This window comes from Medicago truncatula, chromosome 1, assembly GCF_003473485.1.
Source record: "Medicago truncatula cultivar Jemalong A17 chromosome 1, MtrunA17r5.0-ANR, whole genome shotgun sequence".
Taxonomy (NCBI): Eukaryota; Viridiplantae; Streptophyta; class Magnoliopsida; order Fabales; family Fabaceae; genus Medicago; species Medicago truncatula.
The window spans coordinates 5,661,648-5,733,736 of NC_053042.1; the positions used below are offsets into that span (position 1 = coordinate 5,661,648).

Consider the following 72,089-nt stretch of genomic DNA (forward strand, 5'->3'; position numbering starts at 1 on the left):
TAAGTTTAAGTGGATATTAACTAGTAACATCAATAAAGTTCAATACTGTTTATGCTAGGTATGAGATTGAAACAGGCGACACACCCCTCAAGATCTTACCAAACTAGAAAACGAAATAGCATTATGGCTATGTACCTGTGAGAAGTGGTTGTCTTGCATGCATAAAACTTTTTATTACGATAGATATTTCGGAATCACAATAGTCTACAATAATTTTGCAGAAGCTACGAAGTGTAGTTTGTGCAAGAAGTTTCAATATTGTTTAAGCTACAAAACTAATAAAGATAGAAATTTGATAGAAAATGAGTGATGTACATAATATCTATAACTAATTTATTTTTTAAAAAATTATATGAACTTTCTCTCTTTTAGTTTAATGTATTTATTTTTAGATTAATCAATTCTTCATTAGTTTTAGTTTTGTTTGGTGTAGTAATTAACTATATGTTGCAATCTAGTACTATAATTTTTTTGCAACGTCCCATAATCCTATGTTTGGATCATGCATTAATTTCTAGAGTCATTTAAATTTTAGTAGCATTAATTTTACACACACACATCACTTAGTTGGCCATGTTATCAGGCACAATCAAACAGTTGGGGAATTAAAATTGAGTAGGATCCATTCTTTCTCAACATGTTTAGCTTTTTCCTTTATGCTTCCAGTGAGACTCTAACAATGCACCAACGTTTTCTTTTATTCTCGACCAACCTATCATCTTACCCAACTTTTTTCTCAAATGCTTTTTTCTACCCATGTGGTCCTTTAAATTATCACATGCTCCCATCCCATCTCCTTTTCCATCACTAATAAACACCATTCGTTAAACATCATTTCTAATCCTCGATTTCCTTTTCCTCATCAATAAACCTCACATCTTTCTACCTCCTTTTAGGATTTGGATTTATGCGAGTCATAAATCATATATTCATGCATTTGAAATATCAATGGTTGTTCGATTCAGATTAAACGATTTAAAAGATGCATATTTTAATTTTGTTTTATAATTCAAAATTTTGAGTTTAAATCTCAACTATCCAATTTGGATCGAATAGTTACCAATATTTCAACTACTTGAATGTGGAAAAATCCCCATTGCACCCTCCTTTTTACTATATCACTCTCTCCCTAGCCACTCTCACTTTTAATCATAATAATTATTGTAATTATTAATAATGGTGTAATTAGAACCACTTGGACTATAACTCAATTCTCCAATAGCGTTGTCTTATTAACTTTCATTCATTCATTTCAACTACATATTTTTTCATAGAAAAGGAATGATTTTGTAGCATAATAATCAAAATGGGTCCAACCCATCACAAATCAATAAAAGGTAATTTAATTATGTGATTTTCCTCAATATGGCTCTATTCTATATATCCATTTTTGGATAAAATTGCAATATACATATACCTACAAATTATGTATCTTCTTCCTCTTGCTTTGGACCCTGTATCTTAAAGCATGTAGTTGAAGACATGACATGTGCAGCAGTGGAGGCTTTTATCATTATTCATTAGCATGTGTCAATGTGCTGTTGAAGGCATATTGCTAGGTAGATAAACACATAGAGGTAGGAATAGTAGCTTTTGGGACAATAAGTAGGGGCATATGATTAGGCATTGGCGAAAGGCTAGCTCCTTAGGTTTTAGTTATAAAGGCATGTTTCAAGTTTGTGTATAATTAGATTCATCACCCACTGGGAAACACAATTAAAACGTTTGTGACTAAAAATGTGACATAATCATGCTGTAAAGCGTATCTAATCACCTAATCATATAAAACAGTATGTTTAAAGATAAGATTACAGTAATATTTTTGTAGATCATAACTCTAATCGAAACTTTACAGGATGGCTCAAATATGTCTGGTCAATTTGGTTTGGTATTACTCCCTCCGTCCCTTAATAAGTGACACAGTTGACCCAATTACGCATACCAATGCTTAATTTTGAGTTTAAATATCTTGAATAATATATTGGAAAAAATTATGAAAATTTGATATTTTGAAAATACTCATCGAGACGAATCTAACGACATCTTATATGATATTATTTATCTTTGTATATTAGTAGAAAAATATGGTTAAAGTAAGTTAGATCAAAATTGCACTTTTTCAAATAGGTCATTTATTGCGGGACGGAGGGAGTAGTAATTTTGACCGACAATTTGAAGCTTTGCTATTAAAATGAAAGTGTAGACAAGTCAGATATATATTTTTAAGTAATTCGTTGGTAACGGAGTTTTATTTATAGAGAAATGTTAATGTGTCTCCTTATGATATTATAGTGAAGATAGAAAGTTTTTTTATTTTTTTATTCGAGATTGTGTTTTTCATTTCTCAAATAGTTAAAAATTGTTATTTTCAAAATATATTTGTGGGTTTGTACCCTTAGCACGCAAGTTAACATAACATCTATTTATAATTGTATTCTACGAATGTGGCACAAAGTTATTTTAAGCAATTATTTTCTGCGAATGCGGGAGTCCACGAACCGGTGTTGGATTTGATGAGTCAGTGTGTTTCGATGGATGACAATACAATGCTTACATCACCTGTTACAAAGGAAGAATTACGTCGAGCCCTTTTTCAGATGCATCCAGACAAGTCCCCAAGTCCAGATGGTTTTAACCCGGCTTTTTATCAGAGATTCTGGCATGTATGTGGTGATGATATTTTTCAGGCAGTGGTTTCTTGGTTGGATCGTGGTTACTTTCCTACAAACCTTACAAAAACAAATATTTGTTTGATCCTGAAGTGTGAAGACCCAGATAATATGAAGGATCTTAGACCTATATCTCTTTGTAATGTTTTGTATAAGATGGTGTCGAAGTTGCTCGCTAATCGACTGAAACGTTGTTTGGATAAATGTGTGTCAGAGGAGCAGTCAGCGTTTGTCGAGGGCCGTTCCATACTAGACAACGCGTTAATAACTACCGAGATAATCCACTCGATGAAGAGGAAGACGAAGGGATGGCGAGGGGAATTGGCTCTCAAGATTGATATTAACAAGGCTTATGATAAAGTGGGTTGGGGGTTTCTTCGTGGTGTGCTTATGCGAATGGGGTTCAATGAGAAATGGATCCAGTGGATGATGATGTGTGTTAGTTCTGTTACTTATTCGGTGCATATGAACTTTGACAGGGTGGGGCCTATTGTACCTGGCCGAGGGTTGCGCTAGGGTGACCCATTATCACCATATTTATTCATATTGGTGGATGAGGGCCTCTCAACTCTAATACATAAGGCAGTTAATAGAGGTGATATTCATGGAATACAAGTATGTCGCGGTGCACCAGTGGTGTCCCATCTGTTGTTTGCAGACGATTATTTCTTGTTTTGCAGGGCTAATGTGGTGGAAGCGCAATGTTTACTCACTATTCTTAAAACTTATGAGACATCATTTGGACAAGAAATTAACTTATCAAAGTCTGAGGTGTTCTTTAGTTGCAATATGAGTGGGACGGCACAAGAGGATTTGTCACACATTATTGGTGTCTGACATGTGATGGGTACTGGAAAGTACTTAGGATTACCTTCGATGATTGATAAGGATAAGCTGTATGTTTTTTCTTTTATCAAGGATCGTATCTGGAAACGAATAAATGCGTGGAGGGGACGAGCATTATCGAAGGCAGGAAAGGAGGTTATGATTAAGTCTGTGTTACAATCTATTCCTTCATACATAATGAGCATTTATCTTATGCCGAGTTCAGTTATAGATGATATTGAAAAGATGATCAATGCGTTTTGGTGGGGAGGAAGGAGTAACAACCGAGGGATTAAATGGATGGCATGGGAACGTATGGCATGCCCTAAAGAGTTTGGTGGCATGGGATTTATGAATTTCAAAGCTTTTAATATCGCTATGGTAGCTAAGCAAGGATGGAGCTTTCTGTCTAAACTTGAATCTCTGGTTGCTAGAGTTTTTGAAGCGAGGTATTTTCCCCGTTCTTCATTTTTGGGTGCTAAACTTGGTAATAACCTGAGCTTTGCTTGGAGAAGTATTTGGAATTCGCGTCAGATACTTTTACATGGATGTAGGTGGACAGTTGGAAATGGGCAGCAGGTCAGCGTGATGAATGACCCATGGGTTCGTGGAGTTCAAGGTAGCTAGATTCAATCCCCACAAAGTCAGGGTGTGCATAGCCTAAGTGTGTTTGATTTGATAACTGACGAGGATCGAGTTTGGAATGTTGATAAGATTGAATCTTTGTTTCCAGATGATATGGTGCAAGTTATTCTCGACACACCACTGTTTGCGGAAGTTCAGAATGATAGAATAACATGGATGATGGAACGGAACAGGAGGTATATTGTCAAGACTGATTATAAACTAGCTATGATGGAGTTGTTATGGAGGATATATTGTCAAGACTGTTATAAACTAGCTATTAAAGGAGCGTGGCAAAGAATCTGGAAGGTGAATTCCCCTCATAAAGCTTATAATTTGTTGTGGAGGATTTGTAGGGGATGTGTTCTGACGCGTCTCCGATTACAATCATGACATGTACAATGTGAGGTGATTTGTCCTTGGTGTGATACAATTGTTGAGGATGATTGGAATGCTTTTGTGGGTTGTACTGTGGCGCGTGAGAGTTGGTATTGGGCAGGACTTTCGACTGTGCGGCAACCGCGAGTTGGAACTGTGAGTAGTTTGGCAGATTTTATTTTTGATATATGTCGTTCAGAAAGTCGAGACATTGTTGGTCGGGTGGCTTTACTTCTTTGGCAAATTTGGGCTGCATGCAATGATACTATTTGGAATTATGCTCATCATACATCATTGAGCATTGGGAGGACGACACTAGATGCATGGTAGCAATGGCAAGAGGTTCATAAACGGCCTCCACTATCGGTAATACAACACAGGCATAATAGAGTGCAAGGCAACAACTCAGTTTGGGAGAAACCGAGCGAGACGTGGTTGAAGTGCAATGTGGATGTCGCGTTCCATGACTGTAACCATATTACAACTTTCGCGTGCTGTGCTAGAGACTCACACGAGCAATTTATTCGGGCTCAAACTCTATGACAGCGGACAAATATGATAGTTTTGAAGGGGGAGGCAGTAGCCTTACTCGAGGTCCTTCACTTTGATGTTGCGAACAGATGAGATCGGGTTGTCTTCGAGTTCGACTCATCTACTCTAGTGCAAACTCTATCGTCTCAGGGTCATGGTGATTCAGAATTCTATGCTATTGTTTCTAGTATTATTTATCAGTTATCTTTACATTCCAACTTCGAGGTGAAGTTTGTTAGGAGACAAGCGAACATGGTTGCTCATACATTAGCTAGGGCGGCATGTTCTTGGGCTAGTCACTGTATTTTTTATTCTTATCCTTCTTGTATTGAACATTGGTTGATTAATGATAATAGTTAAATTTGTTTCTGTAAAAAAAATAAAAATTGTATTATCGAATTTCATTTCTTACTTTGTTCCTTGTTTTTAAACATTTGCAACAAAAAGAAATTCTATTATTTTTTTCATGACATCTTTATAAACATTCTTTTCTCATCTTACTCTTTTGAGGCGCCTTACTTAATTATGAAAAGGGTCTTGTTAACTAGTGCCTCCGGGGCACTAGTTAAGGAAACAAAAAAGAAAATATTTGTATTGAGAATGTCATTCTTTACACTTTTTAAACTTTAACTACACAAGTTTTAATGCACTTATACTATATTTGGTTTTCTTAACAAGTGCTCCTGGGGCACTAGTTAACATTTTCCTTATGAAAATACTCATATTCAAATTATATAACATGAACTGCTTTTGGTTTTCGGATTATATAATCCAAAATATGTCTATATATAAGTAACAACCATAATCCCTCCAATTTCAACAGTTGCGAATTTTGCTTTTAAAAATAATAAAAAAACAAAGTAAAAAAATGATAACAAAAACCTATTTAATAAAATAAAATATATATAAAAATATGACCAAAAAATTCTAAAAAACAAATAAAGCTAATGCAATTTTTGTTTTTTTGAGAATATGAAGAAAAAAATTGTCTAAACAATGGAATTTTAGATTTTGAGGGCAAGTTGTGAATATAAAATTTTGGAATTTTAAATTTTGAGGGAAAGTTTCAAATTTTAGACAATATGATCCAAAAATCTGAAAATGCTCATGAGAAGAGAAAATGGTGGAAAAAGAAAGCTTGTTTGGATTAGCTTATTTTAGAGTTTATGCAAAATAGCTTATAAAAATAAATATTTTTTTTTATGTATTATTTATAAGCTTTTTAATGTAGTTTATAAAAAAATAGTTTATGAAGGTAAAATTTAGTGAGAACTTATGAATTAAGATAAATAATTATTTATTTTCATAAGCTCAAACCAAACGGGGTCAGGAAATGAATTGTGGAAGGATAAAACCAAAAATATCAGCCCATAGGCTTTGGGCTTGCCATCATAATTGAGAGATTGTTTGTTTATTTTATACTCATACATTTAATCTTCACACCCCCACCAAATCTTTATTTTTTGTTTTTATAATTTTAACTTCTTTCTTTTATAAGATAAATTTATTACTGGGAGTATTAGGGATACAAGTACACAAAGATAAGTACTTTAGAAACCTATCAAACTATGGTGGATGTATGATTTATTAAACAAAGAAAATATATACAAAAAAAAACACAATTAATATTTTATATTTTAAATTAAAAATAATAATTTTGAATATTAGATAAATCACCCTCAATTTATTCATTATCCTTAAGAATGTGTTTGGTTTCAGAGACAAGTTGTGAAGAGAGAAATAGGTGAGAGAGAAATTGTGAAGAGAGAAATAGGTGAGAAAGAAAAGAGAGAAGTATGTTTAATTTTTGAAATGACAAAACTATCTTCTTACATAAAAAAACAATGCACAATTTTATGTTATTATTTATAAATTACAATTCTTTAAAAAAAATTAAATTTCAATAAAAATATATATTTAATCTTGTTTACAAAAACTAGTTGCTATAAAAAATAATTGACTAAGTTCGTCAAACTCATTGTACATGTATCCATAAAAATAAAAAATAGCTCACTGTGTACACATAGAAGAAACGTTATCTACCTAGCAGTAGCAGTTTGACAATATGTATTAAATTAAAAGGGTAATAATGGAAAAATGGGATAAAATGCTTGTCTCCCTACATTTCTTCTCATGTCTGCGGAGAAAAGAAAAAGTGGCAAGGGCCCACAAAATTAATCTCTCTCCTCAAACTCTCTGCTCCACCAAATAGGAGAAGTTGGACACTTCTCTTCTATCTCTCTCTCCCCATCTTCTCTCTCTTGTAACTCTCTTCAAATAAACACACCATAAATAAACGTGACTCTTGGAATCATGCATTTCAATCACAAACGACATCATTAACTACACACATGACCACACATAGAGTTTGGAAAGAATACATATATTTTTGGCTTAATTGGACTTTTGGTCCTTTAACTAATTTGTTGTTTTCATTTTGGTCCCATAATTTGTAAAATCAACATTTTGGTGCCTCAACTTTTACTCTGTTAGTAAATTTGGTCCCCCAACTTTTACTCCGTTAATTTTTCAATGTCTAAATTCTTGATTTGATTTTAACCATTTGATTGTATGTCCAATGTATTTTACAGTGAACCGTCAACATCTAATTTTTTTTCCACTTTTCATCATTTCTTCTTCCTTGAATCTTCATTAACCTTTTCCAGAATTTAAAAAAAAAAAAAAAATCCAGAAACTAATTAAATCCATGAAAATACATAAACATCAACCATCATCAACAATAACAACATCATCGTCACCATCGATTTCTGTCAATAACAACTGAGGAAAAAAACCGTTTATACATCAATTGTTTAGATTTGATTTCAACAGATAGAATCCATCGAAACTCAAAGAAGAAAGCAATGGCATGCAATTCTTTTCAACTTCACCTGCCAAATTAATTGAAGTGAAAGACAAAAATGTACTGCAAAACAGGTTGAAGTGAAATAATAATAACAGTGGAGTGGGGAAGAGATTTGCGTATCCACTAAAATGGATTATTCAAATCCATTTCAAATAAAAAAAACAATCCAAATTCAAATCCATTTCATAAAACCAATCCAGAAATAAAAAACACCACACAACAAAGAAAAAAGGACCGGCGCGGTGGTCGCCGGAGAAAATTCATCCGATCATTGTTTTTCTTTGTGGGTTTTGTAGAAAATATGAAGGAGAGTATGTTTATGGTGGTGGTTTGTCACGAAACAATTTGTGGTGGTCTAGATCTAACAATGAAAGTGAGGGTTTGTACACTAAAAAAATGTCTCCGATCCAAAATTAAATTTTAGGATGAGATAGAGAACAAAGAGATGACGAATATTACGTATTTTGTTTGAGAAAAGATGGCCGGAAACACAATGGTAGGTGGCCGGAAAGTTTGGCCGGAAAAGAGGAGAGGGAGTGTATGGTTTTGTAAAGAGGAAGAAAGAAAAGTAAATGAAAGAAAAGTCATGAGGGGAGTAAATTTTGTAAAGAGAAGAAGAAATTATGAGGTTTTTTTCCTTCTGGATTTTTTATTATCAATATTGGTGAAAATAATATGAACATGATGAAAAAGATTGAAGAAGATGAAGAAAGGGAGACATAATTAAGTGTTGTTGATTCACCATAAGATAAAATACACTTACGTAATCTAATGGTCATCCTTTTAAAAATATAATCAAACGGTTTAAATTAAAATAATTAATAGGATCTATGGTGGATCACTTTAAAGGTGATCCACCATAAACATTTGGGGTTAAAGTTAACAGCCAGGGACCTTTTTGACTAACGGAGCAAACGTTGAGGGACCAATATGTTGATTTTACGAATTATGGGACCAAAATGAAAACGACAAATTAGTTAGGGGATCAAAAGTCCAATTAAGCCTATATTTTTTCATTCTTTATGTATTAAATATGATTTTTTGAGTCATGAATATCATGTGAGAATGAATATTATATATGTTAAAAATACAAAGCGGTTGTAAATTTTAATTTGTATTACATTATGTGTTATGTGTTATGCATCTATTATCAATCAAATGAGTATTTAAATAATCAAATAAAATTTTGTGATGTTATATTACTTTAAGGATAAATTATAAATTAAATAGTTTATCACTTTGAAACTATGATAAAATTTATAATCACTTCACTCTAAGCCGTCAAACATGTTTGTGTATATAATTACAAAATAAAATCACATTTACCTTAGTTGAAATTGTAGAACATAGGAAAGGAGAGAGTGGACACTTGTTGTTATTAAGAGAGATAGGTTCGCATGGTTCTTTGGTTTTAAAGAGATATTACAATTCTCACATTAGTATTTACACAAACAACTTATAAACTTACACTTAATAAATATTATGTTGTTAAGAGTATTAAAAATGATAATAATATTTGGGTTAATAGTGTTTTTCACCCCTGTAATATAGGTCATTTCTGATTTTCGCCTCTATAAAATTTTCGGTTTGATTTGCATCCTTGTAAAACTTTTTTTTTCTTCCGGAAAACACCCCTCCTCCATCCAACTCATCAAATGCGCATATGCCACGTCAGCAAATATGTACTGTTATATGGAGGAGGGGTGTTTTCCAGAAAAAAAAGTTTTACAAGGATGCAAATCAAACCGAAAATTTTATAGGTGTGAAAACCGAAAATGACCTATATTAGAGGGGTGAAAAACACTATTAATCCATAATATTTTTTTGTCAAGTATTCTAGTGGTTAGAAATTTACTTTTTCTTTGACCCAAAAAAAATAAAATTACTTTTTCTATGCTGAATAAATGAAGTGTTCAGAGATCGAACTCCGACCTCCGAATATTATATGCAATGATCCTACCAATCGAGTTAAGTTCACGAGAATAAAATGATAATAATACTTATTATTACACAATATGGTTACAAGCTCAAAAATAATTTATTTATGTAATATTTACGATATTTTATATTAAGATTAAATACCACTTATTAATCTTCGTAATATAAAATATCATAAATATTACATAAATAATGTTTTAATGTAGTAGTAATTTTTTCATATAAAAAAAAAAAACTTATTATAAGCTCGAATACTATCGAATGATGATGCGCTATAAGTATAATTATATTTTCATTTTCAAATTTTTTAATTACAAATAAAATGACTTAATTATAATATATTGTCTTAGTTTTTTTTTTACAAGGTATGTTGTCTTGGTTGATGAAAGTATTTTTACCTAAATATTCACAAATTTTTATGCTTTAGTTGATTTTCTTTGTTGAAGGAACGCTTTAGTTGATTTTGGTGGCATTTTACATTGTTTTCTATTTTTTCAAAATTGAGTTTAATTTTATTTATATCAACAATAGGTTAGTACAAGTGCTAAATAATTTTCAATTATTTATACCAATATATAAAGGGAAAACACTCTTTTGTGCAATACTTTTTCTTTCCAATTTTAACCCTTCGTTAAAACTATTTTAACATAATTATTTAAATTATCAAATAAAAAACTAGTACCTCTAAAAAAAAAGAAGTTAAATCCCATTAAAATATGAACAATTCACAAATATAGAATAAACAAGCGACAATTATGGGAATAATACGACCTTATATAAAAAACGGTATTTTGATGTAATATTATTTCTTTCAATTTTATTCTTTATTAATTATTTTCTACAATTTTATCGTATTTTGGCGCTAGTAACCATAAACAAACTAAAAAAAAATATTATAACTATACATTATATAAAATAGTGTTGGTAATTTTCAACCCAATTTTTATTTATATGTTTGTGTACGATTGTTAACTTAGCTTTTAGGTATCATATTATATACTTCATTCAGCAAAATAAAAATATCATACACTTGCATCATGATTGGTTGATGTTTACTAGATACAATGGAATACAAAAATTGAGACCAAGCCTGTAATTTCTTATGAGTTTTTTTGCTGACAATATATGTGCAATGAAAATTTGTCACATCTTTTGTTATCTTGAATTCGTCACATGTTTGGTGAGTATCGAACATATTTACCATGTAAATCTTCAATTTCGTTTGAAGTTATAACACATCATTTGCCGCCTCATGAAGGAGTTTACAAACATTTGGAAACACTGATTGCATTGTATCGATAGAATCATGTAATTTTAGAGTGTCTACGTGGATTAAAATCTGTATCAAACTTGTTAAATATAAAACTTACATTTCACTTTTAACTATTGTGTTCTAAATTAGATGCAAAGAATGACTCTTTTACCAATTTAGTTAGTTGACTCACAAAAGTAAAAAATTGGTCATAATTGGACATATAGGTTTTCCGCTTGAAAAATAAAGTTGAGCCAGAGACTACTTTGCTTTCCTTTCAATTATTAATAATCAGACGAATAAGCTAATAAAATGTTCACAATAAATTCGTAATCCAACTATCTTTTAAAATGGCATATTAGGGAATGCGGGGTAGACAATTATTCTCGATAAATATCTTGTTGTGACGTAAATTCAAGACTAAAATCAATTGTACATACTAAATGTTATAAATTATATATTCAAGTAGAATCTTATAAATGTAAACTCAATTCTACTAGATAACACTAAAACATGTTAAAATCAATTTAACATATCTTAATTAAATTCTTACTCTTCCAACCATAAAAAAAAACTAATAATTCTTTTACTAGTAGCAAACGACTTTGTCTAATGTACACAAATAACTTAAACTTATACAAATTTGTTTTTCATCATTGCGCTCTTGGATCAATATTATTATCACGACATTTTTCCTGCCTCGGAAGCTTCGACTATTTGCAGATTGCCCCTTCACGTGCGTGGTCTGTATGATACTCGGGTTTGGCATCACTCTATATTGATGGTAACTATATCGTTAAATTTGCCTACAATTTGTGCATGTCTTTAGCAGCCAAAAATTTTCATTCATCCGCTTATGCCACATGTAATTGGAATATTATACGGAAGCAACAAGTCCCTCCTAGAATACGGTCTCTACTTTGGCGTTTAGCTCACAGTTGCCTCCCCACCCATGCTCATTTAATTCAAAAGGGTCTCACAATCGATGATACATGTGTACATTGTGGATTGTCAATCAAATCTCATATTCACTATTCCTTTGTATGCGCAAAAGCTATGAGTTGTTGGGAGCTAGTACAACTGGATAGTATTGTGTGTGACCTACTGCTAGGGGTGGGAATAGGCCAGGCCAGGCTTTGATAGGCCTGAGTCTGACCTACGAAATAAATCACAAGCCTGAGTCTAGCCTATGGCCTATCATATCCCGTTTTTCTAGGCCTGGTCTGACCTATTTAAAAGTCTGGACTGGCTTAAAAGCCTACTTACAAGCCTACTTCACATTAAGGCCATCAAATAGTTCATTTGGCCTACAAAATACGTTAAACATGTCTTAAAGCCTACTTAAAAGCCTATTTCACTACAAATAAATTTCAACTAGATTAAAGCCTACATAAAAGCCTATAACAACAAAGCCTATTAAGGGAATAATAGATAGAGAAAAATATGTTTATATTTTTAATATATGCAATTATTTTAATATAAAAAAAATATTTTTTAATAAATAAGTATTAATAGGCCGGCCTATTAGGTTTAACAGTCTTTTTTTAAGCCTAAGCTTGGCCTATTTAACTAAACAGGCTTTCTAAAAAGCCTAAGCCTAGGCCTATCTACTAAACAGTCCAGGCTAAAACAGGCCAGAGCGTAGGCCCCTGTAGGCCGGCCTGGCCTATTCCCAACCCTACCTACTGCGCACCGCTAACGACTTTACTACTCTTTTATTTGACTTTTTTGATAGGATTCAAACCCATCAACAAGGGATGGCATCGATGATCCTTTGGAGTTTATGGAAAAGTCAAAACACTAAGTTACGGGAATGCGTCAATACTACCCCCCCCCCCCCTTCCTTTGTTCAGCGCACACATAACTCTCTCCATGAATGATGTTGTATGCAAAGAGCACGACAACCACATTAGGGTACACATCAAGAAATACTCGTGGGTACACATCAAGAAATACTACCCCCCTCTTCCTTTGTTCAGCGCACACATCCAGAAACGGGGGGCCTTGTTCTGATTGAGGCTATTAATTTTATTGTTAATCAAGGCATGACATATGTTATTTTTGAGTGAGACTCTAAGTTAGTTGTTGAAACTGTTAACTCCAACTCTTCTAATCAAATTGACTTTGCAGATATCATACCTACATGTAAGGATCTTTTCTTATCACACACCAACCATATGTTGTGTTATGTTATGTTATGAGGCAAACAAACAAGATTACTTATAAAATTGTCAGAGCTTCCTTATCTCATCCTAGCCTTATATTTTTTAGAGAAATATTATTTGAACAACTATTTAATGGACAATTTATGTGACAACCAAAATATACAAAGAAATGTATGTATTAACACAAAAACAAAATAAATGGAGAGAAAATATAAGAACACCAATATGAGTACGAAAGATAGAAAGTTGTTACAATATGATTTCTCTATTTTTTATGATGTTTCCTACCTATTTGTACTTGTTTATTACTAATATTAATTAAATGAATTAGTTTTGCTATATTTTTTTATTTTTTTTTTGTAGAAAAACAATTATTACTTTTTATTGTAGTTAAATGAAAAATCTACAATCAAGCATAACAGACAACAATTTTTTGGTTAAAAAAATGTTAACTAGTATTTTTAAGGCATTATTCAAGATTTTTAAATGATAATTTTTTTTATAAAAAAATATAGGCAAAATTACACTTTTAGTCCCTTAACTTAATTTCAGGTAACAGTTTGGTCCTTTATCTTTTTTTCATTTTAATTTAGTCCTTTTTGTCCATTTTCATATACATTTTCAAGCTTCAAATCTAATATTCTTATCCAAACATAAACGAGGATCATAGATTTGAAGACTGAAAGACCATAAGAAAATAAAATCATGAATTTTAAGCTTAAAAATTCATATGAAAATGGACAAAAAGGACCAAATTGAAATGAAAAAAAGATAAAGGACCAAACTGTTACCTGAAATTAAGTTAAGGGACTAAAAGTGTAACTTTGCCAAAAATATATAATCAACTTATCAAAAAAATCAAAATATCAGAAAAACTTAACTATACATTTTTTGGTTTAAAAGAAAGTAAAAAAGAAAGTCAGAAGAAATGAACGCAGATCAACCGCCATTTTTCGACCGCCGAAATCTAACACCGACATGAGGTATAAGAATTTGTCGTTTCTACGTGTTATTCAGAATATTCACGTTCAACTTTCGTATACTGTACAGGATTTACATGATCCACAATTTCACGAAATTTCGTTAACTTTGATTACGGGAATGCGCATGCATGAGTGATTTTGAAAGCTTCATTGCTTATTTCATTGATACATTTAGATAACAATGGCTTCATCATTTATCAATTTCGTGAACACTACTATAGATTTAGTTACATATGCTTTACATGCTCCTTCTGCACGAGCTGTAGTTTTTGGATTCAATATTGGTGGTAATCTTCTATGTGAATTTCCTATTATTTTTTTACTTTATGAATGAGCTTAATGAAGTTAATCAATTAATTAATGATTTTTCTGTTTTTATCTTATGTTTTGAAGGACATTTGTTTATAGAAGTTTTGCTTTTGGTGGTTATACTTTTCTTGCTTTCTCAGAAAAGTTACAAGCCTCCTAAAAGACCCTTGTCAAACAAGGTTTGTTGCTCCTTTTCTCTTTGTGTGTATGTATAATATTTGATTTCTTTTATGTATTTGATTTTTGAGTTATTTTATGAATGTGTGTAGTGTAGTCGTGTTGAGCTGTATAAGGCTAGTGTAAGATTTTTATGTGAAATTAAGTTGGCATTTGTTATGTTATCAATGCAATGGGACATAGTTTTTATGATAAATTTTCCTATTTCATCAAAATTCTAGCTGGCTTTGCCTCTAATCTGTGTGTGAATTAGTATGTTGTGCAACTGAAAAGTGGTTTTCCATTAGTGTTTAGACTTTAGAATTTATGCAAGACATCAAATCTAAACAGAACAATCTGCATTTGTATACATTGGTTTTTGGTAGTTCTATGGAACTTACATGGGGCATCTCATATCATTCTTTTATGATGTTTTAGAGCTTACAACATCGATTGGTTGATCTTTAGATTTCCTATGCTGTTTTTTATTTCAAAAATAGAAAAAAAATTACTGTATGGAATCTCTATCATTTTACGCTGGTTCTTGTACAATCCAATATGAGTTATGTTTTGACATTTTTGAAATTTGTGCTTAATGTCTGTAGGAAATTGATGAACTATGTGATGAATGGGTTCCACAACCCCTTATTCCTTCTCTTAATGACGAGATGCCCTATGAACCACCAGTGCTGGAAAGGTAATCACATTTTCTCCGGCGGCATCACCCTCATATTTTTCTCATTTTAAATGTTTTGAGCACATTAACACTTATGTCGCATTGTCAAAAAGAATGAAAAAAATATTTACTTTTGCGTTTTGTTGACAGAGTGCCTTCCTTAATATTATCTTATGTGGTTTTGTACTTGTGAACTCCGTTCTTGGACTTCTATGGTTATATTTCCTTCTCTTAGAAAGGGCCAGTTAACTAATCATGCCACACTTATCATAGGGTCCGTGTTGTATGGCTATCAAGACATATGACTGACATGATTTTTGTGAAACTCTAAGGTTGGCTCGTTAAGCCGACCCTTCAAAAAAAATTATGAAAGTTTTTAGGGTGAGCCCCGGCACATTGTAAGTTTGCTACCTTGTGACATGGTACTGGTAGTCAGGACCATAACAGGGTTAAGGTTGACAGATCAGACCCTACCCGGACCCACTACGATGGGAGTCTTGTTCACTAGAGCACCCTTTAAATTCTTAAATTTATTGCTTCTTTAAATAAGTATAAATTAAAAGTTCTCCGGTGTGATTTCATAGGTTTTTAGATTTCCCATTCTTGTTTTCAATGTCACACATTTTCCTAACTGTTAACTTTTATCATATATTGGGGACCTGTACATTTTGTTATAGTTAAAAATAAGGAAGGTTCGTGTTAGATTAAAATAGAGGGAGACTTGTATAATTCTAAAGAAGTATTATTGGTTGATGAAGTATATTCTCTTGACAAATTTCTGTAATGAGCTCAATTCATCATTTAAGTGAAACATTAGAATTACAGTCTGGACTCTGGACAGATAAATGACATGATCAGCTCATAGTTTTTGTAAGTTAAACAGTAGGTTATTCTGAAAAAACAGCAAATTATCTTTTTTGCTTACTCCTGATAAGGAGGTATTTCTTATGCAGTGCTGCTGGGCCACATACCATAGTTAATGGTAAAGAAGTTGTAAATTTTGCTTCAGCAAACTATCTTGGGCTTATAGGTCATCAAAAGTTACTTGTAAGTTGTAAGGAAATGATCCCATATCAATAAAGTCTTTTTGTTGGGAGTGGTCTGATGCAGTGACTCTATATTTACTTTGTCTTGTAGGACTCATGTTCATCTGCTTTAGAGAAATATGGTGTTGGTTCTTGTGGTCCCCGTGGGTTTTATGGAACAATTGGTAAGGCTTGATCTTAAGGTTTGTTTTTGAGGAAATACTTGTTCCCTTTACCTTATGATGCTTTTCTTCTTCCCAGATGTCCATCTTGACTGTGAAGGGAGAATATCAAAGTTTTTAGGAACACCTGATTCAATTCTCTACTCTTATGGACTTTCCACCATGTTCAGTGCTATTCCTGCTTTCTCTAAAAAAGGCGATATAATTGTAGCGTAAGTATGCATAACTTGTCTTTAAGTATCTACTATGGAATCTTTTTCAATTTTTCGTCAGTTTTTTTTGTCCGATGACATTATACTGGCCATTGATAACCAGATACCACATGTAGAACTATATTATTGGTTTTACTTACCTCTTTATTAAAATGGTGTAAAGAATGATCCAAATTCATCTCCATCAACTTTATATTTCAAAATTTAGCGAACTTAAGTCACTTGTACCAGCTGATCAATGGAGGTGTTGTTTATATAAATCTGGTGTTTTAAGCTGGTTCAGTTCATACATAAATTTATATCTTTTAACAGGGATGAGGGAGTCCACTGGGGAATACAGAATGGCCTTTATCTTTCTAGAAGCACAGTGGTATATTTTAAGCACAATAACATGGATTCTTTAAGAGAAACTTTAGAGAACATTACTTCCATATATAAGAGGACCAAGAATTTGAGGCGTTATATTGTCATTGAAGCTCTCTACCAGGTAGATCTCATCGTTCATGCATGCTGTTATATTTACTTTACACATCTGTACTGTGCTTCTGATGGAGCGTGTACAACATTTAGGTATAAAATCAAAGAGCTATACCAATTGCTTGCTTCTTGCAACTTGTGGTATCGGTAAATTGTACTATATGAACTACTATTTCTGCTGAGATATTACAGTAATTAGCAAATGAAATTTGAATATGTATTTATGAAGGATTGTAGTAAACACTTTGAGTCTGTTGGCGTTGCTGTTATATTGGTGTCTATTGCGATGTTGTTCCTTAAAAGAGTATTGCTAATCTGCTACTTGCCCTGGTTTTCTCAACCATTAAGTTGTAATAGTTATTTTTTCTGTAGTTGTCATACTAACAACATCTATTATGCTCATAATATGCCTTACCTGCTGCATGCAAACTAAAATTGCTTGATCAGTAACTATTGACAATTGTTTCCTCGACATTTTTTCAGAACTCTGGCCAAATAGCACCCTTAGATGAGATCATTAAATTGAAGGAAAAATATTGTTTTCGTATTTTACTGGATGAGAGCAACTCATTTGGTGTGCTTGGAAGTTCTGGAAGAGGTCTCACTGAACACTATGGAGTTCCAGTATGTCGCGTCATTTTTTGGAGATCAAGACTATTTGATTAGCTTTTGACTCACTAATTATTTCACGACTGAACATTTAATTTTATTATGAAAAGGGGAAAAAAAAAGTTCAAACTACCCCTATTTGAAAAGATTTAGGGTTCGGGGGTTAGTTACATAAAGGGAAGGTATTAGCACCCTCTATGTCCGTAGTACTCTACGGGAACCTCTTGATTTTATTTAATTAATGTGCTATAACTTGCTTGCTTATTTTCGAAAAGAAGGAATTAAAGTGGAAAAATAAAGACCTAATTATCTACATTTTTAGTGATTTGGAAGGACATGGTCCTCTGCCTACGTACCCGTGAGGGATCAAAACCTCGTAGTTCGGGGTAGAAATTGACGTTTGATTGGTTGTGTGTTTTTTTTTTATTAGTTTTGAAAAAGGTTTTAAAAATAAAAGCCAAGTGGCAAAATAAGCTTGTTTGTGTTTTTTAAAGAAAAAGGACTCAAAGATGATTAGATTGATTGAAGTTTGATTAAGAAAATAAAATAAAAAGGACGATCACTTGATTTAGGATCAAGGTTTATTATAAAAAATATTTTTTTGTGATTTTTTTTGGTTATTTGCATGTTTTTGTTGTTTTTGAATAATTGCTAAACTAACGGAGCATAAAGAATAAAAACGCGGCTACCCTAAGTTAGAAATATAAAATCTATGACTATTACATAAAAAGCCTATTTACATTCTAAGGTCTGCAATAAAATTAAAATGCTAAGAAAAATAAATAAATACGAAGAAAGAATAAAAAAAAAAAAAGGTCCAAACACATGGTGGGGTGCAGTGGTAAACAGGGGTGTGCAGAAAGCAGAAAAAAAGAATTGGGCTTAAGGAAACGAACCGGGTCGTGGGTCATGGGTCATGGGTTGACCCGTTTGGGGGATATATAAGGGTTGTAACCCTAAATCTCTCATTTTTCTCACCTCTCCTTCTCTCTCTTCCGTTCTCTTTCTCTCTCTAAATCCCTATCCTCTCTCTTCTCTCTTCTTCTCCGGTGGAGGTGAGGCGGCCGGGAGAAGTCCGGCGCGGTGGCCGGCGAGCCATCGCGGCTGCGCCGCCGCGCCGGAGCTAAAAACTCCCTTTTTTTTTATTTTTTTTCGCTCTTTCTCTTCCTCTTTTCCCCCCTTTCGTGATACTAAACCCAAAAATCCCAAAACCTTTACCCAAACGTCTAGATCTAAAAAAGAAAGAAATTTATACCTTTTTGTTTTTTTGTGGATCCGGTTTCGTGATGTGATTGTCGCTGTTGTGACGGTTTGTGCGCCTCTGTGTGTGCGTGTATGTGCTGTGTTGTGTTGCCCGCGGTCGTATTTCCGTTTCTGTGCGCGTGCGTGTGTTGTGGCGTGGACTGGTGCGTGTGCGTGTGTTGGTGTTGCGGTTTGGACTGGTGCGTGTGTGTTGCCGTGCCGGTTCTGCTTTTCTGTGGGATGTGTTTGTTGCTTGCCGTTGTGTGTGGCTTCTCTTGTTCCCGTATTCTGTTGTGTGTGGCTTCTCTGTTTTTCTTCCCTTTTTTATTGTTGTGCAGGTCTCTATTTATAGAGTGAGTTTGGGGCTAGAATTTGTTACTGATGAGCACAAAATCAGTGGCTTGTGGAGGAGAAAAAAGGAAATGCGTCTGTTTTTTACTGGATTTGTTTCAGAGGAAGCGTGAATCCGGATTTGGATTAGAACAGCGTATGCGTGATGTTGTTATCTTGAACCTGGACACTTTTGGATTTTTTGGACTTTTTGGGACTTAAAAAGAAAAATTAATAATAAAAGGATAATGTCTACATTTTTGGTTTTAAATAAAAAAATAAAAGAAATTTAATCTAATTTTGGACTAAAATTAAAATTTAGAATTCTAAACTAAAAATTTAAAAGATGGAAATAAATAATTAAAGACTGAGAGAAGAGGGCCCGATTCGGATTTTTATGAGGTATTTCAAAATACCTCCCTGCCGAATTTTTCACTGAAATGCGAGTCTGGTCCGAGTTCGGAGACGTGTGTCAGTGGGACCTTAGGTCAAAATTTGGGGTATGACAGATGCCCCTATTTAAGTTTCTTCGCTCAGAGATTCGAAGGTAAAATCTTCGACTCGACGAGCCGAAGAGACTTAAATACAAAAGTGCACCAATTTTGACCTAAGAGGTTTATGAATGCTCATGATTTAATTATGAATGCATGATGACAGTGACGGCTTGACTGGAATGAAAAGACACTAGGATACCCAAATTCTTCGAAGAAAGGGATCCGACTTTACTGGGGAATCTGGTTTCACTGGGGAAGATGGTTGTTCCTCATTGTCTCGACATCTCGAAACAAAGTGCAAAGGTTCAGACTTCAATGTCCATTTGTGGACTTGGTTTTGAAAAATGAAATAATAGAAGGGTGCAAGCTATTTGTTGGTTGAAATTGGCCACTTGTTACAGGCTGTTCGTTGGTTGGAACTGGTCGCTGAGCATAAAGATAAAAGATTGACATGAGTTGTTCGTTTGTTGGAACTAGTTGCTCGGAAGGTAAGAGATATTGGCATAGGCTATTCGTTTGTTGGAATCGGTCGCTGGGCATAAAGATAAAAGATTGACATGAGTTGTTCGTTTGGTGGAACTAGTTGCTCGGAAGGTAAGAGATATTGGCATAGGCTATTCGTTTGTTGGAATCGGTCGCTGGGCATAAAGATAAAAGATTGACATGAGTTGTTCGTTTGTTGGAACTGGTTGCTCGAAAGGGAAAAAAACTGACATAGGCTATTCGTTTGTTGGAATCGGTCGCTTGAAAGGTTTGGATTGGTGACATCTCTAGAACAGCTACGCTGGGGATGATACCTGGAGTTTGAAGTTGACATCGAGATTAACTAGCGTTGTGACTAGTACGGCTTTCCACCGGGGATGACACTTCGAAACTAAAGTTGAAATTGGCATTGATTAGTGACATGACTTAGCACGGCTTTTCGCCGGGCATGACACCTTTGAAATTTGAAATTGACATTGATTAGTGACATAACTAGCACGGCTTTACGCCGGGGATGACACTTTTGAATTTGAAATTGAAATTGACATTCATTCGTAGAAACTTGCGGCTTGACACAATGGTAAGCTTCGACTGATGCAATTATGTGTGAATTGATGTTATGCATATGTTGTGTACGCGTAAACGTATGATTATGTGAAAATATTGGTGAATGCATGATTGCATGGATGTATGGATATATGAATGCACATGACACGTGAATCGATGAACTGAGACAAGATAGGTAAGATGGGAGTTGGACCGACATTGCATTACAAACACTCGGCAACCTTCCTTGGAGATGATATTATTGTGAGCAAATCGAGCCGTTGATGGTGTAAGAACCTGGCACTAGGTAGCCACTGGTGCCTCCTGGGGGGTGAGCCCATTGTCGATGAAAGAAGTCTGGAAGAAGTCGCCATTTGTAAACCGGCACAGAGTGTCCTTCCATTGGTATGCTTCAGCAGTCATACCTTTTGTTTTATTGAAAGATCCCTAATTTTTGCCTGGACCGCCCTTTCGGGTTTTCAGTCCACCGGGAATATTTTTTTGTTTTGCCCCTAATTTTTGCCTGGACCGCCCTTTCGGGTTTTCAGTCCACCGGGACGCTCTCTGTTGCCTAAGTCGCCTTTTCAGGTTTTCAACTTAGCGAGCTTCTTTGTTTTATTTTTGTATTTGTTTACTCTGAGACTTTCCTTAGTGTCGAGCCACGCTTTTAGCAGGATCTAACCTCACTTGAGTTGATATATGCCTCTTTTACTCCCGAGTGCCAAACTGTATCTATTTGTTTATGCTTTTTATTATATAATGTTTTAGAAATCCATTTCAAAATATTATCATCAATAAAAGAGGAAAAATTCGTGAAACAAAACAAATGGGAATCAAAAGAGAGGTAAAGGCTCAAAGTTTATTAATCGAATGACGCTACGCCAATGGCATGACTTCATGGAGTTATTTACAAAGTTTGAAAAGAAATGGTAATTTAAAATGGAAAGGTACGTTGAACTTCATAACGCTATCGTTCTCTAGCAACTTTGAAATCCGTTATCTTGTGACTCGACTGTTTTTGATATCAGGTATGCCCCAAGTGTATCTGTGTTCGACTGGATGCAGTTACTTTGTCTCCTTTTCCCTTTTTTTTTTATTATTATTATTATTATTATTTTTTTTTTTAAATCCTTAATTTTTGCATAGACTGCCCTTTCGGGTTTTCACTCTATCAGGATAATGATCTCTGTTTATTGTCTCTAATTTTTGCCTGGACCGCCCTTTTCGGGTTTTCAGTCCACCGAGACGCTCATTTTTGCCTAAGTCGCCCTTTTCGGGTTTTCGACTTACCGAGCTGTTCTTTTAAAATTTTTAGACAAAGTATTTCTTGACTGCATCTGTGTTCACAGGTCGTGGAAGTTCTTCACCGTCCATGGTTTGTAGAGTCATGGCACCACCTGAGAAGGCTCTTTTAACAACATACGGACCTTCATAATTAGGAGCCCACTTGCCTCGGGAGTCTGGTTGGAAAGAGAAAATCTTTTTGAGCACGAGATCACCTTCTTTAAACTCACGGGGACGAACTTTCTTGTCAAAGGCCTGCTTCATCCTTTTTTGATATAATTGTCCGTGACATAGGGCTGTCATGCGCTTTTCTTCAATTAGATTCAACTGGTCGTATCTATTCTGAACCCATTCAGCTTCCGATAAGTCAGCCTCCATTAAGACTCTCAATGATGGAATTTCGACTTCTACAGGGAGTACTGCCTCCATGCCATATACCAGGGAAAAAGGAGTTGCCCCTGTTGATGTGCGTACAGAAGTACGATATCCATGTAATGCAAAGGGAAGCATTTCATGCCAATCTTTATAAGTCACCACCATCTTCTGGACAATCCTCTTTATATTCTTGTTCTCAGCTTCGACAGCACCATTCATTTGAGGTCTGTAAGGTGAAGAGTTATGGTGCTCGATCTTGAAATCATCACACAATTCTTTCATCATCTTGTTGTTTAGATTTGTCCCGTTGTCGGTGATGATCCGGTTGGGGATGCCATAGCGACAAATGATATGATTCTTGATAAATTTGACCACTACTTGTTTGGTCACATTGGCATACGATGCGGCCTCAACCCACTTAGTGAAGTAGTCAATAGCCACTAGGATAAAACGGTGTCCATTTGAAGCTTTGGGCTCAATCCTTCCGATCATGTCAATGCCCCACATAGAGAAAGGCCACGGAGAGGAAAGCAAATTGAGTGTAGTTGGCGGCATATGAATCTTGTCGGCGTATATCTGGCACTTGTGACACTTTCTGGTATGCTTGTAGCAATCTGATTCCATTGTCATCCAGTAGTAGCCTGCTCGCAATATCTTTTTAGCCATTGTGTGCCCATTAGGATGAATTCCGAAGGATCCTTCGTGTATTTCATGTATCAATAAATCAGCTTCATATTTGTCTACACATCTGAGCAAGACCGTGTCAAAGTTTCTTTTGTACAAGATATCCCCATTCAGGAAGAAATTACTAGATAATCTTCTGAGAGTCTTCTTATCTTTGTTGGATGCTCCAGGAGGATACTCTCGAGTTTGGAGAAACACCTTAATATCATGAAACCAAGGTTTATCGTCGAAAACTGCTTCAGCGGCAAACACATAAGCGGGTCTATCAAGGAATTTGACACTGATTAGTGGCACGTCATTGTGATGATTCACCTTGATCATTGAAGACAAAGTAGCCAAGGCATCCGCCATCTGATTCTCATCCCGAGGAATATGATGTAATTCCACTTTGTTGAAGAAGGTCAATAAACGTCTTGCATAGTCTCGATAAGGTATTAGTCCTGCGTGAAGAGTTTCCCATTTTCCTTTGATCTGGTTGATTACAAGAGCTGAATCTCCATATATTTCGATGTTCTTGATTCTTAGATCAATGGCTTCTTCAATACCCATGATGCAGGCCTCATATTCAGCGATGTTGTTTGTGCAGTCAAACCGGAGTCTTGCTGTGAAAGGGATGTGAGTACCCTTAGGAGTAAGGAGTACTGCTCCTATGCCGTTGCCGTATACATTGACAGCCCCATCAAATATCAAACCCCACACTGAATCTGGATCAGGACCTTCTCCGAATAGTGGCTCGTCGCAATCTTTCATTTTTAAATACATAATCTCTTCATCAGGAAAGTCAAACTTGATAGGCTGATAGTCCTCAAGCGGTTGGTGAGCCAAGTGATCAGCAAGAATACTGCCTTTAATTGCCTTCTGGGAACGGTACTTGATATCATATTCAGATAGTAGCATCTGCCACCGTGCAATCCTTCCTGTCAAAGCGGGTTTCTCAAATATGTACTTGATTGGATCCATTTTAGATACCAGCCAAGTAGTGTGGTTAATCATATAATGACGGAGGCGCTTGGCAGCCCAGGCTAGAGCACAACATGTCTTCTCGAGCATGGAGTAGCGAGATTCACATTCAGTAAACTTCTTGCTTAAATAATAAATGGCGTGCTCTTTTCTTCCGGTTTCATCTTGTTGTCCGAGCACACAACCCATGGAATCTTCTAACACCGTTAGGTACATGATCAAAGGTCTTCCTTCAACTGGAGGGATGAGAATCGGTGGTTCTAGCAAGTACTTCTTTATGCTGTCAAAAGCCTTCTGGCAATCTTCGGTCCACACAATACCTTGTTCTTTGCGGAGTAGTTTGAATATCGGCCCACAAGTTGCAGTCATATGAGAAATGAACCGGGAGATATAATTTAGTCGTCCAAGAAAACCCCTTACTTCTTTTTCTGTTCTCGGAGCAGGCATCTCTCTGATGGCTTTGACTTTGTCAGGATCTACTTCGATGCCTTTCTGGCTGACAATGAAACCTAGAAGCTTTCCGGATCTGACACCAAAAGTGCATTTGTTGGGATTTAGACGAAGTTTGTACTTCCTCAGGCGCTGGAACATCTTCTGTAGATACTTGACATGGTCTTCTTCAGTAATCGACTTGACTATCATATCATCCACATAGACCTCAATCTCTTTATGTATCATATCGTGGAAAAGAGTAGTCATACCCCTCTGATAAGTAGCTCCGGCATTGATTAAACCGAACGGCATTACTTTGTAACAGAAAGTGCCCCAAGGTGTAATAAATGATGTTTTCTCCCTATCTTCGGGTGCCATCTTGATTTGATTATAACCGGAGAATCCATCCATGAATGAGAAGACTTTAGACTTTGCAGTACTGTCAACCAATACGTCAATATGAGGTAAAGGAAAGTCGTCTTTCGGGCTAGCTTTGTTTAAATCACGGTAGTCAACACACATTCTGACCTTACCATCTTTCTTTGGAACAGGCACTATGTTAGCTAACCATTGGGGGTAATTTGATGTGATGAGGAAACCTGCGTCGATCTGCTTCTGTACCTCTTCTTTGATTTTGAGAGCCATGTCAGGACGTGTTCTTCTCAATTTTTGTTTGACTGGCGGACATTCAGGTTTCAAAGGTAGGTGATGTACCACAATATCAGTGTCTAGACCCGGCATATCTTGGTAGGACCAGGCAAACACATCAACATATTCTTTGAGAAGCTCTATCACTTGCTTTTTAACACTTGTTTCGAGCGATGCCCCAACCTTGATTTCTTTCTTGTCTTCTTTGGTGCCCAAGTTAATCACTTCTAGTTCGTCCCCATAAGGCTGAATGGTCTTCTCCTCTTGTTCGAGTAGTCGAGAGATTTCGTCAGGGATCTCTTCATTCTCTTCCTCCTCCGCTTCATACACAGGGAACTCAAAGTTGGGAGAGATCATAGGGTTATGTTGTTCAACGGGTTCGTCGATTTCTAATCTGCACATGTGATGGATGATTTTTTTTTTAGAAAAAAGATACATGCAGATTTTTTGAAGATTCATGTTGGGTTTTTTGTATTACCACTTTTCAGAAAAGCATAAAAGAAAATGAGACAAAACATCGGGAAAAAAAACGACATTTTTATTTTATTGATGATAATTTCTTGAAATAAAAAGCCCTAGATAAGTTCACTTTCGCTTGGGGCGGGGCGAAAGGATTTTTTTTGAAAAGAAAAGCATAAACTAGACAAATGCATTACTTGGACAAGTGAGCAACAAAAGGAACATCTACGGCAACCCAATTGTGGCTGGATACTCCTGGCGTTATAAAACCTCGTGGCACACTTTCAGGACCATCTTCAATGATTGCATGGATAAAGCCCGAACTGTGGAAAGCGCCCTTCTTCGCTGTGGACAAACCAGTAGATGGGAAGAAACCCAAACCTTCTCGGTGCTTGTTTTCTGGAAGCTCTATCAGCTTTCCCCAGCTTGTGGACCCTCCTGCTTGTATGACCTTCTGAGCATCTTTCAGAGACGAGATAGAGGCTTCATTCCTCTGGGTATTCTTATCTTCTATAGTAAACCCTTGAAAAGGTGTCCCTTCGACATCGTCTGCCCCAATGAAAGAGAAAGATGACAAATGACTCACCAATAAAGCCTCTTCACCGTTTACAGTTACTAGCTTTCCATTCTTCACAAACTTCAGCTTTTGATGCAGCGTGGATGTGACAGCCCCTGCCTCGTGAATCCAGGGTCGACCCAGTAGGCAACTATACGAAGCTTGAATGTCCATGACTTGAAAATTAACTTGGAAAACTTGTGGCCCAACTGTGATGGGTAGAACCACCTCTCCAAGGACATCCTTCCTCGAGCCATCAAAAGCTTTCACCATTACCCCACTTCGTCTCAAAGGTGCGCCTTGGTAAGCGAGCTGGGTATAAGTTGTTTTGGACAACACATTCAAAGATGATCCAGTATCCACCAGCACATTTGACAAAGCATCAGTTTTACAGTTCACAGATATATGCAGCGCCCGATTATGGTTCCTTCCTTCTGCTGGGAGCTCTTCATCGCTGAAACTCAAGTTATTGCATGCAGTGATGTTCCCTACTATTCCGCCAAACTGACCCACCGTTACGTCATAATCCACAAAAGCTTGTTCTAAGACCTTCATTAATGCATCTTTATGGGCCTCAGAATTTAGTAATAAAGACATTATGGATATTTTGGATGGAGTCTGCATCAGTTGGTCAACAACCCTGTACTCGCTCTTCTTTATTAACTTGAGAATCTCATCAAACTCTGCACTTGTGCCAGCCTCTTTGGGTTGATCCACTTCTTTGGCGACATCAGCATCTTTAGTCCGAACCTCCTTGTTTACTGTAGCATCAATCCTCTTTGGGAACACTATGGGGACAACGCGCCCATTTCTCAAAACTCTGCTGTCTTCAACAATATTATCCACACTGGACAGAGGCGGTATTGGAACCTCACGACCCTCTTCAATCATGGTGGCATTGTATTTGTATGGAATGGCTTTTTCAGAAGCATATGGCAGTGGGCCTGGTAAGCAGATCACCAGAGGGGTGATAGTTGACTTTCGACTGTCGTAAAATACCTCCAAAGGTCCTTCGGGAGTTATTACACACACATCATCGCACTTCCTTTCGATCACAAGCTCTCCTCGGTCTAGAAGCCCTTGAATATCATTTCTTACTTTCTGACATCCTCCGGAGTTCATAAGGCATATTTCACAGAGGTCATGATCATGCTCAAAAAGGTCGGCTTTGCATAACTTGGCATGTAGCGGGACCAAAGGTGTTCTGATATGTTGCACATTCAGAATGGGACGAGTCTTTTGACAATTTTCGATCATGTTGACTGTTGCGGCACCATGATTCGGCAATGGGTTTGTTTGAACATTTGGCGCCGAGTCTGTGAAAGTTATTTTTCCATCATTAATCAACCTCTGCACTGTGCTTTTAAAGGCATAACAAGTTTCAATGTTATGGCCACGGCCCCCTTCATGGAAGTCGCAAGTTTGGTCAAGTCTATACCAAGATGGTAGTTTTTCTGGGATAGGAGGAGCTGTTCTAGTTTGGACAAGGTTTTTCTGGAGTAAGCCGGGAAGTAATTCTGCATAGGTGACTGGTATTGGGTTAATCGGCATTCTTGGTGGTCGAGGTTGTTGTGGGCGTTGTTGATAAGGTTGTTGTTGGAAATTTTGTTGAGGGTATTGTTGGTATGGGTATTGTTGGTATGGTTGTTGTTGGAAATTTTGTTGAGGGAAATTTTGTTGTTGAGTATTTTGTGGTGAAGGATTTTGTGGGAGTTGAGGATATTGTGGTATTTGAGGATATTGTGGTACTTGAGGATATTGTGGTACTTGAGGATATTGTGGTATTTGAGGATGGTTATTTGTTTGTTGAAAAGGGTGAGAGGTAGGTGTGATGGCAGCAATGTGTTGATAGGCTGGATAAGTTTGTTGAGGCCCTCCATGAGTCACCATACCGACTTCTTGTTCTTTCTTCCTCGGGAAATGGTTCCCGGTCTTCTTGGTCCCACTGGCAGGAGTTGTATTCTTTACTAAGCGTCCTTCTCGGACTCCTTCTTCTAACTGTACTCCCATACCAACCATTTCCGCGAAGCTCTTTGGTGTACTCCCGACCATCTTTTTGTAATAAAAATGATTTAGAGTTTTTAGGAAGAGCTTGGTCATCTCTTTCTCCTCAATGCGTGGGCTGACTTGGGCAGCGGTGTCTCTCCACCGTTGGGCGTATTCTTTGAACGTTTCTTTATCTCCCTGAGTCATGGCTTGGAGGTCACTTCGGTCCGGAGTCATGTCTACATTGTAACTGTACTGTTCCACAAAAGCTTCACAAAGGTCACGGAAAGTTTGAACCCTTGTTTTGTCTAGGTTTGTGTACCACTTTGAAGCAGGGCCAGTCAAACTTTCTTGGAAATAGTAGATAAGAATCTGATCATCTTGGGCATACGCAGGCATCCTTCTTACATACATTTTTAGATGTTCCTCAGGACAAGAACTCCCTTTGTATTTCTCGAAATCTGGAATCTTGAATTTGTGAGGTACCTGCACGCTTGGTACCAAGCAGAGATCGTACGCAGTCTTCCCGAATTTCCCTTTTTCATGGAGAGCTTTCATGTCTCGGCGTAGTTCATCATACTTCTCTCGTAGGTCGCTTACCTCCTCGTAAGCCTCTGCATTCCCTGAATGAAAGATAGACTCTTCAGTTTGCGGAATTGTATGCATCACAGGTGCTGAGTAGGTCATGGTGGCGGGAGTGGCCCTCATGGCAGGTAGGGGTACTTGAGCCGTGTACTGGTGAGTGGGCATCTGAGCTTCACAAGTGATAGGACGAAATATCTCCCCAGCAGTGAAAGGTGGAAACCAAGGCGTGGAACGTTGCGGAGCGGACAGCATTGGAGTGTCAGCACATAGTGTCCAAGAAGAAGATGCCTCGGCCTGAGTTCTGACAGGAGGAGGAGGTGGAGGTGCTTGTGATCGGGCCTGCGCTTCTGTTACGGCCTGAGCTTGAGTTTGAGCTTGTGCCAATGCTTGCGCTTGTGCTTGAATCTGTGCTTGAGCTTGAGTCTGAGCTTCCGCCATTGTTTTTATTAATTCAGCCATCTCGTCCATCCTAGTCTGCATGGCTGTCATTTCTTCACGAAGTACCCGATTTTCTTGCTCAAGATAATCCATCTTCTTCTTTACTTTCGCTCGTGTAGTGAGTACGGGTTGACTTGTAGATGATACGTGGGGCCACCGTATGAAACGAGTTGACCCTTTTTCTCTGGAAAAGGAAGTTTGTGTGAGACTTTGATTTGAGACTATGAAATGCAGGATGATGCATGATGTTTATGCAAAAATAGACGTATATTTTTTATCGAAGGATTTATGAAAGTATTTTTGTAAATATCATAGTTGAGAGTTCCATTGAATAATTCGCATACTATAAGATAATTCCCTTTCTAAACAACGAAGCCAAGGGATAGACTTTGCAAAAAAATAAGATAAATATCTAACTTAAAGCTAAAAACAAAAATAAAAGAAAAACTGGGAACTCTCAAGCTCTTTGAAGTAGACTATTCATCAGAATCTGAATGTGCATCTTTGAAGAACTCCCAACGCTCCCCTGCGCTGATAAATTGTGATAGCCTTGTGCTCTGAGCTCGGATCTGAACATTCTTTTTTACTATTTGTCGTCTCAACTTGTGAACCTCATGCTCTCGTTGCTCTATCTCACCACTCATAGTCTCCATCTTGAGCATAGCTTCATCATACTTCCTCTTCCAAGTAGCACCCACATATTCCGATCGGGCCAACTTCTCTTGACATTCCTCCACAGTTGCGGGGGCCAAGGGTAAAGCCGGAGCTGGGGTTGTTGAAGATAGGTACCTTGGCAAATGATATGGTAAGACCAGATCGGAAGCTCTATTAATGACCCATTGAGTGTAAGACCCCTGTAAAGAGTCTGATCTCCTCGCCAACTGGCTTCTATTGAGTGTGCGAATGGCATGCCATGCTTGGACAAATCTCCCTCTTTTGTTTGAGGGATCTTCATGGTTGAAGTAGAATTCACCCTGTAAGTAGATGTTATCTGGCTTAGCTTCCATTGGACATCCGAACTGACGTTTGGCAAGGATAGGATTGTAGCTGATTCCTCCTTGCGTACCGAGAAGGGGTACATTTGAGTATTCTCCACAACTGACAATGATGTTCGTGAAGTTACAAGTGGCACGGTACCAGGTTATGTCGGATGGGGTAAGGGACATGATTCTTTTGGGCCAGGAGAGATTTTCTGGGTTGGCTTGAAAGGAGTGGGTCTGAGGTAAGTGAGAGGTAAACCATTTGTATAGTAAGGGTGCGCAACCAAGGATAGCTCCACGACCTACTTGGGTTCGATCGTGAATGGAATGATATATATCAGCTAACAATGTGGGGACTGGGTTCTTTGTGAGGAAAATTTGGATGGCATGGATGTCAACATAGTTATCAATATTTGGGAATAATACTAGGCCATAGATAAGTAAAGCTAGGATAGAGTAAAAGGCCTCAACATTGTTTGTTTTGGAAAACTCGGAGGCTTGTTGGTAAAGAAATTTAGTAGGTAAGCTTGGGAGATTCCCTTTTAGGGTAAGTTTTTCTTTTATGAGGGAGGTTTTGAGATGGAGGGCATTTGCAATAGTGGCGGCTTTGGGAAAAGGTTCTAAACCGGTAAAAGGTACCTTATCAAGTACGGGTAGGCCAATTAAGTGAGAGTATTCTTCGAGGGTAGGCATAAGCTGGTAGTCGGGAAAGGTGAAACAGTGGTAAGCAGGGTCATAGAACTGGACCAAGGTCTCCAAGCACCCCTTCTCGATATTTGTCCAGAGGACACCAAGCAATTTCCCATGACGATCACAAAAATTCTCCAAGCTAGTTACTTCAAATGCAAGCTTCTTTAAGTTCTCTAGATCCAATTTCCTGAATGTAAACTTTCTAGTATTTCTTCTTTCCATGCCTATGATATTTACAAAAACAAGTATAAGCCCTTCGATATTTTTTGATGAAAAAAGATAAAATTATGAATGAATGCATGTATGCATGATTATGCGTAGGTTAAGCTCGTCATGTTGGAGTTTAAAGGTAATATCCCCCATTTGGTAAGGACTATGGTTTCATTTGTACCTGTATCACGGGTTCTATCCAGTTCCCAAAGTCATCAACTACCTCCGAATGTTATCAGGTTACAAGACTACTCTTGATCCAATAATATCCGTAGGAAAGTTTCATTTGAGTGTAGTATCGCGTATCAACTAATTCAAGACTACTCTCGATTAGCCACCGCACTACGTCCTAAAAAGGCTAAGATGGGTTAAGGGTAACTAAAGGTCCTCAACTTCGACGGTCACTTGAAAACATAATGCCAACACGACTATTCATGCCAACATAGATTACTTTCAAGATTCCTCCATTGAGTGGGGTTGTACCACATGAACCTAAACACGAGACTTGACTCTCGGAAAGGCACTTTGGTTATACCACCGTCCTATCTTATGTTTCTCTCAAGCCCGGGTGTAGGGCTTTATCTCACCACTCATATTTAAAAAGAAAGGAAGAAAGAGAGAAGATAAAAGATATATACAATTATTTCCATCTTTATTTTTTTTGTTTTTGTTTTAAGCAAGTTATAGCACAAAGAATTAAATAAAGCCAAGTTAGGCTCAACCCTCTTAGAGGGGGGGGGGGGGGGGGGGGGTCCCCAGTGAAGTCGCCATTTCTGTCGCGTCATTTTTTGGAGATCAAGGCTATTTGATTAGCTTTTGACTCACTAATTATTTCACGACTGAACATTTAATTTTATTATGAAAAGGGGAAAAAAAAAGTTCAAACTACCCCTATTTGAAAAGATTTAGGGTTCGGGGGTTAGTTACATAAAGGGAAGGTATTAGCACCCTCTATGTCCGTAGTACTCTACGGGAACCTCTTGATTTTATTTAATTAATGTGCTATAACTTGCTTGCTTATTTTCGAAAAGAAGGAATTAAAGTGGAAAAATAAAGACCTAATTATCTACATTTTTAGTGATTTGGAAGGACATGGTCCTCTGCCTACGTACCCGTGAGGGATCAAAACCTCGTAGTTCGGGGTAGAAATTGACGTTTGATTGGTTGTGTGTTTTTTTTTTATTAGTTTTGAAAAAGGTTTTAAAAATAAAAGCCAAGTGGCAAAATAAGCTTGTTTGTGTTTTTTAAAGAAAAAGGACTCAAAGATGATTAGATTGATTGAAGTTTGATTAAGAAAATAAAATAAAAAGGACGATCACTTGATTTAGGATCAAGGTTTATTATAAAAAATATTTTTTTGTGATTTTTTTTGGTTATTTGCATGTTTTTGTTGTTTTTGAATAATTGCTAAACTAACGGAGCATAAAGAATAAAAACGCGGCTACCCTAAGTTAGAAATATAAAATCTATGACTATTACATAAAAAGCCTATTTACATTCTAAGGTCTGCAATAAAATTAAAATGCTAAGAAAAATAAATAAATACGAAGAAAGAATAAAAAAAAAAAAAGGTCCAAACACATGGTGGGGTGCAGTGGTAAACAGGGGTGTGCAGAAAGCAGAAAAAAAGAATTGGGCTTAAGGAAACGAACCGGGTCGTGGGTCATGGGTCATGGGTTGACCCGTTTGGGGGATATATAAGGGTTGTAACCCTAAATCTCTCATTTTTCTCACCTCTCCTTCTCTCTCTTCCGTTCTCTTTCTCTCTCTAAATCCCTATCCTCTCTCTTCTCTCTTCTTCTCCGGTGGAGGTGAGGCGGCCGGGAGAAGTCCGGCGCGGTGGCCGGCGAACCATCGCGGCTGCGCCGCCGCGCCGGAGCTAAAAAACTCCCTTTTTTTTTATTTTTTTTCGCTCTTTCTCTTCCTCTTTTCCCCCCTTTCGTGATACTAAACCCAAAAATCCCAAAACCTTTACCCAAACGTCTAGATCTAAAAAAGAAAGAAATTTATACCTTTTTGTTTTTTTTGTGGATCCGGTTTCGTGATGTGATTGTCGCTGTTGTGACGGTTTGTGCGCCTCTGTGTGTGCGTGTATGTGCTGTGTTGTGTTGCCCGCGGTCGTATTTCCGTTTCTGTGCGCGTGCGTGTGTTGTGGCGTGGACTGGTGCGTGTGCGTGTGTTGGTGTTGCGGTTTGGACTGGTGCGTGTGTGTTGCCGTGCCGGTTCTGCTTTTCTGTGGGATGTGTTTGTTGCTTGCCGTTGTGTGTGGCTTCTCTTGTTCCCGTATTCTGTTGTGTGTGGCTTCTCTGTTTTTCTTCCCTTTTTTATTGTTGTGCAGGTCTCTATTTATAGAGTGAGTTTGGGGCTAGAATTTGTTACTGATGAGCACAAAATCAGTGGCTTGTGGAGGAGAAAAAAGGAAATGCGTCTGTTTTTTACTGGATTTGTTTCAGAGGAAGCGTGAATCCGGATTTGGATTAGAACAGCGTATGCGTGATGTTGTTATCTTGAACCTGGACACTTTTGGATTTTTTGGACTTTTTGGGACTTAAAAAGAAAAATTAATAATAAAAGGATAATGTCTACATTTTTGGTTTTAAATAAAAAAATAAAAGAAATTTAATCTAATTTTGGACTAAAATTAAAATTTAGAATTCTAAACTAAAAATTTAAAAGATGGAAATAAATAATTAAAGACTGAGAGAAGAGGGCCCGATTCGGATTTTTATGAGGTATTTCAAAATACCTCCCTGCCGAATTTTTCACTGAAATGCGAGTCTGGTCCGAGTTCGGAGACGTGTGTCAGTGGGACCTTAGGTCAAAATTTGGGGTATGACACAGTATGTACTGAAAAGTTCTATTTGGGCGTGGGTGTGTATATTTTTGTTTTTTTGTTTTTTAAATAAATTTTAAATTGTACTTCTGTTTATGATTAGTGGTTGTGTGCTGCAGGTTGATAAGTTAGATCTTATAACTGCTGCTATGGGACATGCACTGGCCACAGAAGGAGGATTCTGCACGGGAAGTGCAAGAGTTATAGATCACCAAGTATGGTAGTGTCATATGTGATACTGTTCATAACCTTCTTGGATTTCCATGTATACTGAAACACTAAAAGAGAAGAAAGATTGTAAATGTGGAAATTAAGAATTTACTTCCTCCAAACTCAAATTTAAGTAAAAAAAATAGTCATGGTTTGTGGTCCATAATATATAAGAAAATTCTAATTAATTTTACTGGATTACTGTTATATTTCAATTAGTGTTAAACACCACTCAATTAATGCTCTCATGAAACAAGTTTCAAAGGAAATTTAGTGAAGAGAATGATAGTTCGGAGAATGCAATTTTCTTATTGCACCAAGAAAAATAAGCAAGGTTAACTAATATTCTTAATTAGTACGTATTTAGTTAATTTTACTTAAATTTGAGTTCGGAGGGAGTGTTTTTCACGGAACTTCTTTCATTTTTTCCCCCACGTTTCCTTCATTAATACCTGAATTTGCAGGTCTGAACTATAAAATTTGCATGATAAAGCGATGTGCATAACCAAGTGATTGGTTGATGATGCCTTCTCATCCATTTCCCTGCTCTAATATCTGTATGTTTTCAACCTTGGCAGCGATTGAGTAGCTCTGGCTATGTCTTTTCTGCTTCTTTACCTCCATATCTTGCAAGTGCTGCCATTACAGCTATTGACGTCCTTGAGGAAAATCCCAATCTATTAACAAAATTGAAGAACAATATGTTGGAACAAAATGTGTTTCACAATGAACCTTATTAAGTTTTGATGATAACAAGGTATTAAAAATTGTCAATTGGTTATTACTAATAATTGTTCAAGTGTACAGGACCAAAAGCTACTCAAGTTATTTCAATAGGTCTTGGAAGAACAATGGAAAGAAAAAGAAATTCTGAGCATCTGAAGAAAACTGCTCCTGAAGCTGAAGTGCTTCTGAAGTGATGACGTCATCAGAAGCAGAAGGTCATCAGAAGCAAAAGTTTTCATCAGAAGCAATATCTTCACCAGAAGCTACGTTTGATCCTTTAATCAAACTGAAGATTCAAAGTAGCTGATTCTCAATTCAGTCTTATCCAAGAAGAACGAAGAATTGAAAGGGAGGTATCAACGGATATATGGATAGCACTGAGCACTTGTCTCTCGTTAATAGAGTTGACAAAGTACAAGTGTACAACCACTACCTCCACTACTCTGTTTTCTGTCTACGCTACAAGACAAAACAACAACCATGCCTGCAGAATTTGTACGTTCAAGATGGGAATGAATTTGAAGCGTATTCTTCAAAGGACTACACCCAAATCAGGCAAAGGATCACTGGTGGATAATCAAAGGATTTCAAACGACTCTTTAGACGTGCTGATTATCTCAACGTCTCTTTCACGCCTCTATATAAAGGAGTGAAGACTTGAAGATTGAAAAAAGAGATACATAAGTTCAAAAGCGCCAAAACTCTGTCAATTTGATTCTACAAAACACACTGAATTTCTGCACTGATTTGATATATCTTAGAAATTCAAAGTCTAGAGTCTTTACTGTATTGTATTGTGAACACCACTGATTGTATATCAAGTGTTCAATTCAAACTCAATTCTCTGTATTTTTGTTTGATTAGAAGTCTCTTGCCTGCGTGCTTGAGCATTAGAAGTCTCTTGCTTAGTGCTTGAGCATTGGAAGACTCTTGCGTGTGTGCTTGAGCATTTTTGTGAAGTCTCATACTTAGAAAGTATTGAGCAGTTGTAATCTTTGTGATTATAGTGAAATCTCCTTGGAAGTGCAAGGGGGACTGGACTACTTCCGTGTTGTGGAAGGAACCAGGATAACTGCTTGTGTCTTTGTCTTTCTTTTCTCTGCTCTGTTCTTTTCCGCTGCAATCTGACTCTGATCATTTCATCAGAAGCAATCAAACTGTTTCTGAAGTTTTTTCAGAAGAAGTTTTTTTTTAAGAGAAAAAGAAAACACAATTCAACCCCCCCTTCTTGTGTTTTTCACCTTCAATTGGTATCAGAGCTTGCTCTGTTATCACAGCACTTAACCGTGTTACAGTTCAAGATCTATTAGAAAAACATGTCTGGAGATGAGGAATCAGTTACTACAAAATACACAAGTGTCAAGCATGACTATGATACTGCTGACAAGAAAACAGACTCTGGAAAAGCTCCAAAGTTTAATGGAGATCCAGAAGAGTTTTCATGGTGGAAAACAAATATGTACAGCTTTATCATGGGATTGGATGAAGAGCTATGGGACATACTGGAAGATGGAGTTGATGATCTGGATTTGGATGAAGAAGGAGCTGCTATAGACAGAAGAATACATACTCCTGCTCAGAAGAAGCTTTATAAGAAACACCACAAGATAAGAGGAATCATTGTGGCTTCTATACCTCGCACCGAATACATGAAGATGAGTGACAAATCTACTGCGAAGGCTATGTTTGCTTCTCTATGTGCAAACTTTGAAGGCAGCAAGAAGGTGAAAGAGGCTAAAGCTTTGATGCTAGTTCATCAGTATGAACTTTTCAGAATGAAGGATGATGAGAGTATAGAAGAAATGTACTCAAGATTTCAAACTTTAGTTTCTGGATTGCAAATACTAAAGAAAAGCTATGTTGCTTCTGATCATGTCAGTAAGATTTTGAGAAGCTTACCTTCAAGATGGAGACCCAAAGTAACTGCTATTGAGGAAGCTAAGGATCTAAATACTTTAAGTGTTGAAGATCTTGTTAGCTCACTCAAAGTGCATGAAATGAGTTTAAATGAGCATGAAACCTCTAAACCCTAAAAGGAGTAAATCCATTGCTCTACCATCTAAAGGAAAGACTTCAAAATCTTCCAAAGCCTACAAAGCCAGTGAATCTGAAGAAGAATCACCTGATGGAGATTCTGATGAAGATCAATCTGTAAAGATGGCTATGCTGTCCAACAAGCTTGAGTATCTGGCAAGGAAGCAGAAAAAATTTTTGAGCAAGAGAGGTAGCTACAAGAAAGAAGATCAGAAGGGATGCTTCAATTGTAAGAAGCCTGGTCATTTCATTGTTGATTGCCCTGATCTTCAGAAGGAGAAGTTTAAAGGCAAATCCAAGAAATCAAGCTTCAACTCCAGTAAATTCAGAAAGCAAATAAAAAAGAGCTTGATGGCGACCTGGGAAGATTTGGATAGTGAATCTGGTTCTGATAAAGAAGAAGCTGATGATGATGCTAAGGCAGCCATGGGGTTAGTGGCAACAGTATCATCAGAAGCAGTATCAGAAGCTGAATCAGATTCAGAAGATGAAAATGAGGTATATTCCAAAATCCCTAGACAAGAACTTGTTGATTCTCTAAAAGAACTTTTATCACTGTTTGAACACAGAACCAATGAGTTGACAGATTTAAAAGAAAAATATGTTGATTTGATGAAACAACAAAAGACAACTCTATTGGAACTGAAAGCTTCTGAAGAAGAACTCAAAGGGTTTAACCTCATATCAACAACATATGAAGATAGACTCAAGAGTCTTTGTCAGAAGCTACAAGAAAAATGTGATAAAGGTTCAGGCAATAAACATGAGATTGCCTTGGATGATTTTATTATGGCTGGAATAGACAGAAGCAAAGTTGCTTCTATGATCTACAGCACATACAAGAACAAAGGCAAAGGGATTGGATATTCTGAGGAGAAATCCAAAGAATACAGTCTCAAGAGCTACTGTGATTGTATCAAGGATGGATTGAAATCCACCTTTGTGCATGAAGGTACAAATGTTGTAACTGCTGTTCAGTCAAAACCTGAAGCTTCTGGTTCACAGGCTAAGATCACATCAAAGCCAGAAAACCTCAAGATCAAGGTTATGACAAAATCTAATCCTAAGAGTCAAAAGATTAAAATTCTGAAAAGATCAGAACCTGTTCATCAGAATCTGATTAAACCAGAATCTAAAATCCCAAAACAAAAGGATCAGAAGAACAAAGCAGCTACTGCTTCTGAGAAAACAATACCCAAAGGTGTTAAACCTAAAGTATTGAATGATCAGAAGCCACTCAGCATTCACCCTAAGGTACAAGGGAGGAAAAGTAAAACCTCCAAAACTAACCCAAAAGGACCCATGAAGATATGGGTACCTAAATCTGAATTGGCTAAAACTGCAGGTGTGCCTAAGGGCAAGAGAGAAACAAAGGTCATGGTACCTAGACAACGGATGTTCAAGGCACATGACTGGAGAGAAAGCTTTATTCCTTACCCTTACAATGAAAGATGGAGGAGAAGTGAAGTTTGGTGGCAACCAAACTGGAAAGATCATTGGTACAGGTACTATTGGTAATTCCTCCATCTCAATTAATAATGTGTGGCTAGTAGATGGTCTGAAGCATAACCTATTGAGCATTAGTCAATTTTGTGACAATGGGTATGATGTAATGTTCAGTAAGACCAACTGCACACTAGTCAACAAGGATGACAAATCCATTACATTCAAGGGAAAGAGAGTTGAGAATGTCTATAAAATAAATTTCTCTGATCTGGCTGATCAGAAGGTAGTTTGCCTTCTGTCAATGAATGATAAAAAATGGGTATGGCATAAAAGGTTGGGACATGCTAATTGGAGATTAATTTCTAAAATTAGCAAGTTACAACTAGTCAAAGGATTGCCTAACATTGATTATCATTCAGATGCACTTTGTGGTGCATGTCAGAAAGGGAAAATTGTGAAAAGTTCTTTCAAATCTAAAGACATTGTATCAACCTCCAGACCCTTAGAATTACTCCATATTGATCTTTTTGGTCCAGTTAACACTGCATCTTTATATGGAAGTAAATATGGATTAGTCATTGTTGATGATTACAGCAGATGGACTTGGGTAAAATTCATTAAAAGTAAAGACTATGCATGTGAAGTGTTTAGCAGCTTCTGCACTCAAATACAATCTGAAAAAGAATTGAAAATTTTGAAAGTCAGAAGTGATCATGGTGGAAAATTTGAAAATGAGCCATTTGAACTTTTTTGTAAAAAACATGGGATTCTCCATGAATTTTCTTCTCCTAGAACTCCACAACAAAATGGGGTTGTAGAGAGAAAGAACAGAACCTTACAAGAAATGGGCAGAACCATGATCCATGAAAATAACTTAGCTAAACATTTCTGGGCAGAAGCAGTTAATACTTCATGTTATATTCAAAATAGGATCTATATCAGACCTATGTTGGAGAAAACAGCATATGAACTCTTTAAAGAAAGAAGACCCAATATCTCTTACTTTCATCAGTTTGGATGTACTTGTTACATCTTAAACACTAAAGACTATCTGAAGAAATTTGATGCCAAGGCTCAAAGAGGAATCTTTTTAGGTTACTCTGAAAGGTCAAATGCGTACAGAGTGTATAATTCAGAAACACATTGTGTTGAAGAATCTATGCATGTAAAATTTGATGATAGAGAGCCTGGAAGTAAAACTCCAGAGCAAAGTGAAAGTAATGCAGGTACAACTGATTCTGAAGATGCATCAGAATCTTATCAACCTTCTGATTCTGAAAAGTATACAGAAGTTGAATCTAGTCCAGAAGCTGAAATCACTCCAGAAGCTGAGTCTAATTCAGAAGCAGAACCTAGTCCAATAGTACAGAATGAAAGTGCTTCTGAGGATTTTGAAGATAACACTCAGCAGGTTATTCAACCTAAATTCAAGCACAAATCTTCACATCCTGATGAGCTAATCATTGGAAGCAAAGATAGTCCTAGAAGAACAAGATCACATTTCAGACAAGAAGAGTCATTAATAGGATTGCTTTCAGTAATTGAGCCTAAAACTGTTGAAGAAGCTCTCTCAGATGATGGATGGATATTAGCTATGCAAGAAGAGCTAAATCAATTCCAAAGGAATGATGTGTGGGATCTGGTACCCAAACCTTTTCAGAAGAACATTATTGGAACAAAATGGGTATTCAGAAACAAGCTGAATGAACAAGGAGAAGTAACCAGAAACAAAGCCAGACTTGTTGCTCAAGCCTACAGTCAACAAGAAGGCATTGATTACACTGAAACATTTGCTCCAGTTGCAAGATTGGAAGCAATCAGGTTACTTCTATCCTACGCAATTAATCATGGCATAATATTATATCAAATGGATGTCAAAAGTGCCTTTCTTAATGGTGTCATTGAAGAAGAAGTGTATGTTAAACAACCTCCTGGGTTTGAGGATCTTAAGCATCCTGACCATGTTTATAAACTTAAGAAATCACTATATGGCTTGAAACAAGCTCCCAGAGCTTGGTATGATAGACTAAATAATTTCTTAATTAAAAATAATTTTGAAAGAGGACAAGTTGACACAACACTCTTCAGAAGGACTCTTAAGAAAGATATTTTGATTGTGCAAATATATGTTGATGATATAATATTTGGTTCTACTAATGCATCTCTTTGCAAAGAATTTTCTAAGTTAATGCAGGATGAATTTGAAATGAGTATGATGGGAGAATTGAAGTTCTTTCTTGGAATTCAAATCAATCAAAGTAAAGAAGGAGTATATGTTCATCAAACAAAATATACAAAGGAGCTTCTGAAGAAGTTCAAGCTAGAAGATTGTAAAGTGATGAACACTCCAATGCATCCAACCTGCACCTTAAGCAAAGAAGATACTGGAACAGTAGTAGACCAGAAGCTATACAGAGGTATGATTGGTTCTCTGTTATACCTCACTGCATCTAGACCTGATATTTTATTCAGTGTATGCTTGTGTGCAAGATTTCAATCAGATCCTAGAGAATCTCATTTAACTGCAGTTAAGAGAATCTTCAGGTATCTGAAAGGAACAACTAATCTTGGACTCCTGTATAGGAAATCCCTAGATTATAAGTTGATTGGATTCTATGATGCTGATTATGCTGGTGACAGGATTGAAAGAAAATCAACCAGTGGAAATTGTCAATTCCTGGGAGAGAATCTGATATCCTGGGCAAGCAAAAGACAAGCAACTATTGCTATGTCTACAGCAGAAGCAGAATACATTTCAGCTGCAAGTTGTTGCACACAACTACTTTGGATGAAACATCAGTTGGAAGACTATCAGATTAATGCTAACAGTATTCCCATTTATTGTGATAATACTGCTGCTATTTGTTTGTCAAAGAATCCAATTATACATTCAAGAGCCAAGCATATTGAAATCAAACACCATTTTATCAGAGACTATGTTCAAAAAGGGATTTTAGATATACAATTCATTGATACTGAACATCAATGGGCTGATATATTTACAAAACCTTTATCTGTTGAAAGATTTGATTTTATTAAGAAAAATTTGAACATGCATTTTGTGTCTGATTGAAAAATTGCTTGCCTCTGAATAAGAAGTTTGGTTCTGAAGTCTATTCAGAAGCATCTGGTCCATCAGAAGCTCTTAACTGAGGTTCTGAGGAAAATGTGCTTCTGAAGATGACGTCAGCGCTAAAACTTCAGAAGCGGTATTCTTTGCTTCTGAATAGCAAGGTTAGTGGGAACGTTGGCAGTTACTTTTTGTAACAGCTGTCCCATTACCCAAAAGGTAGTTTTCTGAAGAGTCTCTGACGTGGTCTATTTGTATTGGAGTATAACAAAAAGGGCAATGATGTTTTATTTGCTTTTTAACATACTAACACGCGCCCCCAATTTGTCATTAATGCTATGTTTGTTTGTCTCTTCTGAATTACAAACGTTTTACTTAAAAAACACTAAGTCAATTCACACACTACTCACTTCACAACAAACACTTTCTATTTTCTTCTCAACCCTCTGCGAAAGTAAGCGCATTCACTCTTCCTCTCAAAACACCGTAGAACCCTAAAACTCCTTCAAATCAATGGAAAGCTCAAGTTCTGCTGGTGGTTCATCATCAAATATGGAAATAGATATTCCTGCGTATGAGATTAAAGGAAGAACCATGTCTATTGAAGAATGGGAGTTAATCATTCAAGCAGAAAATCCAGTGGATTTCGCCTCCTTAACTCACCATGGATGTGACTTAGTAAGGTTGTACAAGAAGCAAAAGCTGATGAGTTACTTCAGTCTTCTCAATGGTCCAACATATGAAGTTCTGGTCAGACAATTCTGGGTAAGGGCTTCAGTCTTTGACATTGATGCTGCTAGACAGGAAGAAGCTCAACTGATTCTGGTTGATCCTACTCTGAAGGGAAAAACCAGAGAAGAAATGGGTCTACTCTCCTTCACCGGTACAGAGATTAGATCAAATGTCATGGGAATTCCTGTAACCATAAATGAGCAGGTTATTGCTCAAGCCATGGGAAGGGATACCTCTGGCAAGTACTTTGGAGAAGAGATTCCTAATCCAGAACCAGCTCTTGGAAGGAAATTGTCAATGAGACCATCTATGGGTCTAAGGTTGCTCAACCTTACAGCACTTTGAGCATTGAGAAGAAGCTGCTGCTGAAGATTCAGAATGAGAACATCTTTCCCAAAGGTGGAGGAAGTGATCAACCGTCACTTGGTCACAAGGTTTTTCTGCATCACACCATCACTCAAGAGACCACGATGAATGTTCCCAAGTACATGTTCAAATACATGATCAAGGAACTAAAGAAGAGTCAGATGGAGAACAGGAAGTTTGTTCCTTATGGAAGGTTGCTCTCTGTAATCTTTCAAGAAGGAGGAATTCTAAGTGCCTTGAAGGATGTGGGCATCTATGATAACCAGAAGCTGGGAGCAGTAACTGGGAAGATAATCAATGCATCAACACTTGTGAAGATGAAATTGATTCCAGCAAATGCTCACAAGAAACTAGATTCTGATATGCATGAATCTGATGCAATATCTGATCTAGTCACTCATCACATCCCTATCTGCAAGAAGGATCCACTGGATGTGCAAAGGGCCTACATCTTGGACTTCTACAAAACTTACAAGAAGAAGATCAGCTTGAAAGATGTCCCTGAGGAGATGTATGGTGGTGATCTGCCTGTGGCCAAAGGCAGAAAGTCAAAGAAGAAGCAGATCACCAAGGAAGAATATCTGGCTGAAGATGCTACTGAGAAGGGTGCTCAGAAGCATCAGAAAGCTAAGAAGGAAAAATCAACCTTGTCCACTATTCAAGAGGAAGTGGAGAACTTAGATGAAGTTCCAATCATCAGAAAAAGGACAAGGAATGCTCAAAAAACTGCAGAACAGCTTGCTTCTGAACAACCTGCTTCTGAACAAGCTGCATCTGAAGAGCCTCAGAGTCCTAAGAAGAAAAGAGAAGCTGCTCTTCAAACCATCAAAAGGAAGAGATCTTCAAGGAATCTGAAGACAGCTGAAGGACGAAGGGAGGAAATGTTGGAAGAACTGGAAGAAAACTGGGAAGAGGACTCAAGTCCCAAGAAGGCAAAAAGAACTATAACTTCTGAGACTATAGTTATGCCCAGTTTTGAAGCTTCTGAGGAATTAAAGCAATATGCTAGGGAGTATTCTGCATCCAAGATAGCAGAAAGGAAAAGGATGAAGGAATTGTATGAGAAGCAAAGGGATGAGCGTCTCAAGGCTGCAGGGTATGTGCCTACTCTTGTCATTGCTGCTTTAGCATCTCAGTTAGAGCAAGAAACAGTTCAGTATGGAGCAACTTTGCTTTCTCAAGCCTTGAAGAATAAGCAAGCTTCAGGAGCTACTTCATCAGAACCAGTATCAAATGCTCCAGAAGCAGTTCATCCAGAAGCTCAATCTTCAGGTAATTCATCCAAACCTGACATCTATACTCAGATTCCTTCTCTACCCTCTTCACCCTCATCATCATCAACAGAATCAGATGACCAACCCCTTAGCCAACACATAGACAAACTTCTAAAAACCAAACCTACCAAACTAACAGAATTTGGAACACTTGACTATGAGCAAACTCAAATAGAATTTTCTAAAAATAGAATTAAACTATGTGAGAAATTCAATTTGCCTACTACTCATCCACTCTATCCAGAAATTCCAGAACCTGTTAGTGTACAACACCCTCAACCCAACCAAGAACCTAACCAAACAAACCCACAAAATGACCAAACTCCACAAAGAGCCTCTGAAGTAGTTTCAGAAGCAACTACTTCAGAAATCCCCCAACAACAAGAACCCTCAACCCTACACAATTTAGAAAAACACTTAGGTGGTGAAATGCAACCTACACCTACAAAGGCCTCTAAGATAGTCCCTGGAAAGACTGTGTTAGAAAACCAACAAACAGAAACCATCCCTGAGCAAACTGTTCCTGAGCAAACTGTTCCTGAACAAGCTGTTTTTGAACAAGTTGCTTCTGAACAAGTTGCTTCTGACCAACAACAAACATCTTCTGACCATCAAACAACAGAACAACAACAACCAGAACCACCAATAATTGACCTAACCTCTTCTGACCAACAAACAGCCTCTGACCAACCCTCCACATCTCATACAACTCAATCTGAACCTTCAACCATCCCTGACTCTATCCTTGAATCTGAGTATATAGATGAACAGCTAATCAGGCTTAGTGATGAGATTCAGACACTGATTCTTCGCAGAACAGTTCATGTACCTCCTATTCACTATCTTAATCAATGGATGGATCTGAAAAAGAGTTTTGATGACCTGCTGGATCAGCTAAGCTCTAAGTGTGTCTCATCTCACTCTGCCATGCTGCAAAAGATGTTGGATGATATGCATGAAGCAGCTAGAGTGAAAGAGCTGAATTACGTGCCTCTACTGGACATCACTCCTTTCTACCCAGAAGAAGAGTACATCACAAGGGCTGCAAGAATTCATGCTGGGTATAAAAGAAGAATGAGAGAAAAGGATGAGCTACTCAATAAGAAGGATGAGCAGATTAAGTATCTTTTGGAACAGATGTACAAGCAAGCCCAACCTTAGTTGCACACCAATTTTTTTTGCTTGTTTTAATCTTTGTTCTAAGTACTTTAGTTGCACTGCATTTGTATCTTAACTTTTCTATATATATATATTATCATTATTTCTGGATCTTGTGCTTCTCACCTTCAATATATTTTACAAGTTTTAACTCTGATAATATTTACTGTTTTTAATGCTGCTTGCTCTGAAATACTATTTTTAAAGGTTATATGTTTATTCTTTTGTTTTGTTTTGCTCTGATACTCTTTCTTTTGTTTTTATTCTTTTTGTTGATGACAAAAGGGGGAGTAAATGTATAGTATTTTAAGGCACTGAGCCCCACTATAACCACTTCTAAACTTTTTTAAATACTTCTGATATTATTTTTATGAGTATTTTATTGAAATTTAATTAATAAGAATAGAACTCAGGGGGAGCTTACAAACCTCACCTTAAAGATCTATTAGATTCAGGGGGAGCTTATTAAGTTTTACAATGAACCTTATTAAGTTTTGATGATAACAAGGTATTAAAAATTGTCAATTGGTTATTACTAATAATTGTTCAAGTGTACAGGACCAAAAGCTACTCAAGTTATTTCAATAGGTCTTGGAAGAACAATGAAAAGAAAAAGAAATTCTGAGCATCTGAAGAAAACTGCTCCTGAAGCTGAAGTGCTTCTGAAGTGATGACGTCATCAGAAGCAGAAGGTCATCAGAAGCAAAAGTTTTCATCAGAAGCAATATCTTCACCAGAAGCTACGTTTGATCCTTTAATCAAACTGAAGATTCAAAGTAGCTGATTCTCAATTCAGTCTTATCCAAGAAGAACGAAGAATTGAAAGGGAGGTATCAACGGATATATGGATAGCACTGAGCACTTGTCTCTCGTTAATAGAGTTGACAAAGTACAAGTGTACAACCACTACCTCCACTACTCTGTTTTCTGTCTACGCTACAAGACAAAACAACAACCATGCCTGCAGAATTTGTACGTTCAAGATGGGAATGAATTTGAAGCGTATTCTTCAAAGGACTACACCCAAATCAGGCAAAGGATCACTGGTGGATAATCAAAGGATTTCAAACGACTCTTTAGACGTGCTGATTATCTCAACGTCTCTTTCACGCCTCTATATAAAAGAGTGAAGACTTGAAGATTGAAAAAAGAGATACATAAGTTCAAAAGCGCCAAAACTCTGTCAATTTGATTCTACAAAGCACACTGAATTTCTGCACTGATTTGATATATCTTAGAAATTCAAAGTCTAGGGTCTTTACTGTATTGTATTGTGAACACCACTGATTGTATATCAAGTGTTCAACTCAAACTCAATTCTCTGTATTTTTGTTTGATTAGAAGTCTCTTGCCTGCGTGCTTGAGCATTAGAAGTCTCTTGCTTAGTGCTTGAGCATTGGAAGACTCTTGCGTGTGTGCTTGAGCATTGTTGTGAAGTCTCATACTTAGAAAGTATTGAGCAGTTGTAATCTTTGTGATTATAGTGAAATCTCCTTGGAAGTGCAAGGGGGACTGGACTACTTCCGTGTTGTGGAAGGAACCAGGATAACTGCTTGTGTCTTTGTCTTTCTTTTCTCTGCTCTGTTCTTTTCCGCTGCAATCTGACTCTGATCATTTCATCAGAAGCAATCAAACTGCTTCTGAAGTTTTTTCAGAAGAAGTTTTTTTTAAGAGAAAAAGAAAACACAATTCAACCCCCCCTTCTTGTGTTTTTCAACTTCACAATATTGATGTTTTATGGAAAGGTAGGGTTTGATCTCATTGCTACTGTCATGAATGGAACTGTATCGCAGCAGTGTCCACAATTTGGCTTGCACACAACAGTTTGAATTGATGTTTATTTATGCCTTTGCCAGTATAAAACAAGGATTTTATAATTTAAGAACTTTGATTCTGATGCATTGGCTACTGCAGGGTTGTCGAAAATACTAGGCTTCACAATTGCAAGTCATCCAGAGTCGCCAATTGTTTATTTGAGATTAAAGAATTCAACGGGTTCTTTGAAAGATGACCTACATCTGCTTGAAAATATTGCCGAGCGTGTAAGAAATGCAGTCTGAAGATGTTTATTTATTTTTTGACTGAACAATATACATTTCTTATTTTCAGTTTTGTTGGTACTTAATGTTCTGTATTCCACAGGTTTTGAAAGAAGATTCTGTATTTGTGGTGGCTTCCAGAAGATCGACATTGGACAAGTGTCGATTACCTGTTGGAATTAGATTATTTGTTTCTGCAGGGCATTCAGAGTCTGATCTTCACAAGGCATATGAGTCATTGAAAAGGGTTGCAGCATTAGTCCTTGATGGTCATAAATGAACTATGTATCAAAATGTCAGTTCTATTCATTCCACTTTTAGGTGAGGAATTTTGAAATCCAGGTTGACACAGGAAGTCCTGCAGTTGGTAATTTATGTCATATTTTCTGGGCTAGCTCATGGTACAGTATATTTTTTATTTAATTTTTTTGTATATGTTGTTCTTTGATCATTATTTGGGGAAATGCTTATGACTTGCATTAGCCTTTTTTTTTGTCTATCCACTCTTTGAATACCAACATTACACTATTCATTCATTAGTTTATTGTTCAACAAGGTGGCCGAAGGACCCTACCATTGTTGAATACCTAGCCAACGTTGTTTCCCTTATAATATGTAAGTTAACTTTCCCTTATCATTTATTTCCACTTTTTTTGGGGGTATGTTTTGACAGTTTGGGCTGTCATTGTTTGGCACAATTTTTTTCTTCTTCTTTCTATTAGGCCAACCTGCTAGCCTTCCCGCTCTTAAATAGGATTGACAATATCAGCTCACTATTTTGGGTGTGTTAACAGACCGTGCCATTTGTCATCCTTACTTGAACGTGCTTTGATAGTCATTCATTCATGATACTTCCAGGCCATGTTTTCATTCTGGAATATCGCCTTCCTCTGAGTTATATACTTATATATTGCATTGAAGACTATAACGCGCTACTAAAGTCTCATTGGTGCATTTGCCCGCATCTCTTTCCTCCTGATGCTTAAATCCATCGTTTGGAGGGTCTAGGATCACTCTGTTTCATGTTTGCCCAATCTCTATTGATTTGGCTTGAATTATCATCATCACTAGATAACATAGATAAAAAAAATGTTTATCATTGTTCTTGCAGCCAATGTTCATTGGAGGGAATGAGAGGGAAAACATTAATAACTTAAAACATAAAAAAGTAGACGATCTAAAAACTCTATGTTGACAGCCGTACATAGGTAACTCTGAATTGGCATTTGGAGAAGGTTCTCAAGAGGACTGAGTGTAGTGGATTGTAATGTATTAATGGTCCGATGGAGGGAGTTTCTAAACTTTGCTCAATAATAACTGAGTGTCAACAAGTTGTCTTCCTTACCAAGTTCCTCTGAAATATGTTATGCAAGCTAATGTAGGAGCTCATTCCTTAGCTAGAGCGGCTATATACTTACCTTGTGTCCAGTTTTTTCGATTATGTTCCCCATTGTATTCTGATCGTTATTTCCAATGAAATGTCATGACTAGCAGCTTATTCTTGTAGAAAAATGCAGTTCTTCTGTTTAATAACTGCTACAATATTACAGAACAAATGTAACACAATTTTATATTACAGGGCATTTAAACAGAGGTTACTCACAGAAGTGCTTCCTAAATTTTACAACTTCATAGCAACATGATTGAATTTATACGATTGTCTAATGATTTTCTTCCTCAAATTGTAATGGTTTCATGTTATCATTTCAACGTGAGCGTTATACTGTTCTTCCAAAAAAATACATGACTTTGATATTTGGAGTCGTACATTAATGAGGCAGTCCAACTCTGAAAAAATTAGATGTGTCTGATCAAGGATTGATTTTTTTTTTTTTGACAAAGTGTGATCAAAGATTAATCTACTTTTCTTTATTTATTTTTGGTTGTCACATTAGTTGTCTCATTAATGGTTGTTCAAATAACATAAAACTAATCTTATAGCGGATTCAAAGATATTTAAGACATAAGAATATCTTAAAGGGATGCATTTGACATAGTATCATGCTTTATTTTTGTTTTCTAAATTATTACCCCCTCCGTCCAAAATTGTATGACGTTTTTGACATTTCACACATATTAAGAAATGTAATTAATATTGTGTGGGAAAGAGATATTATGAGTTGTTTTACAAAATTGTCCTCAATAAATGATATGAGAAAGATAAATGAAAAAATTAAAAGAAAAGAGAGTAATAAATAGTTAAAGATATAATAGGAAAAGTAACATTAATTTTTCATTGGTATTGTAAAACGACATACAATTTGGGACAAATATTTTTTCTAAAATGACATACAATTTGGGACGGAGGGAGTGCTTCCTAGGAGACATTTACTTGTTTAGTGCCATATTGTGTTCCTTAGAAAGTCATACTTAGTGAAGCTCACGATGATTGTGTGATTTTATTTTATTATTTTATGATAATAAAATTCAACGCATAACACCTTTGTCCTTCACAAATGGAGTTTGATGAAAGTGTGATTTTATTTAATTATTTAATTTAATTTAATAATAATTAATAATAAAATGCAACATATAACACCTCTGTACTTCACAATTGGAGTTTGTTGAAAGGTGCTTTGAAACCAACCAACGTAAGTGTATAGAATATTAAAATCATGGTTGTCAGGAATATGAAAGATTATTTTAGTTAGATTAGATGCATGAACCCTTCAAATGAGGATAGTTGATTAATACTATTGCTTGTATGCAGGCACACACACCAAGCCACCGACTTCTTTAGTTTCGGTGAAGTGCGACCATCAAATATGAGAATATGAGTGAATTCTTTAAAGATAGATAAAAACATTTGTATTTAATCGATTAGTATAGTAATTAGTTTAAGTTTTATCTCCCACTAAGGATAAAGTTGGAAAAAGTAGACTAATTATAATATTAACATAGACCAAAACATTAGACATACACCAAGGCAATTAGACACTGTTGCTTAATGATGACAGTAACTAATGCATATTAGTCTTGTAGCAATAATGATGTAACTTCCTCTTTCTTTCTTTCATTCTTTATTCCACTTTGCTATGTCATTGTCAATTTATTTTACATGGACCAACAAAGAAAATGTTTACATGAACCACTTTCTGTGTTTTGAATATTCATTCATATATGGGAATGAATGATTCAGTAATATTAGTCAATAATTCCTTTAATTTCTGCTGTTAGACAATTTAATCAATTGGATAAAGATCAGATGACTCAAATTGTAACTCGACAAATCCATAACATCAAATATTCGCCGTTCCAATCTTCATCAACGGTCGAGATCATTGACTTCAATGATAATTGATGATTGTGCAGCAAAGACATGCTCATTTTTTATCAAGCAGCAAAAAAATGAGTGTATACATGTTTTGGTGTCTAGACATAATTTCAAATGCGAATGCCGGAGCCTATGAAATATTGACACAAACACGAATACTAGGTAAGACACTGATACATACATTTGAAAAATGTATCAGACGCCAAAAGGAACACACTTAACTGCTAAAAGAAACAACATAATTACATTTGACTATGCAACCTTTGCTGTAACCTATGATAAGGACACTGAGTATGGTGATTTTTCTGAACCATCCAACACAATTTCAAATAAGTCAGCTTCAGACTCTTCATCAAAATCAAATGCTAGATTGTTATTATTCACATTGATGTGATTTTCTTTTGTTGCCGATCGATTCTGCCACGGAGAATCAATCCTTCCCATGGAGAATAGTTCCTTACTGTCATCAAATCCAAGTGCAGCACCAGGGGAATGTACAAGTGGTGCTATGAAGCATGGATTTGGTGTTCTTTGTGCATTTGCAGGAGCATATTTGAATGCAATTTGTCCAAAATTAACTAAAACCATAATGTCTATATTTGCAGCCAAAGTTGGACATAATGGAGTGCTGAATTCCTCTGATTGACAGTGGATTACATGCACCAATTCTGAGTCTAATGTGAAGAAAACTTTCTTTTGCCTTGGATCAAATCCACAACCAATTACTGTATCAGTTCCTACCCATTGTGCTTTCTCAGACTCAAATACAAGTTTCATTCCTGTAACCAAATTTTACAATTAGATATCATAAAGAAACAGAAATTGAAACAAGATTTGTAAAAGTATTAAAACTATAGTACTTGTGAATTTGTGCAGCATTTTATTAGTGTTACCTATTGACTAACATATTTTGACCTATAGAAATGTAATGTTTTCAAATGGTAAATAAATGCAATTTATAATTACCATCAAGAAACACAGAACCATTTGAGTTGAACCCTATGCTTCTAGGATAAGTTCCTGGAACCCTTAAAGGAACACCTCCTCCACCTGTTAACCCCAATGAAAACATCACAGATTCACTTATTCCACTTTTTCCTTCAACTTTCATTTCTTCAACACTTTTCAAATCACCTTCATCATTTGAACTATCTTCAATGAGTAGTTTTGTCTTCTCCCCTTCTCTTCTTCCTACCAACTCATAATCTCCATTCCAAGAAGAATACAGTATAGTGATTTCAAAATAAGCTTCTTGTGGAAATGCATGGTTCCCCAAAAAAGGACCAGGAAGAGGCAGAGAAGTCCTAATAACAGAAGCAACACTTGTAGAAGTGTTGTTAGGATGAAAAAAACACTCTTTTAAACCAGGATTGAGTCTAACCTTCTGCATGAATTCATTTGATCCTTGACAAACTTCCCAGTTTATTTCAGCCTCATTTTCTCTTCCAAATTCATCACTACCTCCACATGATCCTAATAGTGTTGATGAAGTTGATTTTTTTGATGAAATATTACTCATGTAGCTAGTGAAAGCAAATCTTGACCATCCATTTTCTATAGCATCAGAAGCTAGATATGGATGATCATTCCAGTTGAACAAATCTTTTCTTCCTTTGCTCTTTCTTCTTTGATCAAAATTTCTTTCTTGGCTTTCTCTTTTGTTCAAGCTATTTGATTCAACAAATCTCTTTTGATCTTTTTTGTGATGACAAAACCACAACATGAAAACAAACAAAAGGGTTGAAATACATCCAACTAAGGCTGCTATAATAGCAACATGTACATGTATCCATTGACTCATCAATTCAGATTCTTTCTACTCTTTCTATTTTTGCTTTCAATATCTTATGCATATAAATGAAGATGGAGAAAATAATAAGGAAGGAAATGAAATGGAGAATTTGTTTGCGTGGACTAAGGTTTGATTAATCAAAGGTGGCAGAATCGAGTTGTTACCAAAACCAAAAGTAACACATGAGTTTTTTTTTTTCTTGGAGTGCATATTCTTTGTCAGTTCCTTTTCATTTTGTTTATGGGAACCCACAAACACTCATTAAAAAACGATAAATTGGTTTGCCGTTACAAGACATCTTTTTGGGCATGTTCATGGTTTTATTTATATTTTTTTATTTTATTTTCAGGTCATATTTTCTACTGTCATATCCAAAAATTGGGATTCTTTCATTAAAGTTTCCTTTTTAAGTATATTTTTTGTCATAATGTATAAGATTAAGGATATGAGAGGAGCTATAAAAGTTTTGATATCCTTTCATTTCTTACTCATATCATGAGAGAAGCTATAAAAGTCGGGTCTTACTAGCAAGCACTCTTTAAAGTTTTTAAATAAAGAAGTTATTTTTTCAAAAAGTTAAACAATTTCATTTTCAATGCATTGAATACATATATTTCTATAGATATTTACCAGTATCTTTTAGATCCTTTAAAAAGTGTCTTAAAGACACTCGTTAACATTTTCTATAAAAATTATACGAATAAAATATTTTTGTTAAGATTTACCAAAAAAATGTGGAGGACAGGAGTTTATGATAAATCATGCATGTACAAGGACTAGGAAGAATATATTAGTTGCATTTTAAAAAAATGGAGTACTACTATTGGGGCTACATTTGAAACCCCAAGATTTTAAAATATCACATATTTTCATGTGTACTTTTTTTTTTTTTTTGAGGGATTTCATGTGTACTTTTAGACCACATAATTTATCTAGTCTGGTAAGTAAACATTCGAAGTTATAGTATAGAGGTGAAGAAAATTTCTCCATCACTAAGGACATTGTGTACCCTAAATTTTCGAATGGACTCCCAACATACCATCATATGCAAAGAGTTTTGAGAGTTTCTATGGCACTTAATTAATGCATGCACCAAACATCATAATTCATAACTCAATGTTCCATGTTTTAATCACTAATACTAGTAGTAGTGTAGTAGTAGGTTGGAGAGAAAAGAAACATTTCCACATGCGTATTTTGTCTTATTCTATGAATCATGGCTGATTACTCTTTCCATATGCCAAACTCATTGTGTATAGAGACACCTAAATATGGCCACTATTATGTGCAAATTGCCTCACATCAGACAAATATAAAATGCCTAAAATAAAATGTCAAGAACTTTACAAGTCGGCATAAATGTGAAGTGTGATTAGTAACTGTGTAATGTATTTTATTAAAGAAAATACACAAAAAGACGGTTTAATGAACCATAAAACATTTGGAATATATTTAAAGGCAAAGTGGAACAATTGTGGTTGAAAAGTTCAATATTAAAGTAAGAGAAGGAAAAAAAAACATAGAGTAATAACTTTTTTTTAATAGATAGATAAAATGGTAAAATTATTATAAACTTACACACATAAGTGGAGCTGTCGAGGTTCGAATTTCAATCATAACATTCGATTTAACGATTTCAACATACTCATGGACTATTATTTTTTTATTTTGAGTAGAAATCCAGACCAACAAGTGTTATTTGGAGGAGGTTAAAACCAACATTTGCTAATCTTCATAAGCTTAAACCATTTTCTTATGCTTAAGTAAGCTTCTAATAGAAGAATCTTTATAGTCTAGTTCATCTTAGTTTTTTAATTCAAAACGTACATAAGGCATAAAGTCGATCAACCAAATAATTAATGATCATTGTCAGACCAGTTAATTTGATGATGATACATCATAATTGAATTGCTTTTTTCAGATAGATGGAGATAAGGATAAGTGGACTTAATTTGTTATTAATTTATTACATAACTACAGCTTTGTAGTGTTATTATAAGTATTTCGTAAGATGGTGATGTTGCTTGATTGCTTGGTCAATAAGAATTTCTTCCTCACTTTTCTTTAATTCAAGGATAAGTTAAAAGATTATACTTTTTCTGCTAAGTGGAACCAATCGTGATGTATGATTGATAGTATAAATTGGAGTATTCATGAGACTTGAGTAAAAAAAAAAGTAGAGCTTCTGTGTTCAATCATTTTTTTCCATATTTTTTGATGTTTTTCTGAAATTAACATACTTGTTTAAATAATAAATTTAAGATTTCTTGAATTGGATATCGAGTTTTTAAAAAAGATGTTTTTTAACAATTTTTTAAAACGAATAAAGCAGAATATGTGCCAACAATTGAACAAAAGTACAAAAAGTCAACATAAGATAAATCACCTAAAAACATCGAGTTACTCCAAAAGTCAACATAAAATCACCAAAAACATACCCAAACCAAACTATTTATAGGTTAACACCAACAACTATTGCTAAAAATTCAAGAAGTTGAACACACAACTCGTGTAAGTTATAGTTAAACACTTTCATACTAATCATCTGACTCATATCACCTTATTGTCGTAAAATTACACCATTATTTAATTTTTAAGTGGATCAAATACATGTCAACCATATAGACGCGATCTTCCCTTGCATTGTCCTATCATAACTAAACAAACACGGGAACTAATGAGCATGGGCTAAATCGTGGTTTATCAAAGCACATCATACCCCCAACCATCTCAAAATACCAAACCACAACCTACCCAAAATACATTAGAGTTTACAACACTTACACACCCTACATATCAATCACTTGCGTACAATCTATTAATAAATATTTAAAAGAAGATATCCATTTTGTTATTCATAGATATCAATTTAAGTTTTTTTATATCCAACCCATCATAGCTTTTATCCATGGACAACAACAATCAATTTTTACATTCTTTAATGCAAAAAGTAGGTCTACAACTATAAACAGGGGTGCAAATAACTGCTCTCTTGAAAAATTAGGCCCAAAATGATTAAGCTCAAAACATCTGTAAGAAAAAGCGATTCTTCTCCATTTCTGAAACTTCTTTCCCACAAGAAGCAATGCTAGAAAAGCCAAACATGCATTCCCTGTTTCTCCCCAACACAAACGCAACAACGCTAACTTCTTCTCTTCTTTTCCTAAACACTAATAACAACTTCTCCTCAAAAGCCCGTTTCCAATGCTCAATCAAAGCCACCAACCCAAACACCAAACAAGTCACTAACAGTAACAAAAAGGTTATAATCCTATGGGACCTCGACAACAAACCACCACATGGACCACCATACAACGCCGCACTCTCTCTCAAAACCTTCGCCGAACGCTTCGGCGACGTCGTTTCAATCTCCGCTTACACAAAACGACACTCCTTCTTCAACCTCCCTCTATGGAACCCTAACCCTAACCCTAATTCCTTTCTCTGCCGTGTTTGTGGTTATGAATGCAGATCACTTACCGATGTCAACATTCACTTCAAGCGAGTTCATGAGTATCAAAAGAGAAAGACGCTGAATCGATTGAAATCTATTAAATTGAAACGTTCTAAGGTTAATTTCATAAGAAAGGTTCATAGGTATAATGAAGCTAAGAGCAATAATGCTCCACTTAAGGTTGGATTTGGAATGGCTTCGGAGTTGCGGAGAGGGGGTGTTTTTGTGAAGATTGTGACGGTTCGTGGTAAGGTGAAGGCTGCTGATTCTTCATTGAAGAGGGAAATGATGAGTGGTGGGGTTGATTCGTTGGTTTTGGTTTTGGTTTCGGATGACTCCGTGTTTTCGAAGATGTTGAGGAAAGTTAGGGAGGTGAAAGTAGAAACTGTTGTTGTTGGGGATTATTGGGGTAGGGATTTGGGGAGGAATGCTGATTTGTGGCTTCCTTGGATTCTTGTTGAGAATGGAAATGTTGAATATTTGATGGGAGGAACAGTGGAAGAGGATTTGGATGATGAATTGGAAGAAGATGAGAATATATATGATTATGATGATTATGATTATGATGATGATGGCTTTTATGTTTATTGATTTTACTCTATTTTTCAGTATTGTCAAATAGTGGCTATGGCAGTGCTATAAATATTGCCTAGCTGAATTTGAACAAATCGCTATTGTTATGGGATGCGCTATATGGTGTGAATTATTGTCAAATAGCGACTCTTGTGGCGCTAGAGCATTGTAGCACAGTAGAATTTGAACAAACTGTTATTTTCTGGATACACAATTGGAAATACTGTTTTAAATGAAGCTGGACTTAATTGGGGGTGTAAGAATGGATTATCAAAATTGAGGTTTAGTTGAGTTATGTTGAATTGAGGATAGTGTTATACTGTTGTTATTGATTATAATGTTGTATAGCGGTAACTTCGAGGGTTTGTATTGCGGTGTTTATCTGAGAGGAATGAAGTATTCTAGCAGCAGTTTTTTCTTTACCATTCTGTACTGCTGAAGTGTCAGGCTTATGATAATGATGGTATGTTTTTGCTCTGAACCTTTTCATTTAGTTTTTCTTTTTGTATATGAATATAATATTATATGAATTAGTAGATGGCAGCCATGATTAATTGATAAATAGATTGGAGTTTGAGATGGACATTTGAAGAGTAGTTTTGTTACATGTTTTGTTCAATATGATATATTTTGTTGTTGGCAGCTTGTATCTGCTATCTTAGTAGTTTTTGTGGGGAGCAAATTGATAGTTGACATGGCTCTTTAGTTATGAAGGATCTCAATAGTAATAATATTGTTAGGTTTATAAGCTGATGGAGTTATTTGTCTTGACTTTGGAAGCATTTATGATAAAAGTTAATGTATGAGTAGTGATGATGTTTTGTTGATTTGAGTCGATTGGAGTATACTTGGAAATTGGTCATCTACTATTTTAAGCTTAAATACAATTTTAATCTCACTATTTTTGCCTCATTTACAATTTTGGTTCCTCCATTTTTAAATCCACGAATTTGGTCTCACCAGTTTTGAAAATGTTGAACATTTTTTCTGATATATGCATTTTGGGTTGATATTTTGATGATTTGTCAAACATTTTCCTGATATATGCATTTCGGTTGATTTTTGATGATTTGGCAAGTGAGATGCTTATGTGTCAACTAAATTGATAACATGAAAACGAGTTATTAAGAGAATCCACCTAGACAATATAAATTTGACTGTTTTTGTGATATAATGTATATTTTAATGAAATAGAAATTAGTTATGAAGAACCCACCTAGATTCGTGTCATCAACTGAGTGGCCACATAAGCATCTCTTTCATCACATCATCAAAATTCAACCTCAAAATGTATGTGGGGTGGAAGTCTGAATCACTTTTAAAATTGAGGGGACTAAAATTGTAGATTTAGAAACAGGGGACCAAGATAGTGAACGAGGATCAGCCGATTCTTGCTCGAGTCTACTCAATATAGTATGTAGGTCTTGGAGACAGTAGACCGAGTCAATTGTGAAATTATGTTAGTTTGTTTAATGAGTGTTGATTTTTATAGGTGTCATGAGTTGCTATTTTAATTTTTTTTAGAGATCGAGTTGTCTGGTTCAAAGCAGTTTAATTCCGAGGAGTACCATGATGGTTACTACCGTTTGAGGTTTCGTTAATTATGAGTTGTGCGACTTGATTGCCATATCGACAAACTTTGACAACATTAGTCTCCATGGAGCAGTATTAGGATTAAGGTCATCATGCATTGAGTCAACTATTTTTATAAAATCTATTATTACTTATTTTTGGTAATTACTTGGGTGGGTATGTATATGTAAATAAATATTGTTGTGTGCATTCCCGTATCTACCCGTATAACTTGATGCGTAATCTGACCCCTCTATTCTTTTTCCCTGTGGTTCCTCTTTCTTATTTTATGCTCGTAGCTGCCAACAAGGATTGGATAACTGATGTTGAGATCATGTCGATTTTCGCGGCGGAAGTTAAAGACTAGGTTGTGTTATTGAGTTGAAATAGCTTTGTAGTTGTTTTGTAAATTCGTATTTGAAATTTATATGTACTTATGTGAACATTAACTTCCCTTGGGATTTCTAGACTGTGATATATACTCTTGTGAAATTTATATGTACTTATAATTGCGATTATTTTACTTGAGGATTTTTTTGTACATAATGAGTATTAATCTCAAGAATCAAATTCTCATATTCTCCTCGGGCAGATGTTTATAAGTCCATTGTGGTGATTTTATAAGTCCTTGTTATCAAAAATTAAAACTGCTATCAGGTACAATTTTAGCCACACTCAAAGGTTGAATTTTTAAAATACGGCATGCCAAAATTTTTACAAAAAAAAAAATTCATAAAGAAAAAAATGATTTTATTTAGTTAATTTAGGTTAATTGAAAGAGGTGTTACACTTTTCCTCTAGTCCGCCACAACCAATGGTATGACATGAACCATTAAATCCTTGAAGGCCGGGAATATCTTGGGTGGGTTAAGAGGTTCCACAAACTGTGGAGAATTCAGAATGTTCTGCTCATGCTTGCATGCTCGTATTGCCTCTTCACCTGCTCCGGCAAGTGACGACACATCGTCACATGATCCAACCAGAGTACCAAAATATATCCGAAAAAGGTACAACGTCCTGGTGATCATTGTATAGGTTGAATATGACATCCTCCATCGCTAGTTGATCTAGGTAGCTTCGGTAGTGACTCGGTGAAATATGGCGCCTTATCGAAAAAAAGCGGTTGACATGTGGAAAATGCTGTTTATAAGTTGAATTAGGGTTCCATGGTGAAATGATCTAGAGCTCATGCATACAAATACAAACAAACAAATATTTAATTATCACATCTATATATAAACATAATCACATCAATACATTTATAATATGTTATATCACAAACTAAATTACTATCTCAAGTAGAGACATGTATCCGACAATGGAGATCTTTGTAGTGTCTTTAGCTTCAGAGAGTTGAGTGTAGAGATTAGCAATGTCATCCCACCTCAAGACCATTCCAGCCATATTAGCTTAATGTGTTTCTTGCTCTTGCCAACAAGAGTCGTGCATCCGACCAAGAACAACATTAAAAGCCCGAAAACAATACTCATGTGTCAAGTCTCTCTTCGTGCCCTCCTCAGGATCAGCAGGCTCCTTCAACTCATTTCCCCCGACTAAGGTAGCCCTCTTAAACCTTCGAACACCCACATATCCACCCCACTGTGTGTTTGTCTGCTCAATCACCTTGTCCATAGATACATCCAACAGATTCATCATCACATCAATACTTAACTCGCAAGTAATTCGAGTGTGACAGTCATCTCCCCAATAGGTAGATGGAAGTTGTTGTTCTCCTAGTGCCACCTCCAACGATGCAGTGTTGAGGGCACTGTTAATGCTAAGATTCAAATGTGTTTGTCAGCATCAACAATGTCATCATCACTACATTGTTAGAGAGGTGACACACGGAGACTAACAAGCTCTCATCTACCTGTTGGGAGATGACTGTCACACTCGATAATGTGGCGTGTCTTCTACACATCTCCATCGAAAGGAAGCTCATGACACACGACGACCATATTACTTACGAGTTAGGTATTTATTTGATGACGAATTTGTTGGGTGCATCTATGGACGAGATGATTGAGTAGGCAAACACACAGTGGGGTGGGCATTCCTTGGCTGAAGAAGTTGTGCAAGGGCTACCTTGAAGAAGTTGTACAAGGGCAACCTTAGTCGGGCAAATGAGTTGGAGAATGAATGAATTAATACTACTTACATTACTCCAAATTTGATATATTTTACTTTGTAAAAAGGTGGGCAAACAAAGATCAACGAAAAAATAAAATTCAGTCAGCACCTCCAATCAACAGATAAGAATCGACGAGTCAACACTATAACTCAAAGGAAGTAGCTTAGAATTTAGTGATGGAGTGAAGTTAAGTTCAAATCTTTTGATGACAAGAAGACGCTCAACTTCTGGTCAAAGGAAGTCAACAACTCAAGCTTCACAAGTCTCTCGAAGTAAGGACAAATTGAATCTCCATTGACTCTTGAGAGTTCATTCTCTAGTAGTTCATCATTGTCTGAACCTCTTGAAGTGTAGCCAACAAGGCCTCAAGGACCGACACAAGTTTCTCTTTTGACACTTAAAGTACAAAAACAATGATTTCTCTCAATCGTGTATGTACAAAAACTGCAAGAAAAATGCATCAAAGTACATTATTCAAATGGCGGGTTGTGTGTGTGCCAACACTCGCTAATTTACTCCAACAACTACTTCTCAAGGGATAAATTCTCAAGTCTTATAAAGGGAATATCATTTGAACGAATGAAGTTGATGATCTTTGATGAATCTTAGGATTATGAAGAATCTACACTAAGAAGAAAAGATGTAAATGGATGTGTAGCTCAAATCAAGAAAATCAGGAGAGTCCATGGAATATAAAATGGCATGCTCATAATTTAAGTTAGAAAAAGTCTTTGGGCATTCATCTATATGAGCGAAATTGTAATATTTTCTCTATGAGAGATACTAGATGATGTTGTAACATGTTTTGTAATTGCCTAGGTTGGAAGAATAAATTCGAAGGGTTCTAAAATAAAGATGAATCTCCTTGCGACATAAATTTACAAAGGTGAAAATGGGTAAGAGGCTGATGTGTACCTTACTTTTGAAGAATCCCTTTGCAACTCATTATCCTGCTAGTTTTTACAAAGTTACTTTTTTAAACTACTTTTATTCATGCTATATATATTGATATAATTTCTCATAAAATACTCTGATCATGAATCTACAATTACATATCATGATTTTAGGTGTTCAATATTGTAATGAAAGAGAAAATTTTCCCAAGTGCTCCGTTTGCAAATAACCATGGTTGTGCATTTCACACTAATACTCATTATACGTTATACTATGCATCATATTAATTTAGAAGTGTTCACGAGTAAATACTTTTGAATTATTATGAGAAATAGCAGAATAAGTATTTGTGTGTAATGCATGCCCACCATCATTTGCATGGACTCCCTGTTGCAAATTTGTCTTCCATTGCAAATTGACTAAACCTGGAAATTAAGACATGAACTTGCAAATATCGATATAAAAATGTAGCATGAACAAATAAAGTAGTTTAAAGAAATATCAATTTAAAAATTGACTGCAAGGTGAGCAAACCTTCAACTTTATTCTTCGAAAAATTAGTCATGGTGGGTTTGTGTGATTAGGATTGGATTTGTTGTAAAAATTAGTTTTAAAACTATCAAGATGTACATTTTGTGTTCGGACAATTCAAACATTAAAAAGATGCCACATCTAGTTAAATTATTAAGATGATTTTTCTTTATTGTAAAAACAACTTTAAGAATTAGCAAACTGTCACAATTTTGTTCTAAATATTCAATGATTAAAAAAATATCACTAACTCATTTTGAAATATTATTTGCAGATTAATTTGTTATAAAAATGAGTTTATGAACAACGAGGTGGCCAAGGCTAGGGTGGGAGAGCTTGATAGGTCTCTCACTGTAGGAGAGCAAAAATATTTATTTTCAGCCGTTGGATAGTGAAAGCTCTTTGATTCTATCATACTCTAACAACACTAAATACATTTTATTTCATCTCACGTTTTCTATTCTCTCTCTCCTCTTGGTTCTTCGTTGTCCAAATCCACCCTTGTAGAAATAATCATCTTCCATCTTTGCACTGTTGAAGATTTGTGGAAAGAATCATTATGCTATCAACTAAGAAACAAATCTAAAAACATCTTTGTCGTCATTTCATGCTCAATGTTTATCCTCCCATTATCATCGTAGCCCTTTATTGCTCATTTATCAATTGAAGAAAAGGAAACTTTTGTGTCTAATTTTTTTTAGAGTTACTTTCAGTTGAAGTTGTTTAATTGAATTTTAATCATTTCTTATTCCAACTATTGAAATTTCTTTGAACATTTCAATTGAATTTGAAACTTATTGTCAAATTACCCTACTGGTACTTTCCAGTAAATTTTAGATTCATACTTCTCTTGAAGAAACAATTTTGCTTATTTGATATATATAATGGGTATCCATCTGAAGTTTAGATCCATGGTTCTCTTTCTTTCAAAAAAAAAAAAAAAGATCCATGGTTCTCTTGAAGAACCGTTTCTTATTCCAACAGTGAAAAAGTTAAAAGATTTTTGGCTGAAACTTAAGAACTAAAAAAATTCTAGAAAAATAATGCAGTAATTGATATAAAATGGTTATGTTGAGAATTGTGTTCGGAGAAAACATTTCCATGTGTTGCTGGAGGGAAAAACAGGGAGAGAAGTTGAAAGGGTTAGAAAGGAGAGATAGAACAGAAATTGATAAGGTGTGGGAGGGTGTACGATGCACTTGCTGCTTTTTCACTTACTCACGGTGGGAGATCTATTAAGCTCTCCTACCCTAGAAGGCGCCCTACGAGGTTGTCTCACTTGTGTTCTAAAAACAAGGATTAAAAAAATCTCAAGTCTAGTTAACTCATTTAGAAATATTTTATAGATTAATTTGTTATAAAAATGAGTTCAAGAACTATGATGTTGTCAACTTATATTCTAAAAACCTAAGGATAAAAAAACCTCATATCTAATTAACTCATTAAAATAAAATTATAGACTAATTTTTTACAAAATTGAGTTCAAGAACTATGAAGTTGTCACAGTGTTCTAAAAACTCAAGAATTCAAAAAATGTCACAGCCTAAACTAGAAGTTTCTTAAAACACCAAAACACATCACACCAAAGAAAATAAACTAGTTGTGAATGGTGAATGTGAGTAAGGATGTGGAAGAATTTGTTTAAGGAAGATAATGGATTTTTATGAGAAGAATGTTTTAGGGAGGCCCTAATATGGACCCCAAAATAAAGGACCATCCGTGGACCTGTGGCAAATAACCTGCTGCAGCCGGTTGCCTAAAAGAAAAGCACTGCAGAACTATACCCACTTGCTAACATAGTTTTTTTGGAAGAACAAAAAAATAAAGAATTTATGGCAACAACCTTCCTTTCTCTGCGACACGAGTCATTCACCTCTTTCATTCGCGTTGAGTCAATATGTTCTTTAGGATTTACATACATTTTAATTTATAAATCAATTTTGCTCTAAATATTTACATCAATAATTCGATCTCAACATCAGAACCAAAACATTTTTAGGACAATAAAAACTCATGCATGCATAGATCTGCAACAGTTCCATTGGTAAAAACAAACGCGAAGGGTATGCTTCGTCGGAACGAATAAGAACAACAGGAATACCAATTTGTGTCCTTCTTCTCCTCTCAACATGGGTGGATCTGCAAAAGAGTTGAACGACTTGATTTTACTGTTTTTCATTTTGTTTGGTAAGAAGGTTCAATCTTTTTCTGTTAAATAAGAGCCTTAGTGCAGATTTTCTTTTTTTCAAGCATTAATTTGCAGTCGGACCAACGACGAACCAATTAGATAAGACATATCATTTTTGATGAGTTTTGGTTGAGTCAGAGATTTTCTGCATAATTTTTTGTTGTTGATGAATTGAGACCCTGTTATCATTCATCACACTGATATTTCGTAAAGCATGTCTTGAGACGACTTTCCACAAAGGGAAATTCTAAAAGGTAATATAGATTGATAATTTTTGGACATTTTTTAGTCACTAAGCACTAAAATTCGATTTAGAAAAGTGAGGTTATTGTTAAAAAAGTAAATAATGCAAGTGAGGTAACCGGCTATAACAAATAATTTGCATGGTTCATGGATGGACCTTTATTTTTGAGGTCCATAGTAGGGGCTTCCAATGTTTTAACATATGAGAATAGGAGTTCTCTCCTCTATTTATTTTTTCTACTCTTTCTTGATTCTGCATTCTTATTTATAGTCAAAACTAGGTCAAGGTGAAGAGCAACTGCTAAATATTCAAAGTTAGTTATATGCAGACCAAAGTTGTTATTGTGGTAGGAAAGAGACCAAAGTTGAAGTAAAGACAGAGACTATGAAAGCTCAAAATGGAAAAAAGGAAAAAGCAAATGCTAAAGAGGATTTGGTATGATGCACAAACATGGAGTATCTGTTGGAGATAGTGTCACAGTGATGCTCCACTCCAACTACTTGTTGTTCTACCTTCATATATTTTGTCTTTTGGTGAATATGACTGGACCCCTTTTTTTTGGTGAACAATGACTTTACCATTTCATTTTGTTTTTGTTTGTATCTTTTTGTACATTTTTTAAAAATAAATATTAATAATTAAAAGGGTTAAATATGTTTTTGGTCCCTGATACCAACTTTTCATTTTAGTTCCTCTAAAATTTTCCTTCAATTTTTAGTCTCTATAAAATTTTCAATCACTACTTTTGGTCCCCATTTTTAAGTTCATTTTAGTATTTTTTTTTTTTAATGAAATGTGTAGAATATTGTAAAAATCTTTTTAAAAAAAAATTAGAATTTTTGAACAAAACATAAATTTAATATGAATTTTTAACCATCAAAAATATAAAAATTTACAGTAAATTCATGTTTTGTTAAAAAATTCTAAAAAAAATTTGTGAGAGATTATTATAATATTTTGAACTTTTTGCAAAATTTTATTCAAAAATATGAATTCTACATGAGTTTACTTTAAAGGAGGGACCAAAAGTGAAGATGGAAAAATTTTGAGGACTAAAAGTTGAAGGAAAATTTTAGAAGGACTAAAACGAAAAGTTGGTATTAGCATATTTAAACTTCAACTTTTAGTCCCAAAAATTTTAGAAGGACTAAAACGAAAATTTTAAAATGAAGGATTTTTTTTTGGATTTTTAGATTTTATGTGTATTAGCATCTTGGACTTTGAGGGTACCAGTGCGGTGCTTGAATTGAGGAATTTAGTATTCTAGCTTCAGTTTTTTCTTTATCATTAGGCTTGTGATGGTTTGTTTCTGCTCTGAACCTTTTCATTTTTTCCCTCTTGTATATAAACTATATATTATATGTATTAGATTAAATGACAGCCATGATTAATTGAAAGATAGGTTGCAGTTTGATATGAACATTTAAAGTGTACTACTTCTGTTACATGTTTGAATGATCAATATGATATATTATGTTGTTTGCAGCTTGTATCTGCTGTGTTAGTTTGTGTTGGAGCAAATTGACGTAGTTCTTTGGTCATTTAGGATCTCAATAGTAACATTTTTTTTTGGATCAAAATAGTAACAATTTTTTTTTAGGAACAAAATAGTAACAATTTAAAATGTAAGTCTCAACCACTAGATTATTTAAGAAAAAAAAAACTGAGGGACAACCACATAAGAGTTTTATGAAAAATTGCTCGTCTTACATAAAAATTGTTCCCTCAAACCCTAAAAATACCAAAATATCCTCAACGACAGTTAACTGTCAATAGAGGTGTTTCAGTAGCGAGCAGCGGTTAACTGCCATTGGAGCTATTTTGGTCTTTTTGGTGTGTGAGGGAGCAATTTTTTTATGTGAGAAGAGCAATTTTAAATTTTCTGCTAGACCACATTCAGGCCCTATTTTTCTTTTCTTTTTTTGGACGTGTTTCTCGAACATATTCAAGCGTTGGGTGTGTAAATGCATAATTTTTTAAGAGGATATAATCATTGTTGAAGAGTTGAGATAAGATGATATTAGAGCTATTAAGACAAGTTTTGGATGTTCACAACTATCATTTATAATAGAGTTTGAGAAGTATAAATGTTGAGGCAAAATGCATTTTAAGGTTCTTCAAATTTAACCTTGTTTCCATTAGATTAGTCATTTTATTTTATTTTTAGTTTCGGAGCATTGAAAAAGGATAAAAAGTAGATGGAAAGTGCATACAAGACTAATTTTAACATAAGGATTCGACTGTCAATCGACAACTGTTTATTCTTCCACTTTGACAATCTTGATCTAATTGCCTCAATCACATGATGTCATGTATCTTTTCTATTAGGGTTTGCCCCGATTGATAAACCAAGGTACTTAAATGGTGTGGATCCAATCTTATAATATAGGATATTAGCCGCCTCTTCCAACCAATTTTGAGGAATATTAACTCCCACCAATAAACTTTTATGAAAATTGACTTTTAAGACAGACATTACTTCAAATAATAACATATTCGTCTTGATGATTATGATATTCGACCGCTTCTTTTCGTCAATAATCAGCATGTCGATCGTGTATTGTAAGTGAGTAAACTACTCCTCCCCATGTCGAATTTAAATCATGTGAATTGACTAAATCTTTTAAGTAGATAATAATTTGTGATAAAGTTGGGCCAAAGATAGGAGTACAACTTCGTGATGCATGGCAGTTCTGACTTCTGAGAGAGAGAAATGTACGAATGATAGGTAGGTACTTTATTATTATATAATAAAAAAACTCGGTGCTTGCATTTATTTATTTTTCTTCCTTCGCAGCTTCAGTTTCAGTTCAATTCAAAGTTTGACCACATACATACCTGATTGGTCTCAAGTACATTTTCTTATAGCTTCCTAAATTTTGTCTTGTTTCAGTTTGGCAACTCTGGTCCATAGTCTTGTCGGTTTTGTCTTGTTTCTTTATTTTGAGAGTTTTGGTATATTTTCTTCCTTTTTTTACTTCTTTTTGTTTCATTAATTTTACCTGCGACATAGTGATTTTAAAAGGACTAAGATCTAAACCAAAGTTTTCTTTCATTAATAACACAAAATTAAACTTTATCTAAATTTGTTTTAAATTAAATCTAATGATATAAATTTAATTATGTTTTTAAAAGAAAAACTAAGAAAAAAAATGAAACGACAAATAAGAAAGACTAAAACCTGCGAAATCAAGTTCCCACAAAGTTTGTAAGAAGAAGGTCCAATAAGCCTTAAGGGGAGAGCTGTGAACCATAAACACTAAGTTAGAAGAAGCATGTAACTTAGTTAGAAAATTTGCACAACTAATTCATGTTCGGAGGGTGTGAGCAATGAAAGCTAGTTAGTTAAGATTGAAGAGATCCTTATGAAATTTAGGTGTTGACTCCCTCTAGGATGTTGAGTGAATAGCATGAAGCTCAATAGAGAGGGTGACAGTAGCGACTTCAATGTAACCTGAAAAATTTGAAATCAAGACCCATAAAAATGACGAAGTAAGCTTTCAAATCTCACTTTAACGGGGAGAATTTAACCTAGCAACTTTAGTATTATTATGGTGTGTTCTTGACCTATCATGTGAGGATGGACGAGAGGCAACAGTGGTGGAAAATGCTCTGATACGGTGGCGATGAGTCTGCCCGCTGGAGCAAAAGGTGTTTGTAGGCACGTTAGCACTCCAACGCTCAAGTTAGTAATGGAACTGAGAAAGAGTGTGTAGAAAGTGTTGTGAAAAGTGAATCATACATTGAAGGTGAAGTTAAGTCACTCTTATATAGACGCGCATTGAAAATAACCACGTCCAAGTTTTGCATCGTGTGATTAGGAGCGGTAAGAGGACATGTATAGGGTGATCCTCGCGTGGAGACGTGTTTGGATGTGGTGCAGTGCACTAAAGTTGGCGTGTTCCTTCAGACACACAACCTTAAAACGATTCAAGTTTAAACCACGTATCAACGTGGAATTGGTCTTCTAATCTATCCAGAACAGTTGCAATACAATAATGCATTATAATTTCACCTATTGTTTTCTTGATTTTTTTAAGGACCCGCAATGTTCCTATAGTTTATAAATCAAATCATATGAATTGAAATTGAACTCATTAAATAAACAAGTCAACCACTTGCCAAAAAATACTACATGAACAAGTTATAACCTATCTGCCAAAAATAAAATAAAATAAACAAGTTAGCCCTGAGATTCCTTAAAAAATAAAAAATAAAAGTTAGCCCTGAGATATATGTGTCATTTGGTTCACTCGAAGTCTATGACAGTACACAGTTCTTCTTTTGTGTACTTTTAACTTGATGAAGATTATTATTTTACAAGTTAAAGTCAAAAGATCTAAAATATACCGTAAACTAATTTTATACGTTAACTAGATAATTTGGTAATTCGAAGTGTAACAACACTAGTGGACATAATGGACTGCCGACTTAAAATGTCCCATGTTGGAAACTAAGGTGGAGCCTGCATCAACCATCAACTAATTTGGATCATTCTTCTTTTGTTTTGAGTGCTAAAGTGAATTGGATTCATTTCCATTAAAAAAGAATTGCACTCCTTTAATAGATGAATTTTAAAATATATATATATAAAAGAAGTTATAATTGTTAATTAAAATAATAATATTTTTTTAAGAATTTTATTATTTATTATACATGTATATTTAGTCAAAGAATCACAAATTATTTTGTGTATATATATAACTTTTAAAGTAGTTTCTCTTGAAAAATAAATTAATTAGCTATTAAGATTAAAATCTAGTAATTGCAATGATGCATTAAAGTTTTTCTAATTACACCCTAATCCTGGTTGCATCCTAAAATGACAAAATTACCCTTCCATAAAATTTAATTTTCAAAAAGCATCTTCCTTTTTTCTTGGTTACACTCTAAAATCCCTTTTCAGTTTAAGTAGGTCATGTAAACTTAGTGTCAGTAGATCATGTAAACTGAGTTTAAGTGTACATACTTAAACTCAGTTTAAGTAGGTCATGTAAACCGAATTTAAGTGTACATTTAAAAGTTGAACATTGTTCAATGATTCTACGTAATCTCATTTTAAGTATGTACATGTAAACTTATTTTAAGTAGGTCATGTAAACTAAGTTTAAGTGTATATACTTAAACTCAGTTAAAGTAGATCACGTAAACTTAATTTAAGTAGCTCATGTAAACTGAATTTAAGTATACATACTTAAACTCAGTTTAAGTAGATCATGTAAAGTTAGTTTAAGTAGCTCATGTAAACTGAGTTTAAGTATACTTACTTAAACTCAGTTTAAGTAGATTATGTAAACTAAGTTTACATGAACCTACTTAAACTAAATTTAAGTTAACCTCAACAATGTAAAACTGAAACTGTCGTACAGTGCAGTTGAACAAGAAGAAGAAAATTGAAACCAACGTTATTGAAAAAGAAGAAAAAATTCACTTATTTTTATGCAATCGAGTATGAATGAAAGATGTTTTGATTCACTCTTTAATCTTCCATAGAGATTAATTGAACATCAGGATTGTTTGATTGTTGGTGGGTGAAAGAGAGTGAAATTTTAGTGTGACAATGAATAAAATCAAGATTTTAAGAAAAATTATGTAAAAGGACAATTTTAATATTATCAAAAAAATTTTAAAAAAACTGGATGTAACCATAAATATATAGGGTGTGAATAGAAAAATTTGATGCATTATTGCATCCCTCGTTCCATTATGAGTGTTATATTTCACCATTTTACAAAAATCAAGAAGAAACTATAAATAAAGAAAAGAATAATAATTTTATCAAATTAACCTAATGACACTAGGTTGAATAACTTAACTGGTTTGAACTGAGTTAGAGATCTAGGATTCAAGTTTCAATATATATATAAAAAAAAATTAATATAACAATTAACATACTACTCGTTGTTCAAGAAAAAAAATATCATTACTTATATTTACCATTAAAAAAACTAAAATATCATCATACATATAATTAATTCATCATACATACAATGATGAATTAATTATATACTATCGTATATGCAAATAGAATATATTGACTTATAGATTATTTAAAAATAATAATTGGGGAAGGACAAACTTTTTATTAATTAATGTATACAAATTCTTTTTTTATGAGAACGTAGACAAATTCTTAGATACCCATAAATAAAAATCTGTATCAGTACACAAAATTAAACAATTAAACTATAATAAAGAATAAAAGAAAGATAAAATATTAGATATTATATAAACTTTATAGTAACAATATATAATTCACATTTTTTATATAGACGAAATGACAAAACTTTTATAAACTCATACATAAACGGAGATGTCGAGGTTCGAACCTCGATCATGTCATCTAACCTAATAATTTTAACATTTTTGCATTAAGTGCCGTGAATATAAGTGATTGTTTATTCAATATATTTATTATTTTAATAAATAACCAATTATTTATCCCTGTGAAATATTTTTTTTAAAAAAAAAACATTACTTGTCATTTATTATCTTCTTCATACTTTATTGATGTAGTTGATATTTTGGATTTAGTTTACCAACATTTATCTTAAAGAAAGGGGTCTAGTAATTGAAGCTTCACGATAAGTAAAGTCTAACTAATATTTACTTCATTCATAAATTAAACTCAAATTCTTTCAAATGATTTATTTTTTGGTAAAATTTATTAATCACTTAAGTTCATTCAATTGAATATTGAAATATATAAACATTAATCATAACAAAAATTATGTCAAAATATATATATATTTCATTCACACACAAACATATATATATATATATATAAGGATTGTTAGAATACACACGCCCATCAATTTTTATGAAAGTGTAATTTATCATCATGAACCTTTTCACTTAGACTAAAATACCTAACTTTTCTTTCAAACCACAAACATAAATAAAAGGTAGGTTTAAAACTGTGTTATGTGAGGTACCAAAAGTATGATAAATACATTCAAACTTAAATATAAAATCTTGTTGATTAAGGCCCCGTTTGGATTGGCTTATTTTAAGCTTATGTTAGCTTATCTACTAACATAAGCTTTTTGAAAGATGTTTGGTGGTGTGTTTGGTAAAAATAAGATAGCTGATAGCTGATAGCTGAAAAGCTAGCTTATAGTTGATGACTGATAGCTGATAGCTTATAGCTGAAAAGTTAACTTATTAAAATAAAAAGTGTTTGGTAATATTAGTTGTTGAAGAGCTGATAAATATAAAATGACGTAAAAGAACGTGGTTGTTTATTTTTATTTTTTTATAAATCATATATACAATTTTAATTACTTGATGTATTTTTTTTAAATGTTTAAATTTATTTCAAAATATTTTCATCTTCACAATAATAAATGTGCTTTATAAATTCAATTGACATTTTTTATTCTATAACTTTTTATTTTTTTATGAGTTTATTTAACTATACTTGCTTCGATTTTTATTTATCATATACTTTATCTAAAACTAAATATTATATGAATTAAAAGGAAGGTGACCATTTGAGTTTATAAACTAAATATTTTATGAGTTTATAAACTAAATTTTTATTTATCAATTTTTATTCTATATTGTCAATGTTGGCCGTTTGCCACTTGACACGGTTTTTGGTCGGAAATGTTTCTTGAACCAATTGTCTTAAGAATTGTGGTGACCATTTTTATATAACTAAGTGAAGTTGTATGAATGAATAATTGTGTTGGATATGATGTTTATCATGAGATATGTATGTTACCTTACTTAGGATGTAAGAAATGCTTGAATTGGTGAAACTATATGTGATAGTTGATGTTGAATAACATTGTTGATTATTGATGATCATGTTGATGTGTGAAGGTGGATACTATGAATTGATTGTATATAGACATGTTTTCTTGATAATGCAAATGATGTGGAGATGAACAATATAATTGGGTGTTGTCCTATATATTGTGGTGAAAATTGTGATTGTTGTCGCATTATCGAGTCTTGTTACATGTTCATGCATCATAGTCGTGTTGAGATTGTAGTTGTAAAAGGGTTGAACTCTCTTACTTCAGAGATTATGTAAGACGGGTGTGAAATCTTACATACGATGTTTTTGTTGCATTGAAGGTGACGACCTTGAGGTGATACGGTACCACATGCATTTATGAGTCAATAAGTGCATATCATGACATGAGTCTTATTTGGAAATGTGATTGGTAATTGGTGATTGTGTATGAATAATTATGTATTGATATTTGTCATGACACATGTGATTGGTGATTGGTGATTGTGTATGAATAATTGTGTATTGATAATTGTTCATGACACATG

The 72,089-nt window shown here is 35.1% G+C and overlaps 3 protein-coding genes and 1 non-coding gene across 4 annotated transcripts; 3 read left to right on the top strand and 1 right to left on the bottom strand.

Moving 5' to 3' along the window:
• Positions 1–14,355: 14,355 nt before the first annotated feature.
• Positions 14,356–47,572, top strand: LOC11419184 (long chain base biosynthesis protein 1). Its single transcript, XM_039832736.1, has 13 exons — positions 14,356–14,518; positions 14,625–14,719; positions 15,302–15,393; positions 16,326–16,419; positions 16,510–16,582; positions 16,659–16,791; positions 17,104–17,278; positions 17,752–17,892; positions 34,212–34,307; positions 34,881–34,998; positions 46,830–46,853; positions 47,023–47,150; positions 47,251–47,572. Exons 1-13 carry the CDS (start codon positions 14,413–14,415, stop codon positions 47,425–47,427), a joined length of 1,452 nt encoding a protein of 483 aa, XP_039688670.1. The 5' UTR covers positions 14,356–14,412; the 3' UTR covers positions 47,428–47,572.
• Positions 15,606–15,730, top strand: LOC112418806 (U11 spliceosomal RNA). Its single transcript, XR_003008886.1, has one exon. It is a non-coding gene; the product is annotated as a U11 spliceosomal RNA (small nuclear RNA).
• A 2,730-nt stretch (positions 47,573–50,302) lies between the features above and the next one.
• Positions 50,303–52,483, bottom strand: LOC11414525 (uncharacterized). The gene is made up of 2 exons (XM_003589102.4): positions 51,388–52,483; positions 50,303–51,200 (listed from the first exon to the last, which is right to left on the bottom strand). Exons 1-2 carry the CDS (start codon positions 52,220–52,222, stop codon positions 50,695–50,697), a joined length of 1,341 nt encoding a protein of 446 aa, XP_003589150.1. The 5' UTR covers positions 52,223–52,483; the 3' UTR covers positions 50,303–50,694.
• Positions 52,484–55,116: 2,633 nt separating this feature from the next.
• Positions 55,117–58,353, top strand: LOC11413050 (uncharacterized). Its single transcript, XM_003589103.4, has 2 exons — positions 55,117–56,703; positions 58,112–58,353. Exon 1 carries the CDS (start codon positions 55,299–55,301, stop codon positions 56,256–56,258), a length of 960 nt encoding a protein of 319 aa, XP_003589151.2. The 5' UTR covers positions 55,117–55,298; the 3' UTR covers positions 56,259–56,703; positions 58,112–58,353.
• Positions 58,354–72,089: the final 13,736 nt, after the last annotated feature.

Excerpts from the sequence above, each read along its gene's own strand:
- LOC11413050 (XM_003589103.4), top strand. The coding sequence starts at position 55,299 with ATGCTAGAAAAGCCAAACATGCATTCCCTGTTTCTCCCCAACACAAAC.
- LOC11419184 (XM_039832736.1), top strand. The coding sequence starts at position 14,413 with ATGGCTTCATCATTTATCAATTTCGTGAACACTACTATAGATTTAGTT. Across the intron at positions 14,519-14,624 it reads TTTTGGATTCAATATTGGTG|GACATTTGTTTATAGAAGTT; the intron begins GTAATCTTCTAT and ends TATGTTTTGAAG. Across the intron at positions 17,279-17,751 it reads TCATTGAAGCTCTCTACCAG|AACTCTGGCCAAATAGCACC; the intron begins GTAGATCTCATC and ends ACATTTTTTCAG.
- LOC11414525 (XM_003589102.4), bottom strand. The coding sequence starts at position 52,222 with ATGAGTCAATGGATACATGTACATGTTGCTATTATAGCAGCCTTAGTT. Across the intron at positions 51,201-51,387 it reads TGGTTCTGTGTTTCTTGATG|GAATGAAACTTGTATTTGAG; the intron begins GTAATTATAAAT and ends ATTTGGTTACAG.